Source organism: Liolophura sinensis, chromosome 8 (assembly GCF_032854445.1).
Source record: "Liolophura sinensis isolate JHLJ2023 chromosome 8, CUHK_Ljap_v2, whole genome shotgun sequence".
Taxonomy (NCBI): domain Eukaryota; kingdom Metazoa; phylum Mollusca; class Polyplacophora; order Chitonida; family Chitonidae; genus Liolophura; species Liolophura sinensis.
In genome coordinates, this window is record NC_088302.1 from 37,181,221 (window position 1) to 37,253,309 (window position 72,089).

The following is a 72,089-nucleotide window of genomic DNA, read 5'->3' on the forward strand; positions in this document are numbered from 1 at the left end:
CAACAACCGCATTGGTGTGAGGCTCCTGAGTCATTACGCTGCGCTAGCGGACTAACCAACTGAGCCATAACTCATCATTGCTGCTTTTATATTACACAGTTGGATTCACTGATCTTTTTTTTTTTTTTTTAGAATTTTCCATTTAATGCACTGGAAGATACACCTTTAAACAGATGTATACAATGTGACCATTCAACAAAACACCAAGGCTTCAAGTCTAAACAAGAAAGATTAGTACAGATACCTAAGATTTTTTTTAGCCAGTGTTTCAACTAGACAGTATAAACTCACAGGCTATGTGAGATTTATTCTTGTAAAAAAAAACAAAAACAAAAAAAACAACCCCAATCATCAGTCTTAACCAACACAAAACACAGGTAGAAAATGCCTCCTGATCTATCAGTCTGTAGACAGCACCATATTTTACCTTCACTTCACAGCTAGATGTCTTTACAACTACGGATAAAATTACAATGTCCTCTTTCCCTTGATTAATTTTAAATAATACAGTGTATATTATCGCCAGTGATACACACTGTGGTTAAACATACATACACATGTACTGAAGAGTCTTGTTGCCAAATTTCTGCTACAACAGGTGGTGCCCCACATAACTGCATCCTGCACATGTTCACACAGATCAGTACTGAGTAGCCTTTCTACTGTACACACATCAATAGCCTTTCCTTCCTCTAAACCGTGTTCTCATATCCAGCTGAGGAAACAGAGACACAAAGTTAGCATTATTAGAGAATACTGATGGCTTATTTGCTTTGGGTTTAAGGTTGTTTCAGTATTGCTCTGTTTATGTCAAAAGGGTGTCTCCAATGCTGTCATATCTGTAGTGCTGCCTCACTAGAACACAATGCTGAAGACACCAGACACCCACCTGTTGACATTTATTTATTTGATTGGTGTTTTATGCTGTACTTGAAAATATTTCACTTTATACATAACAGTGACCAGAGTTATGGTGGGAGGAAACCGGGCAGAACTTGGAGAAAACCAACGAACATCTGTACATTGGTAGCAGACCTTCCTGCATCCAGCATGAGCTCAAGACTGCACTGGTGAGGGGCTCTTGAGTTGGCACTCTACCCACCTCGGCCACGGAAGTATACAGGCACTGGATGAACCAGAGCTTGCGTATAACTATACCTTGTTTATTACAATAAAACAAAAATAGCCTCCATAATATAAGCTGATGTCTCATACACACTATCTGCTGGATACTTTTCAAGTAAATTTCAGGTGAAAAACAATCAAAACAGCAACAGATTGAAAAGTATGTGCTTCAAATGCACAATTTCACAGTGGATTCAATATCAATTCACCTAAGGTGATGGCATTTTCATTATAAATGTACATGTAGATGGGTGCTATCCATTAAATTGTGTATATGAAATCACATTTATCTATTGTAATAAAAATGGAACAAGGTTAACTTCAAATAAATGTATGATGTGTGTTATGCTTGACTACCTCACTAAAAAGTTTTTCAACAATTCACCTATACAAAGCTCACTATAAATGACACCTGGCTCATTACTGCTTGCAATTATGCGTATTCACTTCATATTTTTTATGCTTCTCTGTTTGGCAAATCTGGGTGTATGTAATAAAATGCTGTTGTGACAGTTTAGTGGTTGGTCTTTATGATTAAAGACATTGCATAACAACACATTTAATCAAGCTAAATGTATGGACTAAATGCAAGGGAATTTACTGCAATCTAATATTGACAATCATATCAATTACAGAAAGCTAACTTTTGTAAAGAAACTCAGTTGCCCGAAAGCATGCGTTTGTAAGATTAAAGGGAGACAATTTCATCTGTTTTCACAGGTTACCTCCCATCCTTGATAGTTTTCTGAAAGTACCATTCTCTATGACAGATCGGAAGCTAGAGACCAAACGGCATGGGTGAAGAAAACAGTTCTCCCAACGTTATTGCATAGGAAAATGCCTATTTTCGAATCCCTGTCAGTGATCTTGCATCTGCTGGATTTGTATAATTTTCTTCATTCAAGAATCAATAATTACATTTTCCAAATGAATCTGTACTCACCAATGACCGTTTACACTCATAAAATGCCCTTCTCAGGCTGTAGCACTCTTCTGGGATATTTGGGTCATTTTTCAACATCAAACATTCCTTTGGTGTTTTACCATGCTGGGGTGGAAAATTGAAACAAGACAGAAAATTACAAAATAATAACATGATTTTAATGTTTATATAATATAGATATTTTGCTCTAATCACGAGTAAGCACAATTATCATGAAGAATATAATTTAAGGCCAGGTGAAAAGAGATACAAATCCATTTCAATTTTTAATCTGCAATGAAATTAAATTTGGTATTTACCTCCTTTTTAGGAGTGCAGGTATATGAGGGTAGGTGTAAAAAAGTTAACTATCACAAAGTTGGGAGAGCAAATGCAACTTAAATATAAGAATTCAGTTTTTTAAAAGTCTTGGCATGAATGGCACTTATCTAATTTTACACCTGAACTCTCCACTTGCTGAGTTCATGTATTTATTTTTAGGGAATAATAGAGTTAAAGTGGTATTAAAATTAGAAAAATTGTAAAAAAAATTAAATGCCTTTAACATCAAGATACATCAACATCATCACCAGTTAAGAACAATTCCAAGAAATTTTTACCTGTATTATCATCATCACATTAAGGTTAATTAACTTTGTGTACAAACTACGTAACTCTTAAAATATCTTTGATCTGAGGTGCCATAAGAATACATACCACTCTAACACAGTCACTCTTTAATAAGCATTCTTTCAGGTCGTCCCTTAGACCAGAACAAGCCACTTTAGGCTTCTTGTCCACATCTTCTTTATCTTCATAATATTTCGGCATTGTCTGAAACATTTGTATGTATCCATATTCATATCAAAATAAGAAAGAATAAAGACAATAAACACAGCTTTGAAGGAACAATGGATGACCCAGCTGAAAAAGTACTGATTTCTTCATGTAGAATATTCTTTGAGCCAAAATATGCTTTAGTGTGACATTTCAAGCTTTAAATCTAGAATGTTCTTCCTACAAGTACATGATTACCCTTACAAATGACATTTGCAGAAGATGTTTGTGAAACAGTATATGAAATTGGTATATATACATGTATGAGCTTGAGTTTTGTCAACATCAAGAATCATAGACTCAAAGTAACTCAGTACTTCATTTGCAAGCAGGTGGAGTAAGAAATACATTTAATATTGGATGATCACTGATGCTTTCAAACATGGCTCAAAATAGTTCATAAGCTCTATATTTTGGACCTATGACGTGAGGCTCTGGAAATCAGGAGCGACATGCCAACCTCATAAAAATTTTGAGGAAATCTCACAAGACAGAGGACGTTTAAGTAATTAAAAATAAGAACTGCACTGCTTTGTAGTAACCTTTTATTATATCAATTATCCAGTTGTTTCTGTTGACAACTCTGTTTAAATGCACCTAGAATTACAAGAGCTAAGGGTGATATCTGGACATTTTCGAAGTCTTGCAATCCCCATACACTTTACCAGGTTTTAGACTATCAGGACAGACTGTATTACTTACATGTACATGTAGTATGTACAGCTTAGTAAAGCTTCCTCGAGCCCATCCTGATGTCTGATATACAAGGATTCCCACAGCTATCTGTTTTACAGAATTTCTGATTCAAACAAGTTTACCAACATCTATCATAAATGTTTCTAATTTGAATTTTGGCAAAGTAGGAGATGGATATTTGAAATACCACAATTAAAAATGATATCCTAATACCCAAGTATTATTATCCTGATACCAACATATTTAAAGGCGAAGACCCCCAAAAAGTAAATAAAGCAAAGAGAAAAAGTTCCTATGGAAGAAATCTTCCAGGCTCATACCTGCATGGGCCTACATGTATTGTAATTTAAACTGCCAAATTATAAAAAAAAAAAAAAGACAGTGAAAGCTCATGAACTGTTTTGAATTAAAAATTTCAACTGATGAATATTACTCTTGATACAACATGGTTTACTCTTGCAGAAAATGAGATTTCTACAAACGGTTGACTTGAGGAAAAGTAAGACGGGCTGAAGTTGTAAATGTAATTGAAATATTCTTGCTGGATAATACAAGGACCTGTTCGAGGCTCCATGAGTCCAGCTCCATGTTGGACTATCAGAGCTAATTTAAAGTAAAAGAAAGCTAAAGTATGAAATAAGGTTCATCATTTTCCTGATGTTCACCAGAAGGAAGGAATTTTTGAGAATATTAATTCACTGATTATCCACTCGTGGGTAAAAAGATCTATTCCAAAATTCAGTGATGTGATTAGAGTTGGAAAAACTTTCTGTGACCTCAGAGTTCCGATTGTATGGTCCATAAAGCCCATCTAATAATTCAAATGTTTGAAGGCCTTTAACTTTATTCACAAAAATTTAAAAAAATAAATGAAAGTGTATAGTTTTAAGTGGTCTATTAAGTGATGCCTACTTCTATTTTTAGATGTCTTTTTCTTTAAATGTCTGAAATGGTGAAATTATACATTCTAAAGATACTTTCCACAGGTGTAACATTGGGCACCACTGCTGAAGTAGTTATTGAACTAACATATATAGCATGTACACACTTAGTTCAGTATATAACCACGAGAAGCTAGTTAAACTGGGGAGAACTAGGATCAAATCCTCGTACCAAACTAGTTGCTGCCTCCCTCTAGTGGATGTGTCACTCGAATCAGAGTTACACGTTTGCAATTATTGGTGCTCAACACGGAGAGGATAACAGTCTATTCTTCTCTCAAACGCTCTCAGCCGAACAAAATATTGCCAAACCTAACGTCAAAGCAATCTCGAAATACATCAGTGTCTGCAAACTTTAAGGCGTGGATACGTAGGCCTACATATTTGATGTTAATTTTTATCTCAAACGCCATGAAAAACCGCCAAGGCAACCGAATCAGTTTTTAAATTGCGCCCTGACGTTGGTCAGGGCGCCATCCTTGGCAAATCTAGCGTCAGAATAATTTGGGAATAGACCTAAAGCATCCATGTACCTACCAAAAGCTAGCAAAGTAGTTTTGCAGACACCAGTTTTCGACACCACGGGCTATATACCTTTTTCTTGTAAAAAAAAAAATATGAATTACACTATTTGTCCAATTGTTAGCTACTAACTAGACACGTAAAGTTGACAACTCTTTCACTACACGATGAGAGATAAATATTGATAAGCTAACGACACTTTACAGTTCCGGCACCTGTCAACTGGGCGCAGCCATTTTGAGAACTGTCAAGTTAGCACATGCGCGGTTTATCATCTTCACTGTTCCGGTGGCCAAGCTGGACGTTTGTTGATGTTGACGAGTTCAAACAGCGAAAGAAGCCAAGTATTTATGTGGTACGTTATCATATTTACACTTGAACTGTTCAGGAATTGGACAGCATTCACCTCTAGCCGATGGAAATCTCATCGAATGAACTAACTTGCTGTGAACTACTGTTTGATGTTTGTACTTATTTTTGTTACACGTTGTTGTTGTTTGACAGATTGTTACCAACACTTACTTTCTAACTAACTAAAAGTGACTAACTGAAGAAATCTTATTACAATCAAACGTAATTAAGCTACAATAGCATTTCGCAATACAAGGGAACACAGGGCCGTTATCTTTCTTCTTAGGTTATTCTGCGCGAATCTGTGCAGATGTAAAATTCCTACAGTCCTAAAGTTTCTACAGTCATTTCATATCCTACCAATTTCTGTCCAATGTCTTTTGATACCCCAGAAATGTTATAAGGATTGCGTAGTTCCTGAATGGGTAAGTCTCATATCGAGCATCATAGGTGAGAGAGTTATGGTGTCAAACAATGCCAGATGTGTCAGATTCATTAATTCACAAAACAAGCACATTTTCATATACTATCGCACTGCGACCGTAAGCTGTGTGTCCCCATTTCGATGTCGTACGGGAACTGAAGGTGGACTTAACATGCCGAGTGTGACTATCATGATTGCCATAGGGATTATCTCCCTTGAATGTGCTCATATCATGTGATTTGTACGGGGTACTATCAAAACAATGTGGTACCCATCATGGGGCAGAGTCTGAAAATATACCTGATTGTAAATCTGTGCAGTTGTCATGGATTGTTTTTGATTTAGCAAGACTCAGAACAGGTTAGTTGATTATGGGAACGACTCGTTTTACAAAGGTGTACGCGAGGGAAGTTTTAATGCACGTTTGAAGATGCTGTAAATGTTCCTTACTATCAATGCAACACATTTGGGGCTGTTTCCCATGGTAACTCACGCGACTATGTTGCTCGATCTGAGAGTTCAATGATTTGATTGCAGTGTCACAGTGATACTGATAGCCGATCTCCTTAAACAGTGTACCAACTTAAACAGCATGTAGTTGACTAAAATTAAACAACTAACTGTATGTTAGTGCTTACTTGAAGAAATATTAATGTAAGTGCCCCTGAACAATGAATTGATATAGTCTATCAGTTCTACAAGACTATGGGGCCTCCGTGGCTCAGTTGGTTAGTGCACTAGCGCAGTGTAATGACCGAGGAGTTTCTCACCAATGCGGTCGCTGTGAGTTCAAGTCCAGATCATGCTGGCTTCCTCTCAGGCCGTACGTGGGAAGGTTTGTCAGCAACCTGCGGATGGTCGTGTGTTTCCCCCGGGCTCTGTCCAGTTTCCACCCACCATAATGGTGGCCGCCGTCATATAAGTGAAATTTTCTTGAGTACGGCATAAAACACCAAAATTTACAGTGTATGAAATGCATTCATTCAAGGGTTATGAAAAAAAACTCATCTTGACAATCAATATAAAATTATTTTGCTGAAAATGCAGACCTGTCACACGTGAAGTACATTGGCAGTTTGGATTCTGTAATTTCTCCTGAGACTCCACTATTTTTCATTTATTTTTTTCCAGATCTGTGATCATTGTGTGACAAATTGGTTGTCACTTCATGATGAGCAACTATGGCAAGGCACATGCCTCCCCTCCCCCGTCTGTCAACGGTTCTCCCCCAATGTCACCTGTACCAGGGGCAGGCCCGGAGCAGATGTGGGGGGCATCCACAGGAGATAATACACGTCTACGAGCACGGCTAACAGCTACAGCAAAGAGATCAAAGTATCTGGGCAGACTTCTAAAATTCAGACAAATGGACTTTGAATATGCATTTTGGCAGATGTTGTATTTGTTTGTCTCCCCACAAAAGGTGTAAGTTGGAAACTTAATTTACTTGTATGGACTTTTGCCGTCTGATTATTATACATGTATTATATTTCTGTATACTATTACAAAGATATGCACCTTTTTGAATTCATTTGCTAGTTTATTTATGAAAACCAGACTCACTGTGCATTTTTTGTTATAAAATTGCACTAGGCCATTAAAATTTCTCCTTTACTATTGTAACTACTGTCTAGAAAAGTTGAGCACACTATTAACACATACATGTAGCATAGTGCTCAGAAGCCAAATAAACCACTGATTGTGAAAAACACTGATTTTTAAGCAGGTACGCAGTCTGCTATCGGGAAGTTATTTGAATACATTGAAGGCTCTAGGCATCCATTTGTTTTATTATGATTCCTATATTTGCCCACACCGCTCATCCAAAAGTGCATTTTTATGGGCAAATAAAAGTAAAAAAATAACTGTTTTAATATTGATACTTTTTTCATAGGATATCATCATGCCTTTTCAGCAATTGCAAAACGCCTTTTAAAATCAACAAAACTCTCAATATCATGCAAGATGAGTGAACTTATGGATAAAATTGCAATATTTTCAGTTATGTCAGATATTATGGTTTCTGACGTATACATATTTTTGTTCTTTGTACAAAAGACATGATGTACAGTACACTGAATGTTTGTATCAGCTAAATATGGACTCACCAGAATCATGTTTTTTTCAGGTACCGAAACTTTCAGTACAGAAAACGTGAGTGACATTTTCCATATTTAGGAAGTGTGGAGTACAATAAGGATTGTAGAAGTGATAATTTATACCTTACTTCATAACTTCGCAGCTGTAAAATTTAGATACATGTATAAAGAAATATAAATCAATTACAACCTAAAGCAAGTTATTTTGTTTGAACTTTTGCAATGAATAATGTTTGTTTTTCATTAATACTGACACACGTGAGATACAGGTTCAATCCTGGCCTTGGACAAGAAAATTTGTGCTTTCCCAAACTCTCACTGTCTGTGGGACCTTGGCACAATTTGTGTGCATATCTTTACATCACATGTTCTTCAGTGTTTTGCCAAAGGTCGTTGGTTTACTCAGAGTACAGCCTGTCTTTTCAATTTATGAATTCTGCCAGTCTAACTGTTTATGGGGCCTTGGTGACAGTATTTGTGTGGCTCTTTGTTCAGTCAAAGAATTCGTTAAAGAAAATGAGTTTTCCACCATTATTGTGTGTAAACATCTGTGTATGACAGTGTCTGTATGTCATGATTGGAGAAATTGACTTTTAACTTGCCAGTGGCGGAATGTTACCCTGGACATGTGTTTTTCCTGCACTCAATAAAATTTGACTACCATCTTATAGGAAAAGAAAATTCTTAATGCAAAGTCAACAAATAGACATAAACTGCCTGAGTGTTTTTTTCTGATGTGCTATGTAATTCTATAAATCAGCTTCTCAACTGGAATTCTTTTGAGGCCCTGGGGTTTGCCATGTTACACTAGTGACTGGAAACACAGTGTCATGTCACTCAAACCTCACGCTTATGTGGCTAAATGGCAGAACAGTGTTTGTTTGACTTCAGCAGAATCTGAAGCCATCACGGGTTATGGAAAGAACTCGTGCCTGATGGTTGAAATTGATAGCATGACACGGCTTTTCATTTTCTCAGTGTGCACAATTTTGCGTATTGGAACGCCTATGTCTTGGGTGTGCAACATCAAAAAAATACAAAAGTATGTATTTTAAACTTTATGTTGGATACTTTATGTTTAATTCTAATTTTGTCTTTTATTTTAAGTATTACATTATATAAATGTATCTATGAAAAAGGGTGAAATAAATAATGACCAAAATATTGTGAATGTCACTTTGGATTATTTTCCATTAACAGAGACCAAGGACCAATGGGCTAGAGACGACCCAGCCTTCCTGGTCTTGCTTAGTTTTTGGCTGTTTGGTATGTTCTTCATGTTACCACTGTAACTTTAACCTCCAGTGTTCTGGTATGTTTTGTAAACTGGTCTTGGAATAAGCGTACTACCATGTTTAAGTGTATTATTGTTCTCTCAAGTAGAAAGTGTATAGAAAACTTGCAGTGGACACTTTGCCTAATTGTTGTATGTTATCGAAAAGGAATTGATTTATATATACTGAAGACGATTTTACAATTACCAGAAAGTTTCACAGCTTTAAATTGTTGCAATAATTGGTATGTTGTATAATTTGTATAATGATGTACTGATTTTACAGTGTAACACCAAAGTACAAGTAGTGGAATTTTTGCACTTCTTTTTCCAGTATATCATGAAAGTTGAATTAATTTGTGGTACAGGTACTGATATCTGTAATTTCTGTTTTTCAGTTTCCTCCATTGGATTTTCACTCTCGCTACATTTGGGGATTACTGGTTTCATCAAATTTTTTCTTTGGGTAGTATTTGTGGACTGCATTGGTGTAGGCATATTGATAGCCTCCTTATTTTGGTGAGTGAAACAGCCAACTTTTAATTCGTCATTTAAAGTGGCATATGATACATTTACAGTTGTATGTATGCTTTCTGTTGCATTCTTTCACAATGATGAATAATTATATAGTTTTCTTTGCCTTAAAAGAACAGACTCAGAGAATTCATTCCTGGCTTTTTCCAAATATGAATATTCCATTATTTTTTTTAGAAACAAAATAATGTCATAACACATTATTTTTGATGTTGATACTTACATTATTCCAGTGGGATATCATCCTGTGTTCTAAACAAATCTTAAATAAATGCTTCAAAATGAGTAGAATTCTCAACATCAGGAAAAATAGTCAATTAGCTGATGAAAGAGATTTTATTTTATTTATTTGCAAATATAGCTATTAGAGCATATTTAGGAGCTAAAATGAGTTTCTGACAACATTGTGCTTCATCTGGTTCAATATTAGCTGAAAAGTCCACTGTATATAACCTCACTGTTTAGTAGCATTTTGTTCAAAGGACAAAGGTTTTTCTTTTATCTGATCTGTTATCTTAATTTGTTATGATTTTTTCCTCCACTATTCATCAGGACTATATTAACTGTATTTGACCTAAGATTTCATCCAGATCTAAGTCACTCCTTTTGCCTGATTTTACGAGTTCTATTGATATTAAAAAGGGTGTGAGGAATTTTTTGTCACAGGAAGGTAGAATATTATCATTCTGGTCAAACGTACATTTCAACCCCAAAACCATTACTTTATGACTTATATTTGCCTGTAAAATGCACTTTTGCGGTGAAGTTTTATGTCAGTGTGAGTTTATGTGTTTACATTCCTTCATCTTATGTTTCAGGTTAATCATGAACCGCTACATGATCACCATGCCACGGAGGGGACAGGATGTAGAGTGGGGATATGCCTTTGATGTTCATCTCAACGCTTTCTTTCCTCTGCTCATGATTTTGCACCTTTTCCAACTTGTATTTTACTATGGTATGACTTGTAAAATTATCCCTGAGCTGACAAGACTTTGAAGCTCTTTTGTCATGCTCATAAGCTATGTATGTCTTTACATTTATTTGAAGATAGGACCACATCAGTGGCATAATGGTTAGAGTGTCTGCCTTGAAGTCGAGAGACCCTGAAATCAAATTGGAATCGGTTTGGTATTACCCAGGTTGGGTCATACCACAGACTAGGTTCTTGCTGCTGCCTCATTCGGCATTCAGCACTGAGAGGGTATCTGCCAGGCTTTACCTGGTTTCCTCTCACCATAATGCTGACTGACATATTACATTGAAATATTCTTGAGTACCCTGTTTCTTCTAAAATTTGGGACACCTGATCTGCTCATCCTAGCCAATATATATGTAATTCTAACAGGAATATTGAGTTTCTTTTTTATCACATGGTTAGACCATCTAATGAAGAACATACTCTTACCTTTACTTTTCCAAAATGCAGGTAAAGAAAGGTAATATTCCACTTTCAACACTATTAAGATCTGTCTCGGATTTTAGAAGAATTAGGATATGGCGTAAAACACCAAAGAAATAATTGAATAAATAAATAAATATTGGACAAACTGCCTGGTTGAGAAATTGTGCTACAAGTTGCCCTTTGGTATTTGTTTCAGCATTAATAGACAATGACCGCTTTGTGGGGTGCTTGGTGGGGAACACGTGCTGGCTTATTGCACTGACTTACTACATATACATCACATTCTTGGGCTATAGTGGTGAGTTATTAAAAAATTTTGGAACCTCTTTGTGAAAGTAGTTTTACTCTTGAAGTTTAACTGCAGTCATTTTTGTAATCATATGTGTGTGTTTTGTGTGTGTTTGATAACTTATAAAATGTTAATATTGTTTCACGATTTAAGGTGCTTGCATTTCAGTCTCCTGGACACATTCTTTTAAGAGGTTTTCCAACATGGTTGACTACAGTGAATTAAACCAATTAAATCATCATTCATCATGACACGCATGTAGATAACTTTTGATTGGTCAATTTAATGGAAAAAAATCAAATCATAAAATAAAAATTACCAGTGTATATTGTTTTGGGTATTGGATTAGAATTGTGTCAAGCATGCTCAAATAATAAGAGCAATGTTCCATCTGATAATGTGGTAGTTTAGTACAGAAGTGTTTTTTGCCTTCTTATAAGTGCACTATTGCCCAAGTGGCATCAAGCCATAGTCTTGTCCTTGGATATGTATGACTAGACCAGAATCCTTACTGACTTTGTAAAAGTTATAAATACATTTATTTTTAAGCTGATATTTGTTACGTTTTTTTTTTATTTCAGCCCTGCCATTTCTGAAGAACACACGGTCTATATTGTTTGCGATCACAGGTATTATTTTAGTATACCTGCTATCTCTCATTTTCAAGTGGAATTTCACCAGGGGTCTCTGTTCATTTTATACCAAACGAGTTATGTAGCATAATACCCATATCAGATGCTTATTGTACATAGCTGTGTAAATACCAAATGTGTCAATGTGTACATAAACCTGTAAGTAAGAGGGTGGGAGCTTGAAAATAGCTGACAGACAATATGTGATAGTTCGTGTATATGGGGCAAATATTTGTTACAATGTGCACTGCTCTGTTGTACAGGTTAGCTTTTGCAAGGAATGGTAATTTAAGATGTTTATGAAAACTTTGTTCTTGTATTAAGCTATTTTGACTGGTGCAGTAATAGTGTATATACATCTTAAAACCATTATGATATATGCTATACGTTTTGAGTATTACCCCAGGGCACGTTGCACACTGTAGACTGCAGCTGCTATTCAGTACACATAGTGTATAGGTTTACTGTAAACTCATCCTGAATCGTCACATGCCTACATTTGATAATGCCACAGTGATAACAGGTGATACATATCATTTAAGTTGACCCTTTTTAATGAGCCTTTAAAGTGCCCAGTGCCTTGGCCCATGTTACATAACAAAACAAGTCCGGCAAAATGCTAGTTGGGACAACTAACAAACCATAACAACTGACATGGATTACCTCCCTTGTGCAATGGGAGATATTTGTATGAAAAGTGTATTTATACAGGGGGCTGTGCTGCAGATTATGAGGAACAAATCTGTTCGCCTGTTTCAAGTCCAGTTTTCTTCATTTTTCCTGTATAGGCGAAGTCATACCTTCTCAGACAAAATCCAACCTCACTAATGGCTAATGCATGGTATTAAAAAATTTATAAAAATTTGTAACACAAGTCATTTTATAATTCCTTATCAGATAGCTATTAAGTTGATGATCTCTGCTGTATAATGATGTAACATGCAGAGATTGTCTTCCCAGTAGATGCTATATATGTATTATAACTATATGGTTAATTTAAACTCACTTTTAAACTTAAAGTTTAAGCTCTGTTTGACATTACTGGACAAGGATTAGTATATGTCACCTTTAATTTTTTTAGTATGTGATTGAACTGCTGCTGTGTCTGCATATGAAGAAAACAAAATAACACTTACACATTTTTATATGAATCAAGGTTTCAGCTGTTATAATTTGGCCATACATGTATGGACACCATTGATAGAATTTCACAAAAATTTCTCAAGTATGTGACCAGTATTCTCTGGTACAGCCTCATTAAGTATTACTCATAATGTACTTCAGAAGTTTGCTACTGTTGTAATGTATGTGATAATAAAGATGTAGGTTTCCATTAAGTTTCATATATTGTGATGACGTATGTGGGAAGGTCTGCCAGCAACCTGATGATGGTTGTGGGTTTCCCCCGGGCTCGGGCCAGTTTCCTCCCACCATAATGCTGGCCACCGTTGTATAAGTGAAATATTCTTGAGTACGGTGTAAAACACCGATCAAATAAATAAATATTGTGATGAGAAATGTTTTCATATGGGTTTTGTTGTGTGGGTCATGGGTATAGTAAACAAGGAAGTGAGGATGTTGATGACCTACATGTATCAGACAAGTATTCACATTAGCCGTAATAGGAAAATCTGATGGTACACATCTGTTAAAATTTGTTTTAATGCTTCATCTTTGCATTTGCTTTCTATTAACATCACAAAATACAGCTATAAAAACAGTATATCATAAAGGAGTTGCCTGTGCATACAGAGGGTGTTCGCTCCCAACTCAGTGTACATATAATCCTTGACCTAGTATATTCATTTTTTGATGAGCACTCTCTTCTGTATGCAAAGTTGTTTTATTAAATCATTGTGCAGAGGAATAAAATACATGATAGATTACTAGATTTAGTAGTTGTCTTTTGCTCAATATTACTTGTTTTGAGTCGAGCCCATGCAAGCTTCCTCTGCAGTTGTACATAGGAATGTCTGTCAGCAACCTACAAATGGTTGTGGGTTTCAACAACCAATACAGTATGGCAATCACCATTGTAATGTAGTTTGGCAACCACCATTCAACTAACCAATAAATATTACGGCTATAGTATGACTGACCAAGCAGTTTAGGCCATTTGTGACCCCATTGATAAATGAGGTCACATGTGGGTAGTGTGGCAGGAATGCAGTGAGGTGCAGTAGTTACTTTTTGGGAGAAGCCCTGGTTAGTTCTTGGAAGAAGCCCTGGCTTTTTACCTCTGGGAAAAAGGTCTAGTATTTCTTTGGAGAAGTCCATGTTTTCTCTTTGGAGAAGTTCTGGTTTCCTTTTGTGAGAAGTTCTGGTTTCCCTTTGGAAGAGGTCATGGTTTCTTCTTGGCAAAAGCCCTGGGTTCTTGTTAGGAGGTCCTTGTTAGCTTATTGAAGAAGTCCTGATTTCCTTCTTGGGAAAGGTCAGGTTACCTCTTGGTTACAACATATACAGGGAGGATAAATACATGTAAAACAAGATTGGTGGTGAGACACTCTGGGCTGGGTATTGACACCTCAGGACCAGACAAACTCAAAGACTTAATTGTTATTTATTTATTTATTGGACTGGTGTTTAACCTCCATATAATGCCGTTCTGAGAAATATTACACATAGTTACATGATGGGTCAGTTTGCCAGCAAGAACAATGTTTAATGTAGTCGACTGAGTCAGCAAGTGCCCTTAGCTTATTTGCAGTGTGTAACTTAAACTAACTTTGCCGCAACTACTCTCATCATTCCCAGCTTTTCAAACACTTTCCTCAAATCTCACAACCTTTTTATACATCAAAGTTTTTTTCAATACGACTTTTAACAGCAAAACTGTATGGACTAAATACTATGTTCAAAAAGTTTTGAGCTTTTCAGATAGTTCAGAATCAAACTTCTACTGTGTCAGGATATACACAATAAAATGTAGCTCGAACTCCCTGGAATGATATGTCACAGTGTCCTCTTTAGGATCTACCCGCGAGTATGAGAGTCGCCTAGCGACAGAACAGCGACCTTGCAAGAGTACAGGAAACAATTACCAACATGAAATGCGATCTTTCTGCTGCCCTTAGGCCCGTGCCAGATATGTCTCCTTTCAGCGAAATGATTTTCAATCCGTTCGCTGATAACAAGCTTCTTAATTCTGCAATTCACCACTGATATTATTGGAGTTGAATTCCTGATGGCAGTGTCAATGACATTAATCAGAACAGCGATCTTTCTACATTATACGTTATAAGATGAGTAGGCCTTGCCCTTTACTTCGCGGCTCATGATCGACATTTTTAATTTCCAACAATATTATACGACAAATGTTTCTTCAAGAAAAATGAGCAAATGACCGAAACTTAGCACAGTCGGTAGTGCGCGAAGCCATAGCGTCTTGACATTGTCAGATAGCCAATATTGATTGATTCATACATTGGTGTCTAATGCATCCTCAAGAATGTTTTACTCCTTCGACGACAGTCAGTGTCCTGGGTGAAAAAATGGAAAGTCCGAAGTGAACCAGCGGCCTTTGTCATATGACTGACGAACTTTTCTACGAGGATTTTTACTGGTTGAAGGCAAGTGCCTGATTTCCAACGAATTGCAAAGAAGACCACCTAAACAGGTTGCTGACAGCTTATTGCCATTTGAACGTTATGGGCGGGTGGATCTCAAAAATTGTTTTGACATGCTGGGCGTGCCTGGGCGATTGAAAGATGGGCATGTTGATATTCCCGCCACAACCGGCCCCTAAATGTTAAAACCTTTTCGGAGCTGAGTGTTTCAGAGCTTAGGCTGTGGATTAGTTTTGAAATCTGTTGATGAGAAAACAATTGTCATAAATGATAATACACCTGGGCGTTTTGTTTTATTTTATTCACATCAAATCAAAGAGGTCCATATGGACCCAGGAATATGATCGATAACATTAGTATAGTTAACAGATACATAACAAATACCGGTATATTTTGTTACATATAGTATATAAATAGACCAACATTACATTTGGCAATTCCACAATGTATAAAATACAATGTCACACCATGAAGTAGATGTGTAGATATATGCAGCATGCAACCAATATCCCAATACTTCAATCCGGTAGAATAGCAATAGCGCTTCGCACTGATGTTTGAACTTATTAACCTCCATAGATATGTTACTGCCAATATCCTGTTAGAGAACATTAAAATATCTTTGCGATCTAACGCATATACGATCCATGTCATACGCATATATGCTTTCGTTTTTGCCCAACAATTGTTCCAGATGCTGTCCGATTTTTTCTGTAGGGTCACGTTGTAAAACCTCAGATCACGTTTGAATACCAGCCCAATCCATGCATAAGTTTTGTATATTTAATCATTTCTATGATTCTTTTTGATGGTTTGTATCCATTGAATAATTATGTCTAACATTGTCCGTTCTTGATAAAATTGGTTCACAGTGTGCAGATTCAATTTGTTTTAAATGTTACAAGGTACGATATATACACTATACGCAGTACCCTTCGGTGTATTGTTAACAAAGTAAGGATAATTAACAATGCCGAAATAGAACTCATTTCTCTTGTCGTAAAGGTAGCAGAAAGAAACGTTGTCGTCTTTGTACGAATAGTCCAAAGAAGTCTTCTACGAAATTCCAAGTAAGATTTACAGTGTTGAAGTATGTAGTAGAAGTACTCTCTCCTCTTTCGTGTTCTACTTTATTGTCCCAGAAAGGGTGGAGTTACACAGTTCTAAATCCCCAGAATGAACAAATCGAGGCTTACAGGTTGAGAAATCGTAAATGGCTCAGTTTAGTGTTGGAACTAAATAAAGCCGACCACTTTGCAGATCGGTGTAAAGCTACCGTTTGCACTATATTTTAAAGAGTTGCCTTACTATTCAACTTGCTTATGTATATTTATTTCCATCATAGGTTTGTGAGTATAGGCCTTTGTAGATTTATACTAATGGTCATTTGGATTAAGTACCATATTTACGATTCATCTGGGAGCCATACACAGATGTATAATGGGGTTAGAAAGTCGCAGCGGCAATTTCTTTAATAGCCTGTTCAGCTCTGAAGCTATAGGTTTGGAAGTCTTAAACCGCCTGTATGAAGGAGAAGCGATGCGTCCTGCACGAATGCAATTTGAATACCATAACGAGTGGAGACAAAAATCGGTCCATTTCCATTCACCAGGAATTCAATAGATCCGTTTTATTGGTTCCCGTGCTCTTAGACAGCCTTCATCTCAAGCAGATGTGATTGACTTCAAAACAATCTGGGTGATGTTTTCCCAATGGAGATGGCGCTAGCCAATTACCAAAGGCGCGAGACGAGAACATAGCAGTCTTAACTCACCGGACAAGGACCGGTGTTAGCTTTTGGTTGGGGGAAAGGGGGAGTGGGGTATAAGTTGGAAAAACCATGCCCTTCAGCTTATAACTCATTGTGTTATCATAGCTCCTCTATAAGAAACTAATGTGTTTATTATGAGGACTGGAGTAGGGGATGTATTATTGGGCACGTCCTCCGGTCGACCGCAACAAAATACTGAGTCAGCTGGGGTAAAGCTACAGATGCCCCGATAACCCAATTGTAAGGGGATGACACGAGTGTCCAAAGGTCCCACTGCGATCTGGAGATGGACAGATAAAACTCATCACGTTACTGGGTATATATCTGACCAAAGTTTATACTAAGCGTGTACCTCCTAATGCATATAACATGGTTAAACAGGCAATCTTTAAACACACCAGTTAGGTCATTTTAAACTTTTCGGGACGATATGCTGTCAATGTATACATGTATATGCTAACATGGTTTTACAACCTCTGTTAAAGATTAATGGAGAATTTTAACTACAACCGTCACACTTTTCAATTGTCTTGTCCAAGAATCGGGTTCCTGGAGGCAATCCTATTACCTCCGTTGTGAAGGTGACCCTGATATTTTGCATGGGCTTCTTCTTTCCCCAAATAAGCAGTTCTAGTAGGCAGAGATTCAAGCCATATATGTCAGGTAATTTTAAATGTGAATGGCATGACCCTTCATTTCGTTGGTCAGGTATTGAAGTAAAGACAACTGATTGAATGAAATGAACGTTCTGAATTGTCTCATCGCCTCATTGCCCTAGAAAGGTGCGAGCCTTATAATAGTATATTATAAGGCTACCCCTAAAATTGTGCTATGCCTCACCTTGCTGTAGAAGGTTGTTTAGCTGAATTTATATTCTTCAGTTGAAAGCTAATCTACATGTACCTGCATCATTTTATCTTACCACCGAAAGCACGTGTAAAATTTCACCAAGGCGATTTCCCAAAACAGCCTAGCGATACTTCGATCTGATCCTGATGCTGGGTACAGGGGTCACAAAAGAATTTCCTGGGGTATACACCGTAAAAGCTAATGTCTGTGGGCATGGTAAACTGGTACAAAGTAATATCGAGAAGCAGCACTTGCATTAGGTTCTCACTGATTAATTCTTTTGGGCGTAACATTGCATTCAATACGATTAACCCCATCCCATGCAGCGATTGTTGTCTTAGGCGACAATAAGCGAACGGCTGTGCTCTTTCGTGTAACCATACATGAAGTTCACTGGAGACAGTTTGCCTTTCACCATATGTCACATGTAGAAAAATTCGCCAGCAACACGTGCCAATCCATGGTTGCTGGTTCACCCCGCCTTCGCCAACACAGTTTACCGGCCCACACCATATATATGTGAAAAATCTTCGAGTATGCCGTTCAAGAAGACGATAAAAATTAATACAAAATATTTCGGTTTCCTTTTAAAATTATATATGTCCCCTAATGTCATGATATTTTTAGTGCTATCTCAGTGAAACATCATGCTGAATAAACGAGACATTATACACATGCGCAGCGCTTCCACAGTGTAATGGGATGAAGTAATGATTTGCAATTCTCCATTTCCCTATTGCTCAGTGCCAGCAGACAAGCACTGTCGTAATATATTGTAATATTTTGTAATATATTTAAAAATTATTTTAGGTTCACCCGATTTGGGATAAAACCTTAAGCGAATGATGTTTGGTATTAAGCTGACCAGCGTCTGTAAAATACCCGAAATACCCGAAATATCGTCTGAAAAAATGAAAAAAATTCTTTTTTTTTTTTTTTAAATATTTGTTTGCAGCATGAAAGAAGCTTGCACGGGTTATCGGATGTGCTGATCACGTTCCGGTGACGCCAACAATCAAAAACCTTTTTGCTTCCTTTACAGTTTTTCTACGGGACAATCATCCTATATATTGACATCAATGCTATACCTGCTGAGAGTAAAGAACACAGCTTGAGACAAAATTAAGACGTTCCTTCGTTCGTGGGACATAGCATACTATAACTGTTTCAACATGTGCGCTAGAGCTTACTGAACGTTGTCCAAAACACTGTTAAGACACACATACATGTATTTGATTGCTGCGCTGTAGATCTTACCAAAGATTTTTTATATGACGACGGTTAGGATTGGTAAGAATCTTGAGGACAGCAACAATTTTTTTTATAAATTCAGTCAAACTAAAATGATTCTAATCTGGAGCCATTATTTTCTTTTCCATGAGCGTTGTCAGGATTATGGTTCATGCTCTGTGAACTCGTGATCTGCAGTGACTATTTATTTGATATGACCGCAGTCAGGCGTGAGGCTTATAGCTCAGGATCGTATGGTCTCCGCCGATCATATCAGCTCTCTTGGACGACTACACAGCTCACGGTTCATTGTCTAGCTGATTATATGGTTAATGGTGAAAGCTGGTCTTGAACCATACTTCCAGCTAAGACGCGTGTTACTTACAAAATAGCTTGCAAAGTATACAAAATTTAAAAACGTTTGGAGCCCGTTTTTTGCATTTTTGAAATGCGACAGTTGTTTGAAAAACGCTATTAATAAATAAAGACAAAGGAAACATTAATATGCAGTATATTTTAGATGAAAGCCAATTAAATATTACACTATCTAGGCAAGTGGTTTTATTTACGATTTTGGAAATTTGTCAACCGAGATACAAAGATTTATTTGAAACACTGGTTTTATTGGGGGTCATTTTTCTAAACATTTTGTGAGCAGTAACATCACACCAGACTGTGGCCACTTAACACAGACATATTGCTCGAAAAAGAAAAGAACTTTATAGGAAGTGTTTAAAGGTCTTCACCACTAGTATGCTCTTGGCTATAACTGTTTTTCAAAACTAATCCTTCTTTAGGAACGATGAAACTTCGGTGGTTGAAGTGTTTCGAATATTAATTACCCACCTATTTATTATCAGCTTGGACAGGTTAATCAGAAGTAACGAAGAATATAGATACAATATTAAGATATTGCATATAGATCTAGTTATAAAAAACAGCCCAATACATCAGTGTAGCCAAATTTAGCCAGGTGATTTACTGTCACTCTACCTATATACTTACATGGACTTGCAATTTTAATGAAGGAACATCTGGATAATGACATATTTTACTAGAGGCAATATGGCGCCGCCTTTGTAACCGGCTCTCACCAGGAGAACGCGTCGGAAATTAAACAGATCGCACTTTTCCCGCAGGTGTGTAACTGGATGATCGTCTGGGAGTGACAATGATTGCCTTTCTCCAGTTAATTGTCCCCCTGTGTAAGATCCCTGGGGACATATGTACAGCCTGTGTTGATACTGTTTAGCGCTTTGGTGTCTCCATGAAATGGCGGGATGCCATGTAGCCCTATATCCTGCACGAACATTCCACAGAGTTTCAAGCGGCAGGACACATGAAATACTGGTTCAGTCTCAGTTTCTGACAGGGAATATGTTCTTTTGTCAATTTACCCCGCCCCACTCGTATGGCTTTTTATGTAGTCTTAGGTGACGATTGTTGGTGATTACTTACGGCGCATATGCTGAACTCGATCTGCACATGAAAATCTGTGCGCCACATATTGGAAAGCTCGTAAGTTACAAACCAAAAGCCGATGGTTTACGCCGGGAACTCTGTTCTAGAAGCGATGTATTCGTCAGTATGGCATTATACATCAATCAATCAATCAATCCGTCAAACCATACAATTATCCATCTTTGGCGTATTTTAGACATAATTTAGTCCAGAGTACCAGCTTTGCCACCACTTGCATTTTCGCATATTTTAATCAAAATCACTGAATAAAATAATGTTAGATACATATAGCCTACTTTAATATTGTTTATTCGATATGACATCCAAGGAACCTTTTACACGCATTGCGAGATATGATGCGAGACACGTTAAACAGGCATAGGCCTAAGACATTAGCAACGTTCTGTTTATCGCAATCCAAGATACCCGGCACAGACCAAGGAACGCTTTAATCCACACAGTGCTGACTCAGAAAGCTAAAGCTATACCCATTATTTCCTGGTAGAGCCACTTGTATAACCTAATCCAAAGACACACAGGGGTAGTTTACATTACATGTCACATCCCGGGTCGGTATACGGATCTACAGCCGTCTCTCCGTCAAAGATGTAATCCCGATCCCAGCTAAACCTGGACGATAGCCATTTGTGTGTGTAGCAGGTAATTTACTGCCACTGTTGGACAACGCTCGCTTAGCCGCTTTAGAATCAAGTTTGGCTATCTCGCTTGGCACAAATTGTCCCGGTGTAATTGATTTGTAAATTGGCAAATGTCGGCCTGCTTAACTCGAGTATGTTGATCGTATACTCTTCCAAATCAGTTGGAAAAACAGTCTCGGCCAACTGTTTAAGGATGACGCGTCGCAGAAGCACGTTAATTGGTGGAAATAAATGCAGAAGCGATGCGCAAAAATGACAATGTTTTCAATTTCCACAGGCAAACAATTTTGTCTGGTCTGTGTAATTTCCTGATACGCCACATGCCATATAGCACATGTATAATAAATGTATAATTATAGGGGACATGGCATCAGCATTTTGATAAAGCACAAAACTTATTTATTTATTCGTTTGTTTTGTTTGATTTATAGAACACCGATTATATATAACTATACAATTATGACAAAATGTGTAAATTTACAATACAAAGGAACACAAAATGTTCCCTGTGCTCATCACCAGCTTCTAGGCTTTGCAACAACAGTTTTGTGCTTTATCAGATCTCTTATGTGGCTGCAAGCACATATACACAGGGCGACATCGGGTGACACAGGCAGCGATAAGACGTAGCTCAGTTAAATAGTGTTTTATTTGATTTTGTATAAAAAATACAATTTTGTTTTAAGATAAAGTGACGACATTGCTGTGTATCCAGTCAGAATCGATAAGCGTGTTAAGTAAATTAAATATAAAGCTATACATTAATTAAGTGATGTAAAATTCACCAACATATCGGTGAACTGAATGTAGCTTTTCTCAATAACATGCAATTTTACTAACACCATTGACAATTTTCGTCTTCGATTTAATATCACACTGAGAGATTAGCTAAAGCTCAAGTGACACAACATAAGGAACTTTTGTATTTAGTTACTGGTGAAAATCCGCACCTTTTCCTCTCCAAATCATGATATAATTTTAAGCGTGAAAGATATTCGGATGCAAACATTTGTACATAGGTATGATACCACGTGTAGGTATAGGTATCTTATCTCATAGCACCATGGGAACGCCGCCATCCTTGCCCCGTCATCTCCAAAATGTTTTCCAGTAGATTATGTTAAAGATGATAAAACCCAACGGAAAGAGATATCTGGAACCCCGATCTATTTTTGACACGCTGTTGAGAGTTACCTCCCGTTTTCTCCGTTTGACTCGTGTTTTCCGCCGCAGGGACCCCATGATGGAACCCCAGATCTTCTTATACTTGCTGTCCCTCCTGTCGAAGTGGTCTTGCCCGACTGGACGGCTGTGACAGTTATTCGGCCGAGATCGCGGTGGGTAGGTGGCTCCGTTCATGCTCTTGAGAGGGGTTCGACAGTTGGGCTCTGCAGGGGTAATCTTTAAAAAAAAAGCTAGAAAGTATTATTTTTTTAGCATTTAAATTCGATATTGAAGGCGTTAAAGACAAATGTACAAATGTTTATTACTTAACACGTTGGGTTCTCTGCCTTCAAAAAACCCTAAAAACATCAACTTCAAGAGTGGCGACATCCTTGAACTGCAAAGTAAATATATGTTAGATCACTGCCAACAACGGACATGCAGTACGGCAAAAGAAACGTATTTACTTGTTCAACCAACAAAGGAATAAGAGGACAAGGCTTTAAGTTTAAGACGTCCAACTCTAGTGATTCAAGCACGGAAGTAAAAAGATGAAAATGAAGTTTTTAATTTCTCTATCACTCTCTATCAGTGCGAAAACGCTCAATGACCTGTGAAATGAAGAGCTGGACTAATAATGTCTTGCCATTTTTGGTTTTGCGCCTCCACTCTTTGATTAGACCCTCCACTAATCATCTTGGATCTTTTCACTATTTAATGTGTAAAATGGAAAGAGGAACACCACAAACCTTCTTCCACACCAGTCTACTACGAGCCTAGAAGTTCCATATTCACTGTACCAAAAAAACTGCGCAACACTCGTTACATCTGTTCAAGCTATGAACCCATGGCCCACAAACAGCATATATTGCCAGCTCCCTGACTAGGGGTACACTCAGAAATATAATTTCAACTGGACAAACATATAAGGAAAAAAGGGAAACGTGTAGATAAGCATACGTGTAGATAACAAGTGCTGGTGAGAATAGTTGCTCAGATAAACGGCCACTAGTGGCCTGGTGTAATCGAGGAATGACTTTCTGCTGCTTATTTCGTGTTTACTGTTGAGGAAAGACCTTCTGCTGCTTATTTCGTGATTACTGTCGAGGAATGACCTTCTGCTGCTTATTTCGTGATTACTGTCGAGGAATGACCTTTTGTTGCTTATACTGAAGTCCATCTTGTATGAGTTGTTCAGGAGTCATATGGTGGTCAGTGGATTAAAACATAAACAAGATCTGACTGCAGTTGCAATAAATAAAGATGTCAGCAACGTTTATACCCTACCCCTTCTTCAGACGTATCAAATTCACTGGTATCCTCATCACTATCGCTGACGTGCATCCATGGGTAGATCTCGCCACTCCCACGCTTCGTGAAGTAATGGACTGCGGCGAACTGGAGGATAGCTGCCAAGACAAAGAGATAACACACGGCCAGGTATAGATCCAGAGCCGTGGAGTACGACACTTTGGGAAGGTCTGTCCTATTGTCCAACCCGAGGAAAGTCATCGTCAAAACCGTGGTTACACCTTGAGAGAGAGAAAAAGTAAATACGGATCAGTTTAACACAGTCTATATCCCGGGAAATTGAGTATTGACGTGTGGAAGATTCTGGTGTGTGTCCGTTACAAGAGTACCGGGGGTCGGTGTTATCTACCAGACGTGTTAATATTAGTGCACAGCCAGAGAAGCTGTGGATAGCGTTATAAAACGTCGTCTGGGGTTTAGCGTCAGGGTTTACGCACGCAGAACCTTCTGGCATAGTTAAACCTCTTCAGCTCTGTTTGGATGGGTGGGGGTGGGGGGCGGAAGCGAAAGTGATCAAAGTATCAGGCAGGGGTTTATATATCTATAAAACAAATGGAGCAAATGATTACTTTTAAAAGCCACCCCGCCAAGGCTCTTTGATGACATTAGGATTCTTGGCTAATCCTATATTTGGTAACCTGACATCGGATCCATTCGTTAGGTTACTGATGGCTTTATCTCACTGGCGTATCGTCAGCACGCACCATTCCTTATAGCGTCGTCAGTGAAATGACCTATGAAGATCGAGTTGGTAATATAATTAAGACGTACAGCATAGAGAGAAAAACCAGAGCAGCGAAGACAGTGTGATAGCTGGCAAATGGTCACACGCAACCGATGAAATACGGCTGCTTGTCAGTTTACCTCAGTGAGGGTTTTATTCTAACTGTTCATGTATATGCATAAATAGTAGTAAATTACACGTTCTTTAGCACCATGGCATAAGTAGAGTTGGGTAAATAAAATGCAGTGATGTTAGTTGTAATTTAATCGTCTATTAATGTGATATATTATATGCTGTAATTATTTCCGATTTTCCTATCCCGGTTTGCTAACATTTTCTAGTGCACTACTAAAAAACCGTCGTCCTACTTCTATGTCTGTACCTAGTATACCTTGGCTTCCCTGTTTACAGATCTTGCGAATTACGTAATGTATTGATCCTAACTTCTTAAATGCTACAAACGTTATAATACGTGTTGGTAGTTGACGATATCTGAAGCTCCCGTCCTTCCCAATTCACTAATTGCGGTCACAGATTTTAAATCATCATGGTGTCTACGTGGATTCTTAAACGGGTAATTCAGTTGATAAGGCTTGGACAGTAATTAGTTTGAAAACTAAGCAAAATCGAATACATTTCATTACATCTGTCCAAAGCTGGTGTCTCTGTTCGACACAAGACCATACGTTTAGGTAGACGTGTGGGTGATGGAAAAAACGGGTGCCAAAGTTCGTTTTTGAAGTAGGTTGATTTTTGATACTGTCATGCGAATGTCCTATATATATATACATTTTACAAACACTATCTATCGTTATATACAATCGCACGATACACATCAAATCATCATTTAACATTTATGACATGCATATTCTACCCTTTTGGGTAAGATCAGCATTGTTCAATACCGCATTGCGGTTGTCAAGACGTTAAAGCATGTGCCCTGCAAGTTGCAAGCCCATGCCCATTCCCGACTAGGATCATAGCAAGAACTTTAAAATTGTTTTGTGTCAAAATATTGCAAAAGGATGGAGTGTCATGTCTGGTGTTATCGGCATGGCGTTCCAGTGAGGAAGCACTATAAATATGTAAACATTGGAATTGGGTTGCCACAAGACAGCAGCATTGTTAAGGCGTTCGCCACAATATGGTTGAAAGGCTACCAAGGTGGTGATTCATTCGTGGAATCGACGTTGACCCCACGCAAAGACATAAAGGAAGATACGTTCTTCATTTTCAGGCCCATTTCGATGCACAATATCACTTATGGGGACCAGCAGTGGCTTTGGCGTTCGGTGCGAAAGGGGACCTGGGGAACAACAACTCGCCAGGTGTGATTCTGTGAGACGTGGTTTCCCCTCTTAATCCTGATGGAAACCTAGGGGCCATTATCATTACGTAAATAACTCACCCAGTCCGCCGTGGGCACACTGAAGGAGAAACAGGGGCGACTGACGTTACGTGAGTAACTCACCCAGTGTTATTCTCTTCCTATTAATCCAGACGGGGGCCCAGGGGATACTGACGTTACGTGAGTAACTCACCCAGTGGTATTCTCTTCCTATTAATCCAGACGGGAGCCCAGGGGATACTGACGTTACGTGAGTAACTCACCCAGTGGTATTCTCTTCCTATTAATCCAGACGGGGGCCCAGGGGATACTGACGTTACGTAAGTAACTCACCCAGAGTTATTCTGTCCGCCGTGGCTTGCCTGTTAGTCCAAAAGGAGACCCAGGGGCCACTGACGTTACGTGAGGAACTCACCAAGTGTGATTCTGTCCGCCATGGCTTCCCTGTTAATCGAGAAGGGGACCCAGGGGCCACTGACGTTACGTGAGTAACTCACCCAGTGTTATTCTCTTCCTGTTAATCCAGAAGGGGGCCCAGGGGATGCTGATGTTACGTGAGTAACTCACCCGGTGTGTTTCTGTCCGCCGTGGCTTCCCGGTTAATCCAGAAGGAGAAACACGGGCCTATTGACGTTAGGTGAGTAACTCACCCAGAGTTATTCTGTCCGCCGTGGCTTGCCTGTTAGTCCAAAAGGAGACCCAGGGGCCACTGACGTTACGTGAGGAACTCACCAAGTGTGATTCTGTCCGCCATGGCTTCCCTGTTAATCGAGAAGGGGACCCAGGGGCGACTGACGTTACGTGAGTAACTCACCCAGTGTTATTCTCTTTCTGTTAATCCAGAAGGGGGCCCAGGGGATGCTGATGTTACGTGAGTAACTCACCCGGTGTGTTTCTGTCCGCCGTGGCTTCCCGGTTAATCCAGAAGGAGAAACACGGGCCTATTGACGTTAGGTGAGTAACTCACCCAGTGTGATTCTGTCCGCCGTGGCTTCCCTGTTAATCCAGAAGGACACCCAGGATAAGATGACCAGCAAACTGCAGGGTACATAGACTTGGATGAGAAAGTAGCCTGCCCGTCTCCTCAGCTGAAATTTCACGGTGAGTAGAGACCGTGCCCCTGTACAAAGAGACACAGATAGTATCTACCACATGGACACAGTTAACTTACATGTAACCATACAGCCTTATTGCATTAACGGTAAAGGAAACGCCAAAATGGAGTATATATCAGATGAAAGTTCATTAAATCCTAGTCCAGGAAAATAGGCCTATTTTAATTTTTGTTTAATTTATCCATCTGAGTGAAATGGTTTTAAAACATCAAATTCCACGGTGCTCTGTATTCCCCCAAACGATATCAATGACGTCACATCGATATTTTTGCTTCAGATAGTTCATTTCAAGGTTCACTCGGCGATACCATTCATATCTCAAAGTGTGTTAAGTTGAAAAACCTTAACTGTTGCAAAAAATGTGACGTCTCTTCTTCTGATATGGTAAAAAAAAACCCATCGTAGGATCCATAGTTTCAAGTGCATTTTACTTGCTTGAAAAATCTAAATCGAACAATTTTAATGAACAATTTTTAATAGTCTATCATCTGACATATACTTTACGTTAGTTTTTTTTTTGCTTCTATAAAATAAGTAAATAAAAACATGTACCGACATTTCTAAATTAAGTCTGCGTTAAAAGCGTTATTACTTTCAGCTTATGACTGACTAACTGTCCCAGTAATATGGATAGTTTCTTACAATCGTCATTAGAATGTCATTGTGTCAGTCCATGCTAGAAAGACAGCGAAGAATTTTCTGTCTTTGCCCCCCCCCCCCCCCTCCCATCGGACTGAATGTGCTACCTTGAATAAGACCTTGATATTTTTATGGATTCTAATTTCTGGTTTATTTCGAGCAAAAGCATTTCCCGTTTTCAAACAAACGCTACAAGAATTTCCGAATGAATTTTTTAATGAATCTAAAGATTAAAGGTTTTTCTTAACATTGAAATTTTCTACACATTTAATTATACATGTAATTTAAATAATGTAAGTCCAATAAAGCTTTTCCAGGCAAAGTGGAGGCCAGCGTCCTGGTCTTCAACAAAACCGATCCATTCGATTTCGACGTTCTCAAGTAACGTCAAAGTTAAATACAAAGCGAAGATTTTCGCACATAGTAAACGCTACACTAAACGCAATGTACATGTACCATACACCAGACAATTTTATGATATCCATATGTTATTAATATCCCTAACCTCTGACTAACCTGCTTTTGATTCTGATGTTCCGTTAAAAGCCGGAAATCCGACCAAATCGAACTGAGACATTGTCATCGTGGACGCCAGCTCTACTGCCTTTTCATAACCGTAAGACCATTTGTACGTGACATCATCCGTCGAGTAACCAACTGAAAGAGACCAAACAGAACAGATACTTACCTACTCTAAAAGTTCGCCAACAAAAGTTCACTTCTAAAAGTAGTCGGATGAAATATTATTGTCGGTGGTGAAACTTACATTTTGCCAGAAGGATATATCTTCAAAACAAACCTGAAAACACCTAGTTCAGTGGAACTCTCAGAGTCGAGCAAAATGAGTAAATTTCTCATGGTCGAGAAGTTTAGGTAAAATACAGTATAGTGAAAACAGGAAAAATCGTTCAGGTTTTCGTAAGTGCAATGTTTTCGTAAGTGCAATGGTAAGTTATTGCTTTTAATGCCGTTTTTCTGTGTAATTTCTTTTGCCTGGTGTATGAATTACGAGACACTGATATAACAACATTAACTATTGAATTACAAGTATTGTGTGTGGTTTTCTATGAATTTCCATTCTTTAACTACAGGCTTTAGAGATAATGACCCCATGCCGAGTAAAGCAATTAGGCACGGACGAACCGAGCGCTCAATGTAATAAATCTTGGATAAAAACAAATGGCAAAGCAAGGTTTGTACTTAGCGCAGACAAAGCAGTAAGTGTGATATAGTTGCTGTTGTGAAAGACGCGGTGTGATATAAATGGCCATACTCACAGCTCCCTATAACCAGCGGACACTGCTGGGTATCCATCGGGAACTTCTCAAGATGCATCGGACAGCTTGCCTTCACAGTCAATCTGCCAACAAACAAGTCCGCGCATCTCTTACCGCCTGGGTTCAAAGATGTTTACGATCACCTTACGACATTAATCAGTGGAAATAGCTCGGTTATCGGTATCGTCCCATTCCTCAAAAGGGCTGGGTGTTGTCTTGAAGGAAGCTAAGTTTAGACATGTCACACAATGTCTTGGGACAAGAAACAAGTTACATAGAAAGAGAAACTCAGAAATAGTAGTATTCGGTCATTAATTCATTCATTCCTTATTGGATTGGCGTGTTACGTCGCACTCGAGAATATGAAAATACGATCGATTAACTACAAATCATCGACTGATCTTTGAAGCAAAACGCCAACCATTAACCCGTTCACTACCACACGCAATGCGGATATTACAAAAGAGAGTTTCTACAGAGTTTTTAAAGTGCCTTATGTCACTGGTGAGTCATATTAAGTGGGTCATCAAAATTAATTAAGACGACCAATGCTAAAGATTAAAAAAGGCGTGAGTGGGTGGATAGTTTGATAAGATGTATCTTGTTTATACCACCACATATTATGAATATTGCTGGTTTGACTTTAAGAAAGACGACGGGGATATGGACAATATATACTAGTTTTAAAGATGGATTTTCGATTTACAATTGGTACAGTTATTGAGTGTTTGAGTAGAAATACGACCAGTCGCAGGTGCACGGGTAGTCTAAGGATCCTTAGCAAAGGATCCTTTTCCACATGATGCGATATATATCGACGCAGATGAGTCCAATCTTACAAATTGCACTTAGGAAAATAAAGCCGATTATATGGAATCTCAGAAAGAGTCTTCAGAAGATTGAAGATGAATACAGGCAGTGGTGTGGAATGAGAGCTACCCATTACACGGAATATAATACACAAACCGTTATTTTTAATCCTCTACCGCGTGCGCCTTAAACTTCCAGTACGCCATTACTGAAGGAGTTCAGCGCACATCTTTCATACATCTTTTGCTAACCTTTCTAACGGAGTTTTCCTTAGTGTTGTATGTATCCAGTTCCAAATTGACAATTCGGATGCAATTTAAAGGATATGTAGAGGTTAATGTCAGTACTGGTTCAAACAACAATACATACGGTGAATGGGACTATATGTATTTGGGGCCTCTGTGGCTCAGTTGGTTATCGCTAGCGCAGCGTAATGACCCAGGAGACTCTCACCAATGCGGTCGCTGTGAGTTTAAGTCCTGCTCATGCTGACTTCCTCTCCGGCCGTACGTGGGAAGGCCTGCCACCAACGTGCGGATGGTCGTGGGGTTCCCCCGGGCTGTGCCCGTTTTCCACCTACCATAATGCTGGCCGCCGTCGTATAAGTGAAATATTCTTGAGTGCGGCATAAAAAACCCATCAAATGAATAAATAAATAACTATATGTATATGTATTAGGGCGAGTAAATACAAATTTCTTTTTCTTCATTCATTTGTATTTTTCTACAAATCATACCCTCTACTGAAGTCAACTGAATACATGGTTTTCATGGGATCTATACGACAATGAGAAATGGTTGCAGCATATAAGCTGAATTAACGCCTTCCTTCTGATATATGAACACTTAGTGTTGCCCAATCCCTCAGAAAATTAAGTATAAAACGATCACATTCACGATCATATTCTTTAAAGAGTGAGACACGGTAGTAGGTATAAAATGAAAGGAATAGTTTCTACGAGCACATTTGTCATATACATGAAGGTGGACAGATCTATATATGGAGATGCTTGTTATTCTGCTCGACCTACATCGGTAACATCAACACGAGGAAACAATCATACCAAATGTGCCACACTATCAACCCTGTCATCAGAGCATGATGGTGATCAAGTGGTTACTGATTCTCATAAACATTTATTTAGTTAGATCTTACGGGCTAAGTCCGCTCACTCTGCCAAGTCATCAAGTCCTCGGTGCGGAGTAGCACATAGAGTTGTCATGAAGTGTGTATATAGAGCGATTCCACCATCGACCAACATCTCCGTTTACAGTAGATGAAATTCAAGTGTGGATTCCAGTGGTTGGACGAGTGACCACGAGCCGGGGCTATTCCATCCTCTACTCTCACAGGTTTCTCAAAGACGTAATTCTAGTCTTTGGCGTGGAAACTTATCCGGCGTTTGGAAATGGAGAAACTAAATGCTGATTTGGAGCCGGAGAAGAAATCCGATTTGTCCTCCGTTGGAGTCCGAGCTGTGTGATACGAAGAGAGGACTAGACAAAAGGAGGGCCTTGGCCGGCTGATGAGTTCATTCAGCTCGCTGTTTGGACAGTTAAAGTAAGCGCGCGCCTTTGGCCACAAGCCGCCGTGTTCCATTCTCCTGGTAACAATGCTCTTTAGCGGACCTCTGCCGTCCGTCTGCCAGGGTCACCTGACCCGAATTCATCCCCCTCCATTGATCCTCACGTATATCTGACCCGATCAAACCACTCGACTAAATATCTGTAGACGTTTATCCAAGACATATAACGATAGGCTGGTTTTCAATTGCGGGGACTATTCCAGCAGACGTAAATCCTGTTAGGGCACCTCGGTTATCATTTCGTGGCAGGCCTTTTGATAACTTATACCATAAATATCAGTGCCTTTATGGCCTGAACAATTGGTGGAATTCCAAGCCGCTTTGGACATCAGCTTATTTCTGTGAGTTGCCATTTCTGTGCGTTTAACACAAACACATGGTAGCATATAAACTTAGAGGCTCCATTCTGGACTGTACATCAAGTTCTACTGCAGATCTTACTCACTTCAAGTTATTCAACAACAATTCAATTGTATTATAAGACAGGCTAAACAGTGGGCTTCATAAATCTAAGCTAACAGAGTAGACAAGACTCAAGGAAAAGCTTAAGTTTTGACCGCTTATCCTTGACCACTTAGATTGGGTATTTCAGTTAGTTTGGATCGCGGGCTAATTCCAGCAGGCTCATATGGCACCTGACCAATTTAGATGATTTTCCACAGGCTATACCAGGTTTCTTCCATCAGATGACCGCCTTTGTGAGTGACACGCAACACATTATTTAAAAAATATACAGTAGCTGCTACGACACTTACTTTTCCCGACAGATCGCCGTAACTGGGTACATATAACACGAAGGAAAGGACACGATTGGACACATAGCTTTATGAATACATAGTACTGCCATTCATACCAATCCTGAAGAGGTATTCAGGGTTCAATGCAGGATTGAATACGTTTGTGAATGCAAGATGGTATCATTCAGGCCAATCCTGAAGAACTTGTTCATACACATGGCTGTTTACGATTCAGGATCAGTTCAGTTCAGGATTGCTTACCTTTGTGAATACAAGATGGTACCATCCATGCCAATCCTGAGGTACTTGTTCCTACACATGGCTGTTTACGATTGAGGATTCTTTTCAGTTCAGCATTGCTTACCTTGTGAATACAGGATACTACCATCCATGTCAATCCTGAAGAACGTGTTCGTACACATGGTTGTTCACGGCCAGTTCGTACACGTGGCTGTTGACGATTCAGGACTCAGGTGATGATTGTTTACTACCATCCACGTCAATCCTGCAGAACTTGTTCGTACACATGGCTGTTTAGTATTCAGGATCTGGAATCAAGTTAGGATACTTACCTTTGTGAGTACACGATACTACCATCTAAGTCAGCCCTGAAGAACTTGTTCGTACACATAGTTGTTCACGGCCAGTTCGTACAAGTGGCTGTTAACGATTCAGTTGAGGATTGCTTACCACCATCTATGTCGACCCTGAAGAACTTGTTCGTACACATGGTTGTTTAGTATTCAGGATCCAGACTTAGTTCAGGATTACTTACCTTTGTGAGTACAGGATACTACCATCCATGCCAATCCTGAAGAACTTGTTCGGTGTTGTAATTGTATGAAGAATGGCGTGACGTCCATTGTAAAACACTGTGTCCGGAGCCCATATTTTCTCCAGCATTTTTATGCTCAAGGACACATTCTGGATGGATATATTGAATGCAAGACGTTCGTCAACCCAAGACTGGCGGAAGTAACAGTCAAGGGTGTAAATCTGAAAGTAGAAGATAGTTTATGGTTCATTGATCACAAACAGGCTTAGAGTTCAATACGCAGTTTTCGTGTTAGGTCATTACGACAGCAGAGTGACGCCCTAATGCAAAATGACGTCGTGGCTTTACGTCATGGTAGGACTACTTCCCTATCTTACAACATGACAGTTCTCGTCTTTAGATTGAACTATCAACAGAATATCATTATTTTTACAAAACAGTGTGAACCCAAACTCACCCAAGACCATTCAGAGGATCATTGTAATGTGGTTTAATTAGCTTTCTATATCCTGTGTACCGCCCCACGTTAAAATTGGCAGATTTACACTACTCTGCCGTAAAATGACGACGTCAAGTCTTTCAAGGAACTTCACTCAGTTGTCATAATATCACATCTCGCAACCTGCGTACTGCAGGTTTGATAGCAGTGCCAAAAGCAATTGTGGCATGATGACAGATAATGGTAACAATGAACTAAATATGAATAAAAATCATACACTTTGATAAAGGCGTCCTAATACACTTTCAGTTATGATATCATCATGATTTTTTGGAGGCAATTCATAAGATTAGTCGAAAGAAGATTAAGGTTTTTCTCGGTAGCTATGGAACGCAGTAAAGCTATAATATCTGATATTTTATTTGAACTAGATTCGTCCATGTTTCATTGAGAAAAAAATGTTTGCTGTCAGAAACAATGGAGGACCATGGAGTAACACATATTATAACATGACGTCGGAAAATAACTCGTACATCTGCGAAATGTGGTGCGCTACTGTTAAATGTGTAACTTAACTATGCTGATATGTCCGAAATCACTTCCCTACAGTATGACTGTGGTATGTTTGTCTGGCACGGAATGCATAGCCGATAAACTTTATTTAGCGGTGAGAATTCTACTATATAAAACGCTTGTTGGAAGTGCGTAGGTTTGGTTTGTAGGAATTTGCTTCGTTTTAAAGTGTTTTAAGATAATACAATATTGGGGAGTCGACAAAGTGGTGCTAAACTTTTAACAAGAATTAACGTGAAGCTATTATTATTATTATTATTATCAATACTTATTCTTTGTAGTATCCTTAACTTATTTATAGATACTCCGCTCGATAAATACGCCTCTTAATTACCAGAGATGGTTGTTTCGTAGTTTCATCATTGTAAAATATTATGTTATAAGCTAAAAATTCAAAGCACTCTAATCTCTTCAAACTATTTTCCTGGATTGTGCCCCATAGTCTTTTTATGAGCCTCTTTTTATTACAAAAGCTTAAAATTTACAGTGACGATCTTCTTATGACATGAGTTGTGTGCAGAAGAATAAACTCCCAGCTGAGACATGATGGATGCTTTGTTCTCCAAAGTCCGCTACTTTCTCCACAGAATGAAGGCCATTTTACACCTCGCTTAACTTTCTGTGCATCCATTCACTGACACTGAGTGCGTAAGACCGTATAAAAATGTCCAGTATTTTTCAATGTGCTATGTTTAGCCGCTGTTATGATGGATGCCATTTACAATAGTTCCGTTGTGTGACGGAATATAACGCAGTGATTTGTGGGAGTAAATGCTGTAACAGGGGTGTGTTTGAATACAGCTTGCCCACTCTGTCATTAACGACACAGCTTCGTGGAATAAAAGCTTATCTAATGAAGTGGACGGGTAACGAGCCGCCATTTGTGTTTGGCGGAGGACAACTCAACAATTACCAGTTGTAGTGTAGAAAAAAAATACGAAGAATATTTGTGAGGGCTAGGAGTGAGTTAATGTTAATCAGCAGAGCAAACATATCCTGCGGGCTATAGGAGCCAGGCAAATAAAAATGTAATTTATCCCCATATTTTCAAGAAATTGTGTTATGTTTTACAAGAGAGCGTACAATTTGGACATTTTTTTTTGTGGCCACTGACCCTGGATGGGTTTGGGTAGTTTGATAAACACGGAGAACTGTCAGAAGCATTGACGGTTTAATAGGTTTTCCAACATGTAGCAGAAACTGAATTGTAGATTGGCAGTGATCTAATGCCACTGGTGTGGGACATCGACCTTCGCGTAGGGGGAAGGGCGATGAATTTCTCCGCTGATAAAGATACTAAGAGATCGTGGTCGGGAAAGAAATCAAAAGGCAGTGACATGAAGGAGGCTAAAGACATAAGGAGCTGTTTTCTTTCATCAGTTTCCGATCGATTACAGATATGATTGCTTGCTTTCAAACGCTTAAATGGTTTGTGGCCCAAGTTTGATGCTTCGACAAACCGGTATCCCAATCTCACTGTCAACACGCGTCTTCTTTACGATCCGAGATCCTCTCTCTTTAGAGGAAGGAAAGGTGAAAACCAATTCTGATAGATCACCAGAATGAACTTTGGTATTTTTTATCCCCAACTAAGACAACCTGACAGGGCTTTTTGCCCAAGATCGGAATAATCCCTTGATAGTAAGGGGATATAGATGAGGATATAAAAATCTCTAGAATCCACTGAAGTTTGCGTCCCATTCTTTTGGCAAACGCCGAAAAATCGTTTGTTCACTTGGAAATTTATAAAGCAGCGTTGTTGTTGCACGTCCAATTGAGTGATACTTTTGGCAAATGCTTTGTACCCAAGAACTTTATAAAGAAAGGATGTTGCTGCCTGTTCTTTCCGGTGATACTCTTGTCCAATGCTAAGAAAAGGTTTTATACCCTAAGAAATTCATAAAGAAAACATTTTGTTGCTTTTTTATTTACATGATAATCTTGTTCAATAGGAGTAAATATTATGAACCCTGCCCTTGAAATTTATAACGAAACGTTGGTGATGTTGCTCGTTCGTTTGAGTGATACTTACCATGTCTCTTTCTGAGATTGGTCCCATAGACCTGAGGTTAATATCCGCATGAACAACCACAGGCATACCTGTAGCAGGGAAGAGATACTTTGTAATCAAGCTGTAATAAAACAGCTAAGTAAAACAATGAATTATTGAAGCGAGCGTTTGCTTCTCTGTTTGCCTCCCGCCAAATTGGAGTTTCGACTGTGTGCCAACAGAACGGAAAATAACGTTACGGCTATTTATGTTGTTATTTCACTGGCATTTTTACGCCGTACACAAGAATATTTCATGAAACCGGGCAGAGCCTGAGGGAAACCGCGACTATCCGAAGATTGCCGGTATACCCACGCACGACCGAAGAGGAGGCCAGTATGAGCTGGACTTGAACTCACAGCGAACTTGAGCCATTACGCTGCGCTAACACTCTAAGCACCCGGCCATGCACCTTGTTTTAGGTCATCTCCGATGAACTGATCTACCCAGTTAACCGAACCCACGTACAAAAGTGTTACAATAAGCAAAATAAAAAAATAATTCCATTTCATATTAAAAATAAATGTCAGAGATAATCCTTGTGATAATCATAATAAGGACAAATGATAGAAGACAAGGTTGCATGGGCACTCATGTTGACATATCTCTCAAGCAGATGACACAAAAGTGGCCGGGCTGCGAACTTTATTTCCAGAAATGGGTCCTATATATCACTTTGACCAGTATCAAAGTATTTGTATACGTCTTCCGACGAGCACCAGCCTTTGTAGGGTGACACAAAACATCCAATGCTTAACCCAGTGCCGTCTCCACCAGATAACCCAATTGTCGACCATCAGCCTTGATAGATTTGGCAAGAATTTTGGCTGTCACATCTATTTCCCATGTCTAGTTCTATCTACCTTTGTAAACAGTCTCACGAGGGCGATAAATGTAATGCTCTTCTCACAGCCTATTCATCACTGGGAAATCTAATAGTCCGCTACTGGATTCGAGTTGATCACCCTGTATTTCGTATCTCCCGTTTAGTGGCATAAGGTGATCAGCGGGGCTCAATTTTATCCTGTGTTCAAAGTGTGGGATATGGGGTTAAGTTAAACTAGAACTCAACTCAGATATGGCACGGACTTTCCGAAAAGGCGGTTTGCCATTGATCTCAAACAGTATCGATGTCCGTGTGTACCTTAAGATAAACCCCATTAATCTCCTCAGATTTAAGTGCAGAACTCGTCAATGTCTTCATTACAGCGTTGGTGTCAGACCTTTTGGTGGTTTGTTGGGTAATGCGGGGATATTGTGCACTGAGACATCGTGTTTCTGGCTGAGCGAGATTTATTACGTGGATATATATGAGTAAGGGCACGTGAATGGTTTGATCGCTATTGCACTTTGCGTAATATTGTCACCGGCCCGAGGAGTTATAAAGGACCGCGTTATCGGTGAACTAGAAATCTTGTTAACGCATCAGATTGCAGAATTTGGTTCCAGGGTGTTTTCCAGCCATCTTGAAGGAGACGTGTCGTTTGTGGACAACAAATTGCAGGAGGCCATATGCATCGCCCCGTGGAACGAACTTATTTCATTAATGCCAACGGGTTATAACGAGTATAAGCACATGGGTTTAAAACCACCTCGCATTCGTTGAGCTGAATTTAAACTTAATGCGGAATTTGTGGAAATCCTTCAAATCTTTAGGAAAGGGATACAGATCATTGCACCGGTACTCTTACCTTCTTTTCGTTTAGTACGTATTCGTCGCACATTGCTGGCTATGTGTGTTCATCAAAAAATATAGCTATGGTAAACAAGTATCGTACTGTAGCACTAAAGTAGAAAACGATGCGTTTTTAATGTATTTTTTGAAGATCTGAATGTATCCAGTAAAACTTAGAATTTCGAAAATATCTCATTTCGTAGCATACACGATCCTCACGCAACATGTACATGTGGTGTATATAAGGTATTCTGGCCAAAAACATCCCTTTATGTACCGATCCATTACAAACATTTTGGTTCTTCCACAATCCAGCCTAAGATTCTAATAAATCTTCAGACCAACAGTCAATTCTTTTGAACGCGATTGCGTCAGACGTCTTCTGTAGAGTTAACCGGGCCTTTATTGCAGAATCTCAAGAGTACATAAATTTTGTTGAACTTTCAGATTAGGGCCAAGCAGTTGAGCCATGTGAGACACGCTTTTATTTTACAGGGTCTTTATTTGGCTGCCTCCGAAGTCCTTTGGGAATATTAGATGTCGCAATCGGACTCCGCAAAGAACTCTTCTGCAACAAACCGTATAAAAGGCAAAGCTGCAGTGTGCCAGAACGTCACGGAAATGTAACAACAAAATGCTCCCCTTGAAGCCTCTAACGCAATCGTCCGCTCGATCGAGTAGCAAGCCGGATGAAAGCCAGAAGGCGGTGCACATCTGCACATACATACACACAGTTAGACAGCAGACCGAGCAAGATCTGAGACAGAAACCACTGGGGAAATCTACTCAAGGGTAGAGAATGATTAGACTGCTCAAAAGGATAAACTTATGATCCAACCAACTCAAACTGTGTTCACTTGATATTACCAAATTTCAGAGTGATCATGAAAATCATAAATATAGATATAAACTTTCACTAACTTTCTTTTCTCGCAAATCCGTTTTGCCGTGGATTTAATTTTTTTTTAAAATTTAGCAATAATCTAATGGATATGAAGACTGGAATGTATGGAACTCTCAGCATCGTTCTTGGAAGACTGCAGTAATGGACCAATCACAGCGAGATACGATTCCAATATTATGACAGATTCTGGTAGTAGGTTGAAAAGGACAGAGCATTATTTTTCGCCAAAAGGGATCGTCTTTAGTGATCTTGAGTTCAGATGTTGGTACTTTGTTCCTTCTCGTTAAGACTTGGTCAGTAAATGACGCCTCCATTCAGGCACCCCTGGGGGATAATTTACCAAGGCAACCTCCTCAGGCGAAGACGCAGTGCTAAATTACAATGACCCGACCCCGACAACTTGCACTAAAGTTGACCTGATGTAGAATATGGTGAACGCATCTATCTTGATTAAACAGATGATGAATACGTACCATACAACAGTTTTATTGATTGCATGAAACATTTACCCTCTTGTATACGCCGTATTCAGTTGGAGCACAGTGGTTTTCAGGTACATACTATTAGGCAATTTTTTTATTGAAAGTAAATAATTGCCGTGTTTCAGAATTCAAAACAGAAGCGTTGAGAAGCTGTTAATCTTTGCTCCTAAAGCTTACCTCCAAACCCCGGTCGCAGCCGCTTGTCGTAACCCTCCAGTAGTTTATTTAGAATAAAGGTCATGTTGTCGTTCTTCGTCCAGCCAATACACGTGGTCAGAAGATACGACCTGCAGTGGAAAACATAAAAGTAGAAAACCCAATTTCCAGGTGATAGTAAAGGACTTAACGACACGAATACCAAGTGGGCACTAAGCTGAAGAAAGCATGGCGAGTTTCCCGTTATTGTCGGGTACAAGCCCGGCCTGTACGGCTAAGGAGATGTGAGCAAATAAAATTTAAGCGGGTGTCGTCTAATTTAGCATAACACTCGTGATTTGCTTGTATTTTAGGTGGTATATGTACAGCAAGTTAAATGTCCCTTTCGGACCGGTTTCAAGACTTGTTAAATCAAGGATCACGAGTGTTGCCTGAACAGTAGTCATCCGAAGATTCTTATGTAGCATCATGGGATTTCTCTGGTACCTTTGAGATTGGCGTCTTCCCCCGTTTTCCAGCTTCCATTATACTGATTGCCACCATAATAGTGAAACATTTATGAGTGCTGCTTTAAACACCAACCAAATTAATACACTAATCACTACATTTATACATAAATAATTAAAAATAAGAGTAAATATTGATGAAACAATAGGCACATGTTGTTTAGAAGTTTTGATGAGTACGTTAGGTTTATTCAGTCAAAAGCCTCCACTTGCGCCTACCTAATGGAACATTATGAAGGTTTTCACTGAAGTTTTCAGCGCGTTGTCTGGTAAACGTCTGGTTGTAACAGCGTTTTGTTATGTGGCCAACCATCAATAACCATTCCAATTTGCGTACAAAGGTACATGATGTTAGCCGTTAAATGCCAATGAAACACTAATCTTATTGTTAGCAACTGTAGGCGTACATGTGCTTGCACGAAAATGATGTAGTGTTATCAACAACTGGATATATTATTTATGTACTTGATTTGTTTTTTACGCCGTACTCAAGAATAGTTCACTTATAAGACGGCGGTTAGCATTATGATGGGGTGAAACCAGGGATGACCATCAGCACGCTGGTAATGCGAGAGCCGGATATTGACGATATGGAACTATTTGTCATCGATGCTGATGTCATATGTGTGTGAATGGTGATATGTGTCCGGTAACCGGTTTAACGGATGAGATGTCATGATTCCCGTGAGTTGTCTCTACATTTGGCAGACGCCCTCGGCTGTCTGTCTCCAAGTCCCGCGCCTTCACCAGTGATTAGTGTCCCGTGTTGGTATACTGCTTCTCTAGAGCCGGTTGTCATCGAGTCTTTAACAGAAGCCACGGCCGCCACAGTGTCGCCGGTCACAGCAACCGCCAACAGCTAGTGATGTAAACAGGATAACGTGTCCCAAGAGGAAGCTAACATTACCCTTTCATCGTCTGACTAGGGTTAGTTAAAGTTACCTTATGCAACCATGTAGAATGCGAGACGAGGAACTGTCCAGGTCCCTGCGACTTCGTCTGTTGACGGGAGTTCGCATTTGTCTGATGATTCCATTAATTCTTAACTATACTATAGCTTTCTAAAGCTGCAGGGGACAGAATCCATCTTCATATAGATAATACTTTATATAAACTGTCAGACACATCCAGCGTGGAAGTATTTGTTCCTGGAACTTGGTGTTAACACACTGAAAGCTTTGTTTCCCGCTGGAATTCAGACGCCTCTTACTTCTCTCGCCCTGTCTGACATAAGAGAGCCACTTACCCGGAGACGGTAACCAAAATGTCTTCATTGAAACAAAAGGAAACAACATGTGAAGACAAGTGAACAGGAGACTGCAGATGAGTGCAGACGACGCAATACAGACACTGCAATTCATGTTTGTCTTGAGAAAATGTCAAACCTTCAATATCATGGATGAGTGATGTATGAGGATACTGTCTTAAACGACTATCATTCAAATTCTGTGATCAAAGACGTAGTGCGTAGTTATTTCAATAACATCCTTATAAAAACAAGAAGGTCACAATTAAACTAATAATAAAAAAACATAACACATCTTCTGAGATAGATAATCATGCACATATTGCTGTAAAAGCAAATGCACCCAGGTGCCAATTAAACATGTTTGGCGCCATTGTGTTTAAAGAAGAGTGGCTTCCATCAACATAAGTGCTTTTATGGTGACAACTGGATGGCGTCCCGTGGAAGATTGTGGCTAATGCTTTGATGAATATCACCCACTTAACACGTTCAGAATCACTTCCACCAATACACGTGTTTACATTTTATTTTGCTAAGTTGTGTCAATGAAGGCATTCAGTTCGTGTATTTCCAAAAAGATGTACAAAAATCTTTTTGTTTTTCATGTTTAAGTGGTACTATAAAAGTTAAGCCACTTCCATGCACAGCTATTTTTATAGTAAATATTAATCCTTTTCGGTTACAAAACGTTATAGAACTTGACGTTCTAGTGGGTTTTTTTTACATGTACATCAGGGGCACACCTTGTCCTTCGACGAGATGTAAGTTCAGCCAATATTTTTAAAGGATATTTGTATCGCGAAAGGAAGCCAACGCATAAACTAACTTATAAAACTGATGTCTAAAGATGTTCATCACAAGAAAATCAATGTGATGACATTTAGTACGATTTATCTACATAAGGGAGTACATTTTTTCATTCTTCCTCACTGTTGTTTATGCTGTATGTCTTGTCACAATTAAGACCTTAAAAGAGAAAGTTGTAGCTTCCTAGTAGCTTGGCGTTAAGCTTTAAGTGTATACTGCAACGACTGGTTAATCCGGATCAGCATAATGGATATGGTGGGGTAGCTTACTTGCCTTCAGTAAGCTGTCTCAGTGAAGTAGCACTAGATAAAAGAGCGGTGGAAATCCGTCCTGCAACAAGGAGGCATATTACACGTACATGCACCCCAAGGACGCTTTCGATAAATTAAGTATGGTGTTTAACCCTAAGCACTCACTCACTCCACTTTGTGGTTTAAGAGTCGTATAGGAATGTCAAACTTAACTTATAGATGGAGAAAAGGCTATTATATCTACACAGTTACGATTTACTACCCAAGGACGCATACTGGGTCATTGTCATCGTTGGTGAAACCACGGGTTACTCTTCTTACAGGAAAACGCCCGCGATGCCAGGGCCACCGACTGCAAATCTAGAAGATGAGGGTTTCAAGGCATTAAAAGTGACCGGCAGGTTAAAATTTAATTTCCCAGGCATGTCAGTTGTGTTTCAGAAAACGACCATTACCAAAAACTGTCAGTTGGATGCCTTGAATCGTGCAGTACATTGTATTTTAGTACAAGACAAGGTCATAAGTAAACAGGGATGGTGTGGTCTGCTTGGTAACTGGGTCTAATTCCGCTTAACCGGGGCTAGAGGAGTAAACATAAATACATTGTGGAATAAAAACAATATACATAATTTTGATTAACGACAATTTATGAACTAGTATGGCACACGATTTGAATATTGATTAATTACACGCGCTTACAATATTCCTCGCGTCTTTCCGGTATCAGTAATTGAAACCTGTTGTTGACCTGTTGCTTCTCAGTACATGACCCCGTCTTAATTTCGTACTTTCTGATTTCTTTGGTGGTTTGTGTTGAATGTTATTTTGGAAATTGGCCATGTGGAAATCAAGGTGGAACGTCTATTATGGTTCACATTTTGTGTATGTCATGTCTTGTGACGCCTAGATGCGAAAACAAAAAATCCAAGAAAGTAAAAACCCAAAGAGAAACTGGAGTTAATTGAAGTAGGTAGTAAAAAGTAAAAACCAAACATGGACGTTAAGAAAGAAACCCAATTCGAATAGGACTTGTTGCCGACTTGCCATTGACGAACTATAGGCAGTGTAACGACGTCAATCAACACTCGTGGCTAGTTAACGATCGATTTTGTAATGTTTATGGAACCTCTCTTTCAAAAGACTGTGGAGGTTCTCTTTCCTCTCTGAAATTATATTACACCTTGGAATGGGCGCGGAGCGAAGGAAACACGTCTAGACGGCGGAGTAGTGTAATTGCGTCACCCAGAAAAGATAGAGGGTAGGGACAGGTGTCTGTTTCGGGAGGAAATTATCCGGCGATTGAATCGGTAAAGACCCAGGGAGCCCCGAGACACATGGCTTCTCGTTATACTCATCCTGTGAGCTGAATATTTAAACAATTGTAATCCAAGCCACCGAAGCAGTTGAACAAATAACAAACGTCCATTGGAAAGTCGCTTCCCAAAGTTGGACAGTGTGAGATAAACTACAAGCAAAATTCCAGATGGCAAATTTCACTGGGGTCTTTATTTTGTGCATAAACGACAATATGGAGCCCCAAAGTGTCGCCTTTAGAACAAACCTGATGGTTTTAACGTTGACTTCGCAAATTTTATCTTCGTATCAGAAATCTTACCTATGAGAAGCTGAAACGAAGGGCTATCTTTTGCAAAGGAAACGTTCAACAAATAGCAGTTTAAAAGTTGAAATCACTCACAGTAATATCGCCTGGTTTCATGTTGATACAATATCAACCATACCAGCGTGTTCCATGTAGACACGGTATCAGCAATACCAACCTGTTCAATGTAGACACGATATCAACCATACCAACCTGTTCCGTGTAGACACGGTATCAGCAATATCCCACTGTCCCATGCAGGCGTCGACATGTTGCCAGGAAAAAAGTCTTAATTCGTGCAGACATGATATAAGCGCCTTGTTTCATGTAGACACGATATAAACAATATCAATTGCTCCATACAGATACGTCTTCACCGTTTTTTCCATGTGGACACGATATCTGTCAACTCTGTATATACAGACACATAGTAACATATTGCCTTGTTTCATGCAAACCCGATATCAGAAATTACAGCTTGTTCCACAGAAAGACGATATCAGCAATATCAATTGTATCATGTAAAGATGATGAGCGCAACACGGCCTTATTCCATGCAGACACGATATAGGCAATACCAGCTTGTTCCATGTATATTTAGACGCGATATCAACAATATCAATTGTATCATATGAAGGCGATCACAGAAACACGACGATGTTGAATGAAGACACGATACCAACAAAAACAGCTTGTTCTATGAAGACATGATTTCAGCAATATCAGTTGTTTGATGTAAAATAAAATCAGCAGCACGGCCTTGTTCCATAGATACATGATTCCTGAAGTACCATCTTGTCCCATACAGTCGGAACACCAGTAGTGACACCTTGTTCATTACATATGCGACCATGAAATACTGCCTTGTTTCATTAAGACTTGATATATACAATATACCCAACATCACTTCTTTCCAAACAGGCCATCTCCGAAACAAAAAGTTTAGAAGTTGTCTTGTGGTGGTGAAATATGTGCAAGTTACCACTGGGTCTAGATAAGAACTAGTCGGTTAATTATTCGAAAACTTCCGATGGATGAAGTGTGGTGTCGGTTTATAGCTTCTGTTGGGACTGAGAAACGCCTAAAGCATGTACTATCATAACCTTGGGCTGTGGGTACAGTTATAGCATTTCAATAGTGTATCCTGCATTTTTTCAACAAAGCAGATATTCCGATATGGAGACGTTACAAATCAACCAAAAACATTCCTCACATGTAAGTCAGAAAACAAACTGTTCTATGTTGAAGTTGTTCATTATCAACATGTCCATGGGGAAAAAGCACATTATAATATCTCCCACACTAAAAAAATTTCCTGGTTTTACTCCAGTCACAGACAGTAAATGTTTTGAATTCCCTTCTTTTCATTGTTTTAGGGCCTCATTGGCTCTATACAGTGGACAGCTACATGCTGTTGTTTATGTCGTCTGGCATGAGGTTCTCTGAAGATTATTTGTTTTCAATAAATATGGCATACACATTGAGCACGCTTTACAGTTGAAAAACTGTACGTTACATGTGGGACAGCTGGTCAGTTATTTGCCAGTGGTTTTCCCCGGGCAATACAAGATCCCCGATGGATGAGACTGACTGAAGTTGAAATATTATTTATTATGGAATTAACGACCCACCAATCAGTCAGTTGACTCTACAATAGAATAATATGTGAAGCCAAAGACATCTGACTGCTTTTGTACTTTACTTATCCAACTTTAAACATTTTCAAAGTTGTTTCAGTAATAGTTATATTCATAATCATGTTGTCGATTATACAGTTGAGCTCCCCCAGTCTCAAAATGATCTCACCATGTTTGGTATCATGTTTATGGCTGAAAACGATGGACAATTTCTCTATGTACTAAAGGCCATATGTAATCATGTCCACTAATCTATACCAGCTTAATTTAGCACAGGCCTGGGATAAATTTAGCAGTGGAACAAGCCTGGACTAATCTGTGTAATTTGCGCGTGTTCAAACTTTTCTAGCCGTTTATGCTGATAACGGTAGTAAAACTGCCTTGGGCTATTTCTTGAAACAGCACCCTGTTAAAACGGTCCGAGCGTGATGACCAGAGCGAATAATGCTTTATAACTGTGACGGATCCAGGCCTGCCGGGTGCAGGTTCAGTGTGAACTGACACAGACGCGTCCAGTCTCATGCACTTGCTCAACCAGTAATTTTCACAGAACCAGAACCAGATTGCAATGTACCAAGACTGAGTAAAGAAATGGGTGAAATGTCTCATATTTGTGAGCAATGCAACTATTCCTAATGCAAATCACTTCCGAATCATGGTTATAGCCTGAACCTATACTCAACTGCTCCATCGTTGAGATTCATTTTTGTTGGTAATGGAACTATTCTTGATGCGAATAATTTCAAATCACTCCTAGGTTCATTCTTAACCCGTATTGAATTACTCAAATGGTTAAAAAGGTGAGACACCCATTCATTTTTCTGACTAATGCATTTTTGACTGATGCGATTCTCTTCTGAGGCAAATGACCCACCAATTTTGCCTGAACCTGTATTGAATTACTTCCACCAATGAGTCAATTGGCTGAAAAAGTGACACAAAGATTCACTACAAAGAGTGAGTCGCAACTATATGACTGAGATGTTTCTTTCATCTTTATGTACCGATAACCTTCCATGAAATTAATTTCAGAAATAATATATAGATATGCAGTGTTTCCTGTCCGTTGTCTTATGTATATCTTCATCTCAATGCATTGAGACTGTGAAACTCAGTCTTTCTTCAGGAGGTACATGTATGATAGCCAACGGCTCAGTGTTCAGTCACATTACACGCAGGGTACTACCGTAATACTGTGAACTGTATTAAACACTAATGAAGTCAGAAAGCTTAGTTCATGATACACAACATAGGGGATTCAATCTGTTCTAGAACTGAAGTCATAAGGGAAATATACCATGCTAATATGACAGCATATGTTTGCTTACTTACTTATTTCATTGGTGCCTAAGGATAGTCGTGAGTTTTCCCCTGGGCTGTATCCGGTTTTCTCACGCCATAATACCGACCACCTTTGTATAAGTGAAATATTCTTAATAGAGTGCGGCGTAAAACACTAATGAAATAAATAAATAAATAAAATATTTGCTTTGTGTTTTACGGATATTATATGTTCATACAGGTACCATTTGTCAATAAACAAGTACGAAGGAGGATCTAATTCAACCATTACATCATGTTAAGTTATGTTTTTAAATATGTCTGCGTTCATGTTTACATGTATTAAAAGGACAAGGTGAAGCTATCGATATGTCACAAAGTTGTCGACTGATTGACTGATTGATTGGTGTTGAACGCTGTGCGTGTATGTATTTCTTAAGGCGGTCATTTTTACGGGTAGAGGAAAGCGGAGGGTTTGGAGTAAACAGCTGGTCTTTGGTAAGCTGCTTATTACATGTGAGGCACACATTTTCACTTGTAATTATAGCTTAAAATGAGTATGCAATATTGACGAAAGGCCGTTTACAGCTGTGACATAATATGTAATAGGTATATATGGTGGTGTACATCTGTGACACAATAAAGTAATAGGCCTATATTGTGGTGTACAGCTGTGACACAATATGTAACAGACCTATATGGTGGCGTACATCTGTGACACAATATGTAACAGGTCTATGCGGAGGTGTACATCTGTGACACAATATGTACTAGGCCAATACAGTGGTGTACAGCTGTGTCACAATATGTAATAGGCGTATATGGTGGAGTACATCTGTGACACAATATGCAGTAGGCCAATATGGTGATGTACAGCTGTGACAATAAAACAAAAATGTAGAAAACTGTAAAGTTGGGACATAACTCGGTGTTGACGTGAAAACAAGCCTTGTCGGCAATTCTCATGTAAATTACAAAACACGATAGGGCTCCAGGCAATTTTCTACTCAATTTTATTTCTCAGCTAGGAACGGAGATCGGATTACCATGGATTGTTGAAAAAAGACATTTTTTAAAACTAAGAAGACAAGAGCTCGTGATTCAATACTCCTCTCGAGCTTGCGTTTCCTCTTGTAGAGGACAGGGGTTCCGTCGTGGTGGGCGTGGCGCAAAGCTCTCTGTCAGGTTCATTTGGGTTCGCAGATACGAAGTGAATACTCTCTGAACACAGAATACACTGAAATTTCACCTGACAGCGCAGTATTTTCGATGCGATGTGAGGAATACAGGTTATTGTAAAGCACGTGAAAAGAAAAAGTCATCAATCGATGAGCCTTAACTTAAAAACCATCAACGGCTTAAAATGTCAGCTTTATGTCATTTACGAAACGCTGTGTTGATGGGGCGTTAGCATTGTCTTTATAAAACATGGATGAATTAAAAATGTGAGACAACGTTGATGACATTTGAAATGGCAAAAGGAGAAAAATCTTTCTGGTATCGAACGACGCACCTGTGATGAGTTATCTATTGTCCATGCGTGTTACGACTGTCAGAGCAGTAACACATTTTCTAATAACTGCAAGAGAATATCCACGGCCTTTCCTAGATGTTGTCAAAGGTTTGCCTTACATGAAGGAATAATACAATCAGTACTAAGGTGAATTTTGATTCCAAACGTTCGCTTTATCCCAGCTCTTCCTTTTTAAAGTGTTAATGTTATCAGTAATGAGAATGACTGCGTTTCTTCCCAATATAAAGTGTTTATGTAATCAGTAATGGATAGTTTCCAGAATTGTTTCTTACGTGAAGTGTTAATGCGTTCAGTAATGAGAACACTGTGTTCCTCCAAGACTTCCATACTTGAATAGTTAATGTATTTATTAATTTATTTACTTATTTATTTGATTGGTGTTTTACGCCGTACTCAAGAATATTTCACTTATACGACGGCGGCCAGCATTATGGGTGGAAACCGGGCAGACCCCATGGGAAACCCACGACCATCCGCACGTTGCTGCAGGACCTTCTCACATACGGCCAGAGAGGAAGCCAGCGTGAGCTGGACGAACTCACAGCGACGACATTGGTGAGAGGCTCCTGGGTCATTACGCTGCGCTAGAAGTGTTAATGTAATCAGTACTGAAATGTATTGTATTTTCAAATGTAGAGTATTATCAATTACATTAATGTTTCAAGTCATGATTTGGAAACACAGTTTCAAATACTTCATGGGATGTAAACATCTTAAAACATCATGCCTTTTAATTTTAGCGCTTAATCTAAAGTAGACGATTGGAAACACAGTTGTATTCTTTGACGATTACATTAACACTTTATGTAAAGTGTGCTTCGCGTTAGTACTTTACATTAACTGTCCATGTAAATTGGATGTTTGGAAACATGTTGCCCCTTGTGTCCAGGTTAAAAATCACCATGGAGGACAGAAGTCGTATACATGTAATACAGTGCTCCTAATTGCTGATTACATTTACACTTTATGTAACGTACACATCTGGAAACGCAACACTTTTCATAATCAGTTAGACATCTGGAAATTCATTTTTCCTAATTAATGATCACATAAACACTTCTTGTAAGATAATTGTCTGGAAGCATAATTTACTTATTGCATTAACATGTAATGTTTTACGAAGTCTCATAATATAATACAACACAGTTCGTAAAGTACCACAGTTTTTTAAAAAATGGAATCCATCAGGTTTATCCTGTGGGATTCTAGTCATAACATAATCGTAAAATTTCCCATTTAAACATCGGTGAAAAACCGTATGAAATTTTATACGGAGAACAGCACACATTATGAATCGTGACTGTGCATCTGGTGGAAACAGAATACTAATAAGCAGAAAACAATGTCTGACCAGATCGTTTATCATTCTGCGGCAAAGTTTGGCTTGTACATGTGTTAAAAGCATGTGCCTGGTGTGTTGTCGAAGACCATAATGTTCTTTGTCGATTCCACAATGGCCTTTTAAAGGTGAGTTAATATTTTAAATCTGTCGCAATTTGAATTTCGTTAATGGGCAATTTAGACTAAAGACACTATTGAAGTATGAACTATTAAATTAAGTAAGAAATGGTTTTGTTGAGCCAGTCTTTGATCATAAAGATAACAGTAAAATATACTCACCACATGAAGAAGACCACGTGGATAACTTTCCGGTTATCAAAAACCTCCATTATCGGCAAATATCGGTACAATCAGCCTCGGGGCTAGATGATGGGAAAAAAGATGGGTGATAATGAAGAATGTTGTCGGGCGGAAGAGGCTCTGGTAAATCTCATTATTATGTCATTTAAGACGGATAATGAGAACTGGGTGGCTCGCATCTTTGGACATCTTGTTAAAAGATGAAATCTTCTGGGAAAGTAGGCCTACCCATGAATCAGGAGTTCTTTCTATAGGGAGCACAAAACCAACGTCTGATATGGTCCGTTTGCTGTTTAACCGTCCGATTATCGGAGAAAGCGTTCCCTTTTTTGACATCACGATCACAAACTCTAGATTTTAAATATGTTAGCTAATATGAATTTCTCAAATCAACTTCCGGCAGATTATTAAGCCTTATGCCCTTTTTTCTCTCTCGGTATGATTCTCATTGTCGTACTATAACGATAAGCACTTACCTGACCGCTACAGTCGGTTACTTTGCGACTCGGGGGACACCTTAAGCCCACAGTAATCCTCTCCTGATAATGACGTTGACAGAAGAATCAAAAACTACCCTCAGACTCAGGTAATTAGTGAGAGGGGGGATCCATTAATGCGGTGTAGATACCGCCAGTCCGATACCACAGATAGACAAGGTCCGCCTTATCCCAAGTGGGCGTCATCACAATGGTGTCTTAAACAGAAGTACTTCTTTGGTCGTATAATGCATGCGGGTTCTTCGTTCGCACTAGCTCGCCTGTCACTGTTTGTTGATTTCAGCAAACCAGATCCTGGGAGTCGTACAGTGAAGCGATTCCACTGAGCAGCGGCTCCGAAGGGAACAATTACTGCATCCTGCGCGATCACAATCAGACTAGCTTAACCAATGCGCCAACGATCATGAGCTTTCATTTTTCAAGCTTTCCAGCGAGAAGTGACCGTTGAACAATTCAATAGAAATATCTACCAATAGGAACGAGGGAGGTGACCTGCATTGCTCCAAATCGCTCGAGCTTTGCTGCCATAAGGATGCAGTTTAATTCCGCCACCGGCACCGAGGGACACTATCAGAGAGACTCCCTTTCCCAACCCACTGACTCTTTTACATTGATTTTTCTCCACCTTCAACACAAAAACACTCGGCCAGATGAAAACATACGCGATGAAGATTTCTGACTTGTTGGGCATGACAACCCCACTTATTTCCCCAATTAACACTTGCCGGCATCTGTGATGCGTTTGCCAGTCAGGGCCCTCAACTATTTATGCAGTCACTTTCCGGATTACAACAAAACTAATCAAACTAGCAGAGGCACGACGTGGGCTGGAACAGCGCGACTTGAGCGCTGTAACACACTGCCGCTGTGTTTATTGAACACAGAGTGTCAATATCTCCGATCCAAATTTATACCAGGTAGAGCGGAGGCGGTCGGCCTCACGTCTGCACTTCAACTCAGCTCATACTAAAACTGCTCTCTGTTTCTAGTCAGTGAGACTCTAAACGCTAGTTCAGCCTGGAATCCATAAATGTAATACCCCGCTTTAAAATATTATCACATTCAAACACACCACTATGCACTTCGCGATTTAAGCTTAAGTTTTGTACATTTGTACTGGTAGCCTTTCGTCCCCAACGGGGTGTCTGGTTTAAACCGACGAATAAATGATCCAATAGAACATTGCTTTATCTATACATTTCCAGGATCGTATAAATATTTTATTTATTTATCTGATTGGTGTTTTCAGCCGTACTCTAGAATATTTCACTTATATGACGGCGGCCAGCATCGTGGTGGAAGGAAACCGGGAGGAGCCTTGGAGATCATGACCTGGCAGTCCTTCCCTCATATAACCGGAGAAGAAGCGAACATGAGGCGGAGTTGAACTCACAGCGACTGGACTGTTTAATACCATAGACTTAAATAATATATCAGCATCTTTTCCAAATTGTCTGGAAAAGATGTCCATAAACGCTGACACTTCTGGACGTTGTTAAAGACAATGTATTGTACCAGCTGTACACAATGACTTTTTCAGTTTTTAGCAAGCACATGTACACAAATCGGACTTGAGTTCAATCCGATTCTAGGACAGGAAATATTGAAAATTCCCTTCCTGGCTTTGTTCTCGGGTAACGGTAGATAGTGTTTTCTCGTGTGGTCTTACGTGAAGATTGTTGAAGACCACATGACTTCCATTTATATGTCACTAAGACACAAGTTCGACAGTATAATTCCGGATTACTTCACCCATAATGCACTTACCATTAAAATTTCTTGAGTGAGGCGTTAAGGAACAATCAAAATACATAATAAAGCTCAACGGGTGTTTGTAATCACCATGTCAGGGATGTTGTGAGATTCTAGGACTAGAACTAACAACGACCGCATTGGTGATAGGCTCCTGGTCTTTGTCCTGCGCGCGGCCAGTTAACCACTCGGCAATGGACGCCATTATTTAAGTTTATAGAGCTACCACCTGCTTATTAAGTAGTAATCACCCTATTATGTCATCTCCGAAGGGCTGCGCTACCAAATATTTATCTTATTAGTACCTCTAGTACCGCTAGGGCACACCAGATGTGGGTTTAAACCTGGCCGTGGACAGGGAATTTGTAGGTTTCCCTGTTTTCACTGCTTTTGGACCTTGGAGACAATAAGCGGTCGACGACGTAGATTAACATGCTTTCAAGACCGCTGCTCTTCCAGCAACATACTCCTAACAGCATACACCTTCCAGTATACTCCTAACAGCGCCTACACAGCTTTTTCATTTCGGTTTACATCGCTGTCACAGTCATTGTGGTCACGGTAATGAGACAGGAAGTGGTGTTGGAAACACAAATCCTCTGTCTCCACTTTTTGTTCCTAATAACACTGGATACACATCCATTCTCTCTATCTAAAGTATGCAAACCATCATTCTAATTCACGTCTTAAACAATTTTAATGACGAATGTTACTTAAACAGCTTCTCGCAAAGAGAGCAGTGGTGAAGCTAAGCCTAAACAAGCGTGCGTGCCTCTCACAGGCTCCAAAGGTCAAGATTGTCTATAGGTGACAGTGATGTACTTGGTTCACCACGATACGCATAGCTACGTTTACATTTGTCGATATAACACAACCTACATAAGCACATTCGACACTCTCTCGGTCACGGCCTATGCACGTTGTTGTATATTAGGTGAGTACAAGCCAATTTTTCAAGTTCTGGACAATCTCTTAGTTTCAGCTTGATTAACCAAGACGTATATCACTGTAAGTGAGTAATCCGTAAGGTAACTTAGAACAAACATATCTGTAAAGCTCTCACACTTGCGTAACAAAGCTGTGAAAGTTCAACTTCTGGCTTATTCAACATTAATTCAAGATCGATACGCAGGCTTAATGGTTAGAGTGTCCGCCTCGAGGATGGAAGACCTGGGTTCAAATCCGAAAATGACTCGAAAAGTTATACCAAAGACTTTAAAAATGTTACTTCTTGTCGCCTCGCTTGACACTTAGCGCTGGGAAGTTAGAGCGAGAAACGGGACTGGTTTTGTTCGGTGTCAGGATTATGTGACTGGTTGGGGGTGTCATGTAATATATTCTCACAAACGTTTCTGCCAAAAGTTCACATGCCCTTTTGCAGTTTCCTCAGCTAATTCAATATTGTGTTCTATTGAGTCACCGACTGTAGCTGAATACCAAGTTTCTACAAACGTTTCTGTATATGCCTAACCTTCAGGGGCTATTCTCCAGGAAGAAAAACTAGCTACTCAACTCAAAACTCTCTGATTAAATAAACTTAGGCTGATTGCACAACTGGTCGAATGAAACACCAGGGTAGAAGTTCTGACACTTCTGGACTGTCTGCCATGCAATAAATTAAAAAAAGGAAAAACAAAACATGTACAAGGGCAAATACAAAATAGCCGCGACATCTTGCAAAATGTCGATGAATGAAAAAGACCTCTTGTTAAGCGAATGTTCCACGTTAAAAGTTAAGATAATAAAACTGACCGACTTGTGGACTGACAGTGCGGTTAATATAGAGTTGCTTGACGCAGATAACAAACTGCATTTTACCTATTAATTTGTTCAGCCTATTTACGGAATACACATCGAGGCGGCGGCTGTCATAGCGGCTGTCTGAGGGAAATTAAGGCCAAACACATTCCATGCCTACACCATCGTCCAGTGAATTAATATCACCTAATCTTCTACTAATATCTGATGGGCAATCTTCCATTCCATCAAAGTATGTCCGTAAAATATCCTAATTTATCTCCTGGGAGAAAAAACTGAGTTTTTGTGGCGGAAAATAGATTTTTACATCCGATTCGTACATGCACTCAGATGAAGTCCGTGGACAAATGCTGTTAGGACTTCTGGTATAGCCAACTTCAATCCCGGTCTTCCTGAGTTGATTATGTGGCCTGAGGAGGACAGTGGTTTTGATTTTCCCTGTCATCAAAGCTTTCAGTGACTCCACATGCCTTCTTCTTCAACATTTAAAACGATTGAACATCATATGAAAAGAATTAATTAGATGTGTGCCAAAAGTGGCCAAGTTGCCCCGGATACATGTAGCAATGTTATCCCAGAGGAGGCGAGTTTCTTTTTCTCGCTTTAGACCAATGAAAGAAATTTCGTGGAATTCCACTTTCTCCTCCTTTTTGAAGAACTGTTTCCAGGTTCTTTTAAATATGATAATTTTTTTCTAGACCGTCAATGATCGATACTGCGATCTCTTTTCTAAATTGGCTTTAGACAGCATCCATATCGTCCAGTTTTATAACTAGTAATTGCTCATAGTTTCTGAAGTTGCACTGATGCATCATGGTTTAAGTTTCAAAATGCGCACCATATTTTAAATTTTCTAATAAAGTGTCATCCAAAGTTATGTTTTCTAAAATATATTAAGTTTTTTTACCAGTATAGTTTTCAAGGCAATCAAAAGTTAGCACAAAACTGGTAACCATGTCCATGTTTTCTGTTAGACGTATTGTCAGTGTCACGTGAATGATCTGTGGCTGGATTTAGAGGTGAAGTAAATTGCAAACGACCTGTAACTTCTCAACTTGTGGTATACATCTAATGTGTTATTGTCTTCTCTATATTGCCGTTACATATCCGCCAAGACGTCGTCATCGTCTGGAAAGCAGCGATATGTAACTGGATGACTCTGTTAACAGCCAGCTCATAACAAAGATGTCCCCGCCGCTCACACATAAACTCGATATGCGTCTGCACAAACACGAGAATCCACGCCCGATTCACGTGAACAGTCGGAGCACATTTCTTTCTCCATTTAACAGAGAATCTCGACATGCAAAGGTTTTTCTTCAGCTGTTAGTGCGGAGGTTTCTCTGGTAATGCTTGTGAAAAAGTGTGAATTTGCGCGATTTTTCAGATGTCCGTTGAGCGTGTTGTAGTCTAAGTGAACATGACCTCTATCACTTTACAAAAGAACGCTGACCACATGAAATGTACGCTTTGCTGTTCCAGTTTTTTATTTGTATACTCATTTATTACACTGGAGTTTTACGCCGTACTCAGGAATATTTCACGTATACGACGGCAACCAGCATTATGGTGGAGGAAACCTGGCAGAGCCAGGGGGAAACCCATGACCATCGGCAGGTTGCTGCAGACCTTCCCACGTACGGCCGGAGAGGAAGCCAACATGAGCTCGACTTGAACTTACAGCAATCGCATTGGTGAGAGGCTCCTGGGTCATTACGCTGCGCTAACGCGCTAACCAACTGAGCCACGGAGGCCCCGACTAGCATAATAAACCATGGAATCTGTATACTTGCTACAGATTATAAAACCACAAATAAAAACGTCTCCTTTAGAATCGCCACAAATAAAAACATTACTTCCAGAGTCGTCACAAGAAAAAGGCACCTTTAGATTCACCACGAATAAAAACCTTACCTTTATATTTGCCACAAATAAAAACGTCACCTTCAGATTTGTTACAAATAAAAACGTCACCTCTTAGATTCTCCACAAATAAAAACCTCACCTTCAGATTCAACACAACTGAATTAACCATAAAATCATGACATTTAAGTTAACCATCAATAAAAACGCCACTTTTAGATTTGCCACGAATAAAAACGTCACCATAAGGTTGGGTACACAGGAAAATGAAATCTTCAGGTTCAACACAATAAGAACGTCAGGTTTAAATTCACCACGCAGACAAACGTCACCAACAGATTCATCTTATAGGAAAACGTCACATTGGGCCTACCGCCTGTTGTGAACAGCACAAATTTCTACACCTCAAAATTTCTCTCTCTTCAGTTTCAGCTTAAAAATAAAAACGGCCTAAATTAATTTAGCAAATGTAGCATGTGATTTTCAAGACATTGCTCCTTTGTTGATTGGACGACCTCCCTAAAGTAACCAAAGATTTCCGCTTTCTAATATGATAATGACTTCTTGATCACTTTCATTTGGACGTAATCCTGGTATTCCGTCAACGTCTGAAGGTCGATATGGTGAAGAGACAGGGGTAATCCTCACGTGATCAGCTTAAATGCACATTTCCTTTAATGGACTGGAGTAGGGTTTAGACGAGCTACGCGACTACTTTACAAATAATGTTCATAAGAACACGTGTACAGTTAAGTGTTTCGTATTACCATCCGCCTTATACCATTTGTTAGATACTGTGTAAAATGTGATAACTTCAGTCTACGTCACAAGGTGCTGACTCAGAAATTACTGTGTCAAGAGTATTCTGTCAAAGGCGTCATTTTGGGAATAGGCCTTGCAATTATTGACACGGAACCTCCCTCTTAGTTGACGGCTGGTATGCGAATGTCAGTTTCGACGCATAGATTCACTCTAGGATTCTAAAATTTTACAGTGCAACACCTTTGTTGGTAAATATGGACAGAGCGATCAGGAGCTTTGGGATCAGTGCCATAGTCGTATCTATTTATTTATTTATTTGATTGGTGTTTTACGCCGTACTCAAGAATATTTCACGTATACCACGGCGGTCAGCATTATGGTGGGAGGAAACCGGGGGAAACCCACGACCATCCGCAGGCTGCTAACGGATCTTCCCACGTACGGCCGAAGAGGAAGCCAGCATGAGCTGGACTTGAACTCACAGCGCCCGCTTTGGTGAGAGGCTCCCGGGTCATTACGCTGCGCTAGCGCGCTAACCAACTGAGCCACGGAGGCCCTTGTCGTATCAAAGTATTCCTAATTTGAGACTACGGGATGTATAAGTGTTCATGTTTATTACATCAAAGATGATTTTATGAACAGTAGCAATCAAATATTCATAATACGAATTTGAATTTCAATTTAAATCTTTATTTATTTATGGAGGATTTCCAACAGCCCTTGGTCAGAAGTGTGATTCCTCTCTAAACAATGCAAAAGTACATGGAACATATATACATGTGACCTTCCGCAATTACAAGAATTCAACAGTGAAACGCTACATAATTTATATACATTATTATATAATCGTAAATAATTAAATGTAAATGTAAAAGTAATAAGTATGTAGGCTTAATTTTTTTTAATTATCTGTTAATCGTTTCTAGATTAATTCTCTCTGAATCTCTCTGTGGTGTCTATGTAAGTGTGCACGTTCTTAAGGAATAATACATTATAACTTTGGTCAAAGTCAACTGAGGCTTTCAGCAGTAAATTAATTATACGTTTCTGGAAGAATATGTTCGAGGATATCATTGGTCCGTGTATAGCAGGACAAAAACTATTTTCAAACGTATCCAGCATGTGCTTCCTCTGAGCGGCATGGGCGAGAGAAATAAGAAGGAAATGATAGACGTCCTCCTTGTAATGACCACAAAATCACAAGTCTGATCTGCAACGATATTATAACTAAACAGATCAGCATGAAGAGTGCTCAGTTCCATTCTCAATCTGCAATGGGGCATGGAGGCATAACTATCAAAACTGTTATATACTCGAATTAATAAATTTGATTTTTTTGTCATTAAATGTCGCCTAAGTCTGTCGGGTGGATATTGTCTTACATCTTCAAACAGAATATTTTAGTTTTTGATAGTTGTTGGGTAACGACGGCGAAAATAGAGAAAGATGGCATTTTAATAGACGTAAATTTGAACTCTTTCTCAAAGCATAGTATTTATGTCATTTCTATTTGTAAAAAGATCCCCAAGTTGGGGTTAAGTTGTTTGGTAATTTTGAAAAGAGAATTATTCTGTGGATTTTACGACGAACATGTAGAGGATCCCAATTTAGTTCATGTCGGTAATGTCGCATGTCGTGTTCGTCTTAAAACCTCCTGTACATAACAGAACCGGTCCAATTTCTGAGACAGGATAATGCTGCAACTGTCAAATAATACATTGCCATATTCTAAGGTCGATCGATTTATACTAAAAACATATTACTCATACACTTTCTGCTTAATGTCCTATTTGCTGTAGTCATCATGGCTAATTTTATATTACTTTTACATATTAGTTCCTTATATGATGTGGATATCCCATTTGCCATTGTGTTAAAGTGTTATATCCAGATGTTTATGAGATTGAACACTCCTCACTGCAATGCCATTAAGATACAAGCTAAGGTAAGATGGATTATTCCTCACTGATACAAAAAGAGACAGTCTTAAGAGCATTAAAATTAGCAATCCACTGATTTGTCCATAATTCCAGGCGCTTTAAATCTCTATTTAACTTATTTTCATAGCCTGCAACATTTACAATAGGTTCTTGCAAAAATGTATCATCATCAAAAATAGTCATTTCCGATTAAATATGTACACTGATGCCATTTACAAATAAACTCTGTCAAAAAAGAAACGCAATCCCCGTATTTTAGAGATTTTAATATTTAGTTTTAGGACGGCACAACTTTTTTCTTATTGAAGACAGAAGTCAGAAATTTGGCAGAATAATAATCAAGATGGTCATGTTTAAAACTGTCTTTTCAAAAGTCATCTCACAGACACCAGTTGCTCACCAGGGGGCGTCTTCCTCAGTATCTCGTATGACCACCACGAGCTGCAATCACTGCAAGGCATCTCCTTGGACAAGAACGGATAAGACGCCGGATTCTCTCCTGGGGAATGGCCCTCCACTCCTCCTGTAACGCAACGGCGAGCTGTTGAAGCGTCTGTGGCGGTGGCTGACGTTGACGCACGTGTCGATCCAGAGTATCCCACAGGTGTTCAATAGGGTTGAGGTCTGGTGATTTAGAGGGCCACGGCAAGACATTGACGTTGGAATCCTGCAGAGAGTTCATTGCTGCACGTGCAGTATGAGGCCTGGCGTTGTCCTGTTGAAAAAACTGTGTCTGTGGGTCAATAATCGGGAGAAGGTGAGGCTGTAACACGTGGTTGATGTAACGTTGGGCTGTCAGGTTCCCTGGAACGATCACCAAGTCTGATTTCTGGTTGTACGAGAAGGCCCCCCCCCAAACCATAACACTGCCTCCGCCAAATCTGTCCACCTGCCGGACGCAGATGGGCGCAAAGTGTTCATGACGTCTCCTATACACACGCTGTCTTCCGTCGTGACGTGTCAAAAGAAAACGGGATTCATCAGAAAACCAGATGCGCCTCCAGTTTTGTAAAGTCCATATCCTTACGGTTGTTGCGCCACCTGAGTCGTAGGCGTCGATGTAAGGGGCGTAGTACAGGTCCAACAACTGGTCTACAGGCACGTAAACCCGCTTCTTTCAGACGGTTCCTAATCGTTTGAGCCGACACTCTCCTCAAACCTGGTATTTGTGTGACAGTCACGGTTGGTGGGGCATGCCAATTACGCAGGTGAAGAACCCGGATGTACCGATCTTGAAGTGGGGTCGTGATTCTTGGTCTTCCACTTCTCGGGCGATCGTTGGTCGAATTAAAGTTGTTGTAACGGCTCCAAATTCGGGATATCGTTGTTTTGTGAACATTTAGGTGTCGTGCAATAGTACCAAAACTTTCTCCGGCTTGAAGACGACCAATGGCGATATTTCGGTCGGCAGCACTCAGTCGCGGCATTTTACCGACTGCCTTTCGTCGACGAATGAATGAATAAAATACGAAAGCACATGGGCTTTTATACACCCCCACACTATAACTGCCATTGACATGATTTGCATGTGAATGGTTCTGTGTGCGACGTCAACAGGGTCAGTCCATGCGTTGTGACGTCATAAGCAATAAAATACACTTAGGAGAGAAAAGCCAGTTGTTTGGATGGTAATCTTCATTAAAAACGTGTATAATTTCATTACATTTGGCTAAAATTTAGGTTGGAAGCAATAACTTTATTCGAACGAATTTTTGATATCCGAGGACAGGGGTTGCGTTTCTTTTTTGACAGAGTTTATAAGAAAAAGTAACTATCCAAGAACTGAACCTTGAGGTACACAAGAATATACACACTGAGAAGCAGAACTTAACCCATGAATGCAAACTTCTATTTTTCTGTCTGTCAAATAGGTTTCAAGTCAACTCATAACCAGACCGCATATCCAAATCTGTCTGAGCTGAATCAATAATCCCTATGGCCAGACTTTATCAAAAGCTTTACTCACGTCTATAAAGACGAGGTAGACATCATTACCGTTATCTAGATCCTTATAAGTGTTATGTACACTACTACTTTAGTCAACGGGAACACAGTGGAGTCACCCTGTTTAAAACCAGAATTGTTAGCTATAAGAATATGATTAGATAAACAATATTCGTTGTATACGATTTTTTCTAGCATCTTAGACAGATACGAAAGTAGGGAGACTGGTCTGTAACTTGGTACTTCGTTTCGATTCCCCCTTTTATTTATTTATTTATTTACTTATTTATTTATTTGATTGGTGTTTTACGCCGTCCTCAAGAATATTTCACTTATATTGGTGGGAGGAAACCTGGCAGAGCCCGGGGGAAACCCACGACCATCCGCAGGTTACTGCAGACCTTCCCACGTACGGCCGGAGAGCCCCTTTTTATACACAGGCGCTACAAGAGATAGCTTTCATTGTGACGGGAAAGTACCATTACTAAGGGAATAACTGAGTAGACTAGTAACAGATATGGCAATGCAATCAGCAGAACATTTGAGCATAAAGTTGAAAATCCCATCTGCACCAGACGCCCTTTTAATGTTTAAAGATTTAAGTGAACGTAAATCTTCTGTCACGGTGGTTTGAATGATGCCTATTCGAGATTCGGTAATAAATGATAAGGTCGGTAAGTCTGGTATACGAAAAGGGCGTTGAGAATGAGAACTAAAAGTCTACAAAATGCATCAGCTTTGTCTGTATCTGAGGACAAGATATTACCATCTACTGACATTGTAGATGGTGGAGGTTTAACTTTAGTCCCCAGAACAGTTTTCATTGTTGACCAGTATGATTTTGCATCTAGCTGAGGATTATAAAGTTTACTTTTAAGTGAATTGGAATATCTTTTTATTGCCTCACGCTTCGCGTGATTTGCTTCCCTCTTTGACAAATACTACAAAATTGTGATCCTCAGAATAGGTACGTTTAAGCCGTTTAAGGCATCTATTTCTAACTCTTAGTTTATATCGAACGTCGCTAGTAATCCAGGGTTTATCCCGCGGTCTTACAGTAACCTGTTTATTTGGAATTGTTTTCTTACAACAAGGTAAAAACATTTTATTCCAGGAGTAAACTTTATCGTCAATATCATCAAATATATCAGTCACTGTCTCCCATGGTGTAGAGTCTATCAGTGATTTTAATCTTTCAATATCTGCGCAACTGTAGTCCCATGCGTGCCTTTTGAAGTCTTTTGCTTTTTATTGATAGGTCTATTAAGTGTACAGTAAAGGGTACAGTGATCTAGATTAGACAATGGACTAGCAACACCAGAGTCAGTAGTATATCCTATAGCATCGGCGAAAATTAGGTCTAAAATGTACGCGTTATCGTCACTACATGTGGTTGGTTCATTTATCAGTTGAAACAGCTTAATGCCAATAGTTCTGCCGTATAACTCCATTTTAAATTCACTGCTGTGATGGTAAGAATGCCAATCGGTACATCGATCATTGACTCTCCTAGGACAAGAAAACGTTGGGGTTGTCTGATAGTTAACGCGGAAGGATATTTTCTAAATTTGCCAAGAAGTAACCACGTCCTTCGGCAGATTGGTTAGGTGGCCAGTAACAAGCAGGAACCAAATTTTTTAAATTCAAGTGGCTGATTTCAACCCATAACAAATTTGTTATCACTTTCATAACACCTTTTAGTTGGGAGAGTATCATTTATCTAAATAGCAACACCTCCCCCCCCCCCTGCATGTTTCTGCCTTTGCTTTGAATATTATAACCCTAAAGAAGTATCAAATCGTCAGTTATTGTATCATTTAACCATGTTTCGGACAGACATACAATATCATAGCAATATTGACAGCATAGAACTGATTTAATTTCATTTGATTTCACATAGGCAGAAAGGTCGTCGTCACCCACAGCCGTCAAGCTCCGCACGTTTATATGGTAACATTTTAGGGCTTTGGGTGAATATCACCACAAAGTAAAAGTAGTTGCATACACTATACAGTTATATAAGATCCATTATAAAATGGACAAGTTGTACATAGAGCAAAAAAATATAGTACTGAGGATAATACATTCAGATAGGTATTAATTGCACTTAGGAAATTAATAAGTTTAACTAAGTATACATTAAGTTTATTAGAAGTAAAATTTTCCACACCCTGATGGCCTTAGTTACACATGATCTGTATAATAAGAGACTCGACTGAGGAGGCACATGCTTATTCTAAAAACAGAGTAAATCAGATTGAGGAGTATTGAAAACAGACGACAGAAGAAACAGAGTACAATCCAAATAGCTGGGTATTATAACAGTCAACATGTAAGCAGTCAGACTACACCCGTTTGACCATATTGATGAGAAAGGATGAGTTTGTTCTGAGATCTGATAACAAGGTGTAGAACAAAAATTATACAAAATCATAAGTAACACAAACAAACAAAGGTCACCCGAAAAGTATACTACAGATGCTCCATTTGATAGGAGCATTAAAGTGTACAGGCAATGACTTATGGCAATCCCAACTGCTATACAATTACGTAATTTTCACAGGAAATAATGTATAGATGCATGACTACTATATCAGTGGGGTTCGTATAAGACCGGTTATTCATACTTATAAATACATGTGTATACTGTGAGTAATAAGTTCTGCCACTTCAGTACTGTAATATGCATATATTTTTATTATTTGATTGGTGTTTCACTCCATACTTAAGAATATTTCATAATATTAATAAGGATCATTATTTGCATATCTGTATGTAATGTATTTGTCCACGGTTGAAAGTTTATAAGTGATAAGTGTGTAGTTTACTGTTTTCTTATCGCTCTTGAAATATTTCCTTTATTTTTGTGAAATAGAAGCACAGATCGTCCCACCCAGTCAAGTAATGCAGCATTTCGAGAATCGCAATTGCAAAGTAGGTAAGGCCATAGCGAAAGACCAACTGACTCTTGGGCCGAATGATAATAACAGAAGGTATACTCATGACACTTTACATGTAACTCGTATCATAACACACCACCATTTACTGAGAAAAGCACTGGCCCGAGAATAGCATGTAGCCAGCAGTCAAATAATATAGAGCCTTAAGGCTGATCTAGGAATCTAGCAGTACCACTAGGCACATTAACCAGAGGCACACCTGCTCCCGAAAACAGAAAATAGAATCACCAGACTACTCTGACATTCTTCAAACTCAACTAGGTCATCTTCTAATTGACCTGAATGTCTTTCTCCATTTTCGGTTTTACTGTTGAACAAGCTACCATCAAAAGACCACATTGCGTAAAATTTTCTTGTTTTTTTTCATACTAAACAGTTTCTTTAGAAGTAAGTATCGGTGTTTTATGAGGTTTTCATTCACATATATATCATTTGTGACACTAGAGGGTTTTGATCTACGGCGAGCAGAAAGGAACTCCGCACGCTTTCTATATGAAGCGAACCTCACTATCATCAGGGAGTTTTTTTCTACCGATGAAGTGAGACCGATAAATATCTACGGCTGACAAGCTGACTTCCATATTCTGGTCTGGTCTGATTATCCGTTATCAATTGATTCGTTATTCTTTTTAAGTCAATTCCTACGGCTGTACTTCTCAGTCCTGCCATGCAGGTTTTCCTTTTCAAATTCGACCAGGTATGATTCTGATTTTATTAACGCAGCGAAAACATCACAAGCCAAAGTGATATAGATTTGGAAAATCCATGTGCCCATGGTAGTTAGCATTTGACTTCATCAATGAAAATACCTCGCGCAAAGGATTTGGTCAATTCAAAACGTATGAGGAAGGTATAATGCTAGGAAGGAGCTAAAATTGGCAACCGACCTGTAGCCATATGCTCCAACTTTAAATTGGGTTATTGTTTACAAGAACTAAATTTTGAATTTATTATTATTGGTATGGAGACTAATCACGCTTTCATCGACATTTAGGAAAGGGTATAATTACTTATTTATTTATTTAATTCTTGTTTTAAATTAGAACATTTACCAAAAATATTTCACTTACACTAATGTGGTCAGGTCACGAACTAGTCGACTTCCATGTGATCATATCAAACATGGTGCTCACAAACTGACACAATCACTATCTGTCAATAGGCACAAAGCTCAGTAATGTTTAATTTTTTTGTACTTTGACTCGAGAAGAATATATAGTTTCTGATAAAGCTTTTATGTAAAGTGACGAATGCTGTGTTTTTTGTTCTCATCCCGTGCATCAAAGATTTAATATGATATATAATAGCCCCAGGCTGGATATACTTCTGCCAATCTATGCATCGATTTTGAAGGTTTGAATTTATTTAATAATACGTTCATGCATACAAACGCCTTCAGAATCCGTTAGCATTAAAAGATACACGATCATTGCCTGACTGCAATGTTATACCATCTGTAATATAAAAAGCAGCATTGACTTTGCCCTCCAGTATCGGCAGCTCCCCATTAGGAGCCGTGACAACGACTGGTGTATCAGGAACCAGTTCCGAGGAACTCCTACAAAAATGGCGGCGTAAAAACAATGCAGGCCATTGTGCTATATGAATCGTTCCGCTTTTTACCAACACACTTAGTGACTTGGCCTGTATCATTCACTGAGCCGTGCGCATGGCTCTTTTGTCTGAAACACGCTCTTGTGTTTCCTCTCTAAATGATATTGGGGAATCGGAGTGAAAAGGGATATGAAAACCGCCTTCTCTTGTATCAGGGTAAATATCTGTGGGCAGTGTATTTAAGATAAAGAAGTCATAGTACTGAATAGGACAGACCAGCAAAAGCGATGAATGGATTCGAAAGACTACATTAAGTTTCTGTCCACAAAAGTTTTAAATTTTCATAACTAGAAAAAGCGTGGGGCGATGTTTTCTCTATGATAATATTTATACCTCGTAAAGATGGTTTTACCTTTGATTTTTGATTGATAATATTTTGCATATTTTTAGAGCTTCGTCAATTTATTAACGAATTTCTGATGCTGTTTGTTTTCTACAAATATCATGGTGTCAAGGTTAAGTTTTCTCGACTCAAGGGGAGTGAAATAATCGATCTTTTGTGAAAAAAGATCAAAGCTACACGAAATCATTTTTATATTACAGATCTCAGTGATCCTATTAAGTCAAGTTCAGATGAAATCCCTCTGAGATCGAAGTAAATGAGCTATACTGTGAAAACGAAGAAATGCATTATTTATATATTATTAAGTGAATGAGAGCCAGTGTAATACCACGATAATTTATGCTGGATTGTGTTTTGGCCAAGGATTGTTGACCTTCGCGATAGTTGCAAGGTAAGCCAATGAGCCGTACTGTCACCAGAGTAACCTTGTGTAGATTTTAATGTAGGTATCATTTGAATTTGAATGTTTACATTCTAAATCCACATTGTTTTAAGAAGATACAGAACAAACTGAGAGGTAGTGCGGGTCAGACATCGAGGGTGTATGCGCTGTCATTAAGAGTGACTCAACGTCAATCAACGTCACACTTCAATACTTCAAAAACTTGTGGGTCAGGGTCGTTCCATCAAACATCTTCAGTTTTACAAAGAGTATAATTCTATTGTAAGTAAATACAGACATAGCGTTCGGAATCTCTAATACTCTGCTTCATCATCGTGTCTAATTCCGCTTAACCCGGGGCTAGGGCAGTATGTTCATCGCGTTGAATTAGATTGCTGCGTTGAATACATGAACAGTTGCAATCAAAGTGCAACTGGGATACATAATATATTATCGACAAGTTATATTCTATCATGGCCCTCGATTTGAACACTGATTTCACTCAGTCGCATAGCAGATACTTTACGTCTTTCCAACATCACTGAAAGCTGTTGATTGCTTCTCGCTGCATGATTCCGTCATATTTTCGTACTTTATATACTTTCTTAATTCTTTAGCAGTTTGTGTTAAGCGCCGTTTTGGGAATTTGCCTTGTGAGTATTCAGCTCGAACGTCCATCTTGGTTGACGTCTGGTATAAGAATGTCTGTTTCGACGTACTGATTCATAAATCAGATGCGATCTAAACATTTTAGCATTTTTCACCAATGTGAGGCACCACTGGGCATCCACAATGTATTACGTAACACGTCTGTAACCCAGAATGTAATTGTGTCAGCAGAATTGTCTTTGCAAGGCGAAATTGCCACAAACATGTAGAAGAACTCATTGCTTTTGAAATGGAAATAAGCTGGAAAAAGGTTATATAACATAGAAGACTTAGAGCATGGAGAGTAAAACCAGAACAGCGACAACAGTGCGATAATTGGCAGATAGTAACACGTCACCGGGAAATACGGCCTCTTGCCATTTTACCTCAGGTAGGGTTATATTCTAACTGTTCACGTAAATGCTTAAATAGTAGCAATTTACACACTCCCTAGCACTTTCCAAAGACACTTTGCACGAAATCTGTTTTTATTCACACCTTTCAGTTTTTTTAAATCATCTCTTGTGAATCATAAATGGTGCCAGTAGTGCTGTTTTTGACATCATTGTCATTGCTTAAGAGAAAAACCACCATAGGCATGCTAATAACACCATTTACAGCCTATTACAGCCTCGCAGGTTTCATTATCTCCGTAAGATTGTAGTTCTCATTAGAGCGATCACATATTAACCTTGTTCTGTCAAGTATTTTACGCTTGTAATATATCCCTTATTGGCTATGTATTCATCTTCTATTTATTTATTTATTTTATTTATGTTTTACGCCTTGCTCAAGAATTTTTCACTTATATGCCGGTGGCCAGCACTATGGGGGGAAGAAACCCACGACAAACCTTCCCGTGTACGGCCGGAGAGGGAGAGCAACTAAACGTTAGAGTTATACCGTTCGTTTGTTCAGAAGAATGTCTGTTGTTTTTAACCCATAGCTTCTTGAAAGACTTAAAGTGAAATGAAACAAATACTAGGACAGGGCATGTGAAAAGACTACTGAAACCCATTTACTTTCTATAATACCAAAATGTCGTTAAATTTTTGCACTAAAAAAATATAAGGTGGGAAATTTTAGCAAAATTTGAGCCGACGGTCGAAAGTTTTTTTCCTCACTTTATGACACGGAAATGACAGCGTTGAAAAAGGCCTGAGCAACAGTGTAAAGAAGGCCTGGATTACAATGGCTTATAGGCCTAAAAATTGAAAATAAACATCGTGTTCCCGATATAGCTGATTAGGAATCCAGTTAGTGTGGTATCCAATCACACCAAGCTTGAAAAATAATGGTCTTGTCTGGACCTTAAAATCGACTATAGTGGTAATTTCTCGGTTATAACCTGCAATATGTTACTCCTTCGATTAAAACTGACACCATTTGCACTTCCTCGATTTAAATCAACGCTGTTGATACTTTCCAGATTAAGGTCGACAATACTGGTTTTTCCACCATTATCGCTCAGTGCGGTTATGTCAGGAATCACAGTTGCGGTAATATATCCGGAAAACAAAAAAACTACATATATGCCTGAAACACTTTGTGCTGGCTAAGTTTCAGATGTATTGATACATTTACATAAATTGATCCTCATGGAAGTGGAATTTCCTTTACTCGTTCAATGCCGACTTAAATGACAATGTCCCAAATGAGCAAGTCATGTTACCATTCATTCCGCTGTGCGATAGAAACTAAAAGGAAACAAAGTGCGAAAGATGTACATTGGATTAAGAAGTACCAACAAAACCATCGATCGGCCTCTCAGTGCAGGTAGGCTGTAATACACACACTGAAACACAAGGTAACCCGGTCTCCGACAATGCTGAGACTATTACACTAATGACTTTAATGCTCGATCTGCTTTTTTGCCAATATTACGTAATTGTAATGAATGGACACTCACGCTGTTAGCGGGTGGTCCTGTCGCCAATGATTACATAACGGAAAAGATCCGGATAGCGGAACACGGAGAAAATCAGTCCTGATGGGTTAGGGAACAATATTTGCTACATGCACCAGCTCTAGGAATGTCACCAGAGTCGGTCGGTATTGACCTAGCAGAGGTGGGGTCACAGATAATTGAGATGGAAGAAAAGATATCTAAATCCACCTGTAAGATGAATGATGTCCACGCGAGCAGACGTCACGGTGTCGTCTGTCATCATGACTGATTATTCTGTGCAGGATTAGCAGCGCGGTCACAACATCCAATACTTAACATTCTACAACATTTAGATGTGATTTCCCGTACATGCAGCAACACGTAACATTTCAAATCATTAAGCAACAAACAACACTTCACAAGCTACGCCATTAAGGATCGAGTTTCCGTCTACTCACATACAGCACATAACTTCATCGACATCAACGTTTAAACGGAGAACAAGAACCATTATTTCAAGCCATGCATTAATTAATGGTTAAGGTGTCTACAGCATTAAGGTGTCAGTGGGAGTTCAGCAACACTGCACGTTGTAAAATCCACTGCATTAACCTGTTCCTGAACACAAAAGCTCACCTTGTCATCCAAATGAATCAACCGCCCCCCCCCACCCCCTACCCCCATAGCACAGTTGGTAGAGCATCAGCTTCGAGAGCGGTAGATCCAGGGTCAATCCTGGGTGGAGACCTTAAAAGAGGAAGTTGTAACTTCCTCGCTTGGCGTTGATGAAGGGAATAGTCCAACAACTGGTTCACCCGTATCAGTATAATGGCTCGGGCGGTGCTGCTTTCTTGCCTCCAGTAAGGCGTCTCAGTGAAGAAGCACTAGATCAAATAGCGGTGGAAATCCGTCCTGAACAATGGTTTAGTACGACGTTAAACCCCAAACACTCACTCGCTCACTTACTCCCAATGAATCTATCCTCAGCTACATTGTGGCCACCAAGGTTAGCACCCTTGTCTGCCGTCAATGTTACTCCGACAAAAAATTGCTGCACTTCGAGAAGTGATACAGGTCCTGATCGAACTTTATTCCCCCTTCACAGAAACTGAAACTCATTTGTTTTGTTAATTAATAATGTACTATATATATTGAATATATTATTGAACAGTTAAGTCGTTTGACGTCACATTGGTAGTAAATCATAAAAAGAAACGATTTATTTATTTATTTATTCTATTGGAGTTTTACGCCGTGCTCAAGTGTATTTTACTTATACGACGGATCGGGGGAAACTCACGCTTGACGAACCGAAAGACTTCGATAGCATGAGATAAAATAACATGCCGGAGCACAACAGACTAGAATCCTGACTGCTAGTGTATTATTCTGTCTAACTACCTGTAAAAAACTGCAAATCTATTTACTAACGAATTTAAATTCCTAAAAGCTTGATGCAGTGTAACCATGAAGACAGCGTCAAATGGTAAAGGGCTTCGGTATGTCGTCTCAATGAAGCAGAGCTATGCAAAAGAGCGATAGAAATCCGTCGTGCAACAAGGAGGCACATTACATGCACTCCAAGGACTTCCTCGTCGTTATATGACTGAAAAATAGTAAAGTACGACCTTAAACCCCAAGCACTCACTCACTCAAACTCTGGAGTGCAATACCAAGGCCATTCAATGTCTTCCTTGGCGTAAACAATAAGCGGAAATATATCAGGTACAGGTCATGTTGGTGATATATTTCCCCGAGAGTCCGGTTTCTTCACACCATAATGTTGGCTGCCGTAGGATAAGTGAAATATTTTTGTTGCCATATGATGTGATTTGGTACGACTTATGGAAAGAGTCACATTCTCACTTTGCCATGGTATATGGTAAAATTTGTATATATATGTGGGCAAGATATTCACCAAGCTATAATTGGATATGTTAGATGTACAAACAAGGACCCACTGTCAGCCACCCTATAGTTTCACTAGCCCTTTTAAAAGGTGTAAAAGCAAAAACATCCTAGTAAAAGGTCTATTTTCATAAAAAAATGTATGGTTTAAATGAGTTTGAAACCCTTGAGGGGCTTGTGGTGAGAAATTGTTTCCGGTTGTTACTTTTTCCTACTCTTCCGCTTCTTGTATTCTTCATTTGACAAAAAGTCAGATAAAGGTAAAGCTTTTAATCTTGACAAGAATGACTAGGCAGAGGTATAAAATGGGCATAAAGATAGGTCTAGTTTTTTTTTGCCATTTTATGCTCTTTACATTGTCTTTACCTCAAAGCTTCTAACTTATTTCCCTTTGAAGTAAAAAGGGGTTATTTCAACAGGCCTGTAAATCAGTTTTATCTATGGTAACCATACATCAGCAAGAATGGCAAATACATCTGAAAGTGTCATTTTAGGTCATTTTAGAGAGCTTAACTTTCTATATATTTGAAAAGTTTATTCCGCTATATAGGTATTTATAAAAAATCATTGTATTTTTTATTTATTTATTTATTTCATTAGTGTTTGACGCCGTACTCAGGCAGATTTCACTTATACGATGGCAGCCAGCACGATATTGGGCGGAACCCGTTGCAGAGCTCTGCAAAAACCCACAACCATCCGCAGGTTGAAAATCCTTGTAACGTACACCTATTCCTGTAGATCAATGAAAGTCATCGGCACGTGTTCTCTAATATTAATAATCAAAAAACGGTAATTCCGTTGAAAACTTTAATATCCGTTAGCAGAAAGGAATTAATGCCCCGTTGGCAATACATTGGTGTCATCCAAATATCGGGTTTTTCCTCATGGTCTCATCATCTCGGCTGCTGCGTTGATTATTTTGCTAATACAGATCGTGCTGGCTCAATTAGCAAGGCAACAACAGCTATTGTTCATCAGTGTGTTACAATAATTCCGATGAGCTTCCGGGATGAAGACGCTCGGTACACAGAGGTCTTCTCTGACTATATATGGCATACATTTAACTAAATACGGGATTTTTAAACTCTGCTTGTTGGCAAATTCCAGACTAGGTGAAGGACATTCAACAGCTTTGTGACCCAAAGACCCAAATTACCACTGAGGGTGACTTGGGCTGGGAATGATTATTCGTTTTCACAAGTCATAGGTTTAACTCTGATCAGGGATAACTCTTAGTGTCACGGCGGCTTATCTTCTGTCTGCCTGAATATCTGTCATGGGTGTTATCATACTGGAGGTGTGAGATATTGATCAGGGGGTGACACAACCAGAGTGATTTCTGTCCGCACATCAATGGGCCATGGCCTTAAGAAGTTGATTTTGGTAATTGTACCGGCTTATCCCCAAAAACTACGAAGGAGGTATCTCAATGGCTGACTTGAGACTTGTAAAATACGCTTGTTGTGTTAGTTCCCTGGAATTCGATGTCACCCACTTATTGCATGATCGCCTTCCTGTTTATATGCGTGGAAACAGACATTCGTGTTCCGGCCATCAACCTAAACTGACGTTCCAGGGCAATACTCGCAAGGTCAACTCCCAAGACGACGTTTATTTCTTTGATTAGTGTTTTACGCCATACTCAAGAATATTTCACTTTTTCACTTATATTTCACCATCCGCAGATTGCTCACAGATCTTCCCATATACGGACGCAGAGGATGCCAGCATGAGCTGGACTTGAACTCACAGCGACCACATTGGTGAGAGGCTCCTGGACATTACGCTGCGCTAACGCGCTAACCAACTGAGCCACGGACGCCCCTAAGACGACGTTTAGCAGAAACCATCAAAGAGCTAAGAAATTATGAGGACGGAATCACACTGAGTCAACAGCTTTAAATGATGTTGGAAAAACGGCAAGGAATAGCTTATGGGTGAAATCAGTATTCAGATGGTGTATCAATGGTGTAG

At 39.2% G+C, this 72,089-nt stretch overlaps 3 protein-coding genes across 5 annotated transcripts in view; 1 reads left to right on the forward strand and 2 right to left on the reverse strand.

Moving 5' to 3' along the window:
- The window catches only part of LOC135472137 (cytochrome c oxidase assembly factor 5-like), a 6,433-nt gene extending 1,156 nt beyond the window's left edge, over window positions 1-5,277 (reverse strand). Inside the window, exons 1-5 of one of the 3 annotated variants that reach the window (XM_064751497.1) lie at window positions 5,059-5,277; window positions 3,587-3,667; window positions 2,765-2,881; window positions 2,069-2,173; window positions 1-715 (exon numbers count right to left, since the gene is read on the reverse strand). The exon at window positions 1-715 is cut by the window's left edge and continues 1,154 nt beyond it. In XM_064751497.1, the coding sequence (XP_064607567.1) occupies window positions 674-715; window positions 2,069-2,173; window positions 2,765-2,878 (261 nt within the window). In that variant the 5' untranslated portion in view covers window positions 2,879-2,881; window positions 3,587-3,667; window positions 5,059-5,277 and the 3' untranslated portion in view covers window positions 1-673. Of the gene's footprint in view, window positions 716-2,068; window positions 2,174-2,764; window positions 2,882-3,586; window positions 3,668-4,693; window positions 4,828-5,058 lie in introns of those variants that run through there. The other 2 variants (XM_064751498.1, XM_064751496.1) reach the window with 2 other exon arrangements.
- A 56-nt stretch (window positions 5,278-5,333) lies between these two features.
- Window positions 5,334-13,933, forward strand: LOC135472135 (protein unc-50 homolog). Its single transcript, XM_064751492.1, has 8 exons — window positions 5,334-5,398; window positions 6,950-7,243; window positions 7,947-7,972; window positions 9,118-9,183; window positions 9,589-9,709; window positions 10,543-10,682; window positions 11,326-11,427; window positions 12,000-13,933. The coding sequence occupies exons 2-8, from the start codon at window positions 6,987-6,989 to the stop codon at window positions 12,134-12,136; spliced, it is 849 nt and encodes a 282-aa protein (XP_064607562.1). The 5' UTR covers window positions 5,334-5,398; window positions 6,950-6,986; the 3' UTR covers window positions 12,137-13,933.
- An 8,426-nt stretch (window positions 13,934-22,359) lies between these two features.
- LOC135473808 (gamma-aminobutyric acid receptor alpha-like) lies at window positions 22,360-50,431 on the reverse strand. The gene is made up of 10 exons (XM_064753711.1): window positions 50,330-50,431; window positions 49,833-49,915; window positions 39,372-39,481; window positions 36,116-36,183; window positions 33,072-33,292; window positions 29,165-29,247; window positions 28,404-28,544; window positions 27,101-27,253; window positions 24,038-24,282; window positions 22,360-22,987 (listed from the first exon to the last, which is right to left on the reverse strand). The coding sequence occupies exons 2-10, from the start codon at window positions 49,880-49,882 to the stop codon at window positions 22,676-22,678; spliced, it is 1,383 nt and encodes a 460-aa protein (XP_064609781.1). The 5' UTR covers window positions 49,883-49,915; window positions 50,330-50,431; the 3' UTR covers window positions 22,360-22,675.
- Window positions 50,432-72,089: the final 21,658 nt, after the last annotated feature.

What these genes read in the sequence shown, in the direction of transcription:
- LOC135473808 (XM_064753711.1), bottom strand. Translation starts at nt 49,882, where the DNA reads ATGGAGGTTTTTGATAACCGGAAAGTTATCCACGTGGTCTTCTTCATG. An exon ending in CACGTGGTCTTCTTCATGTG is followed by an intron (nt 39,482 to 49,832) that starts GTGAGTATATTT and finishes TTTCCACTGCAG; the next exon opens with GTCGTATCTTCTGACCACGT. An exon ending in GGCGGACAGAATCACACTGG is followed by an intron (nt 24,283 to 27,100) that starts GTGAGTTACTCA and finishes CTCTCTCTCAAG; the next exon opens with GTGTAACCACGGTTTTGACG.
- LOC135472135 (XM_064751492.1), top strand. Translation starts at nt 6,987, where the DNA reads ATGATGAGCAACTATGGCAAGGCACATGCCTCCCCTCCCCCGTCTGTC. An exon ending in CCAACTTGTATTTTACTATG is followed by an intron (nt 10,683 to 11,325) that starts GTATGACTTGTA and finishes TATTTGTTTCAG; the next exon opens with CATTAATAGACAATGACCGC. An exon ending in CACATTCTTGGGCTATAGTG is followed by an intron (nt 11,428 to 11,999) that starts GTGAGTTATTAA and finishes TTTTTATTTCAG; the next exon opens with CCCTGCCATTTCTGAAGAAC.